Below are 72,089 nucleotides of genomic sequence, written 5' to 3'. Positions count from 1 at the left end.
TTTGTCGCTCTTGTTTCTCTTTGTCGTCTCTCATTCCCATTTCTCACCAGCTGAAAAATAAAAGGAAATTTGTCAATCCCAACCTTCTATATATGGCCTTGTTTTAAATCTCAACTTATCTCTATTTTACTTTCAAATCTTGTACACTATCAAAACTAAAAAAAAAATTAATGTACGGATTTTAAATTTAAAATTCAAATTTAAATCCATCAATACTACATAATGTTTCTTTTATTTCCTCCAGTTATGAATTTTGTATATTTATTTGTTTGTTCTTAAGACATACACTGCAATTTGAATTTGCCCCTATATTTGAATAGAACTTGAACATTCCTCATCAATATATTTTATTATAACATAAAAATTTTAACAACAAATTATAGTCAGAAATAAATGATGAGACTCATTTTTTGTCTTCCGTGAATATACTGATACAGCAGATAGAATCATACTATCTCTTTAATAAAAAAATATATTTATCTTCTCTCACGCACATACAAATACATATTTAGCAAATAACAGGTGTTTCTCATTAATTATACTCTGAATTCAATTATGAGACTAAAATAATGAACGCATAATCAACAAATCAATCCACGTATTCATTGTTTTCATTAGCCATGTTGACCCCAACAAGAAAATTATAATTATAAATATTATTTTGTGTTCTTACATAATTTGTCTTATCAATCAACTAATCATGACATATGAATCTTACTTTTCAACAAAATGTGAAGTTTATTTAGAAAAATTCAGTCCCTTTTGTCGTAGGAAAATGATGTAGGTTTCAAATTGTTAAATCTTATGCCTTTGGAGTTAATGTAGGTGCAAACAAAGTGACCTAACTAAAGCCCAATTGCTTTTTTTATTAATGTTTATTTTAAGAGGCGCAGACAAGATATAAAAGAAAAAAACATGTATTATATTGAAGTGAAATATTTTAATAATGAATTGAACTAAGATGTAATCTAAAATGATTTTTCATGAATAAATCAACAAAAGTTAGTGACACCTCACAATATTATTTTTTTAATTATTAGGTTCTCCTGGATGTGAGAGGGCTTGAGTCAATGTAAAAAGCCCAATATTGGATAAAATTAATTAGGCTTAATAACTATACTAAAGTAGAAGTGCTTATAAAACTAGAGATTTGATGTTTTTAATTTAAGATGTGACATTTTTTACTGCTTTTCATCAATATATTCTTGAAAAAATAATTGATAAGGAATCTTATAAAGATATTAATAACAATTGAAGACCTCGAAATATTGAAATGTAAAAAAAGATCATAGTTTTTATTTGTAATTAAAATATTTCTAATTACATAAATAATCAATAAAAGGTTACAAGTAAATTTAAGAAAAACTGATTATGAATTTAAGGAAAATCACTTGTAAAAATATAGAAAGTCGATTATAAATTGATAGATAATTTTATGAATATATATATTGTTACTTGTGAATTTTTAAAAAATTACTTATAAATATCTGGAGAGTCAGTTATGAATAAATATTTAATAATATGAAAGGGCCCTTAAATCATTATTTTACAATTAAAATTATTCTTATTTATTCACAACAAACAATTTCATATATTCACAAGTAATAATTCTTAATTTCATAACTAAATGTCCTTGAATCACAAGTTATACAAAAATTTATAAGTATGTGTATTTATTTATAATTTATTATTGACCTTTCTAAAATTTACAAATGATTGTCCTTAATTTCATAGGTGACAATATATAAATTTATAAAACTATCTACTCATTTACAATGGCTTTCTATTCATTTACAAATAACATTACTTAAATTTATAATTAATTTTACTTGAATTCATAAGTCGTATTTCATTAGTTAGTTTAATAATTATTTATTTTTAATTATAAATAAAGACCATCATCTTTCAATGGCATTTCAATAATTCAAAATCCTTAATTGTCATTAATATCTTCACAAGTTTTCTAATTATCATTTTTCTTTTATTCTTTCTTCTCATTTTGGGTGGTGGGTTCCATCTACTATTATCAAACTCTCAAGTTAATTCTTCGAGTTTATTATTTTTTATATTTTTAACTTATAAAATTATATCAATTTACTTATAAAATTAGATTAAATGCAAACATAGTTAACTCATGAGTTCACCTCTTAGAGTTTATCATTTTTACATTTCTAGCTTATAAAATCATGTCAACTCACTCATAAACTTAAATTAAATAAAAATTTAATTAAACTAACCAAACTTTTTAATTTTTTATTGAGCTGAGCATGTTAAGTATATGACATGTAGAATTTGGTCATAAAAATGATAGGGCCCACTTCAAAGAAAAATAAAAGTCAAAAAAATTAATATTAATAAAAAAAGAAATACTAAAAATAAGTTACCATATTTTAAAATTTTTATATTGAGTATGATAATTTATTATTGTAGATAGATTTAATTCAATAATTTATATTTAAAATATATTTAAATCATATTATGATTATATTTATATTTAATTATTTAATTTAATTATTAATTATATACTTTTTAATAGTTATTTATTAATAGATGTAAATTTTTATAAATTTACGGTTCGAGTTTATATTCTTTATTATAATTTACTTAAACTTCTGAGTTTTGATAACCTAATTTCACTCAAATGTTCGTGACATTTACAAAGGAAAGTTGAAGTGAATTCAATGATGTCTACATCTACAATTTAAAAAGAGTGCGTACATAAATATTAATAAATTATTATTTAATAAAGTTATCACATCAATAACTTGATTCAAATATACTTTCTAATATTTAATATGAGCCAATTGAGTTTAGTAATTGATCTTCATATTTACCTTACCTGCTCCTAAAGCAAAGTTTAGCCAATTTAAAACTAACTTTTGCTTTCTAAAATCTGTGAAGTTCAATTATGTAAGCTTTGTTCTTTTAAAATCATTTCAGAAACTCTTTCCATTCTCTCTCTGACTCTTTTATAAGAGATTTTAAGAATTAAAACTAAAAAATTTAATGAATATTATAAACCTTAAACTATTATGCAGATAGCATCATAAACTTTGAATTCCTAAAATGTGTAAAAAAATTTTTAACTTTTAAATTCTAAGCACCTAAAACCACCATAGCTTTAAGTTGAAGAAAACGGCAAGGTTAAGATGAGTGCTACATTAACGTGTGACTGGGTCTCACAATTACAAAAATAACGGTCATTTTCTCTAACTTAATAATGAGGTTTTAGACACTTAGAATTTAAAAGTTAAAGAAAGTTTTTGCACTCATGAGTTTAGGGTCCAATATGTTATTCACACAATAATTTAAAATTTATTTAAGATTCTCATTAATCCAAACAAAAATCCTATTGTTTAATTAATTTTTTAATCTCTCTAATTTGTTTGCCTTGTCTCTGATCATTCAATATGTTAATCCTGCAAATCAACATTTCTCAGGGTTTGTTGTCATGAAAACAAGTGATCCAACATGGTAAACCTTGTTAGCAAGATTTTCTTAATATATTGACAAATAAATTTTACTAAACTGAAAAGTTTGCTTAACTTGACAAGTTCGCTTCATCTTATAAAGACACTTGTTGAACTTTCTTCACATTTTTCTTAGTAAATTGACAAGTAAACATCAATAAAATGATAATAAGTTTGGTTAAGCCTTTAACAAATGTACTTCATATCATATAGACACCTAACAAGTTCCACTTAGTAAATTAATTAGTGAACATTAATAAAATTACAAGTTGACTTATTTTTGGCAAATAAATGGTTTGAAACTAAAGTGACAATTAAATATTAGTTGATTGACGAGTGAATTTTACTCAAATAACAAGTTCACTTAGAGCCTGTCTGGATAGGCGCCAAAATCAATTATATAAGACATGGTTTCAATAAAAATACCCAAACAACCCCATTTTTATCATTGATTATCATAATCAATTTCAACTTCAGCTGCCTTATCGATTGTAAAAAAATTTACCTCCCAAGCATACCCCTCCAGCAAATTTTAGATATCCTTTGAGCTTCAACGTTAGCTCCCTGTATCAGCTTCGTATTTTGCACATATTATTTATTCAATAAATTTACAAAAATTTATATATTATTATTATTATTATTATTAACATGTTTTTTAACATTCTAGTTTCCTACACTTTTATTTTTTTTAATGTTTTAAATTCTCATAACACTGCTCATAGAGAAACTTGGAATAACAAAAATAAAGGTGTAGCCATGTGAGGACCTAAAATATATTAAAAAAAAGTATAGAGACTTATAATAAAATTTAAAAAAAATATAAGGATCTAAAGTTATGTTATTTCTATTTTATTTATTAAACATAGTTCACCAAATTTAAAAATATTATATATAATTTTATCAATATTTACATTTTAAAAAATAATGGCCTTTATGATAATTTTTATATTGAAAATTAATTTTGACTAAACCATCCAAACATCTTCATAAATTAGTAATTATAAAATTAATATGAAGTATTTAAGAATTATATCTTTCTCTTTTATTAAAGTTATTTGGACTTAGATATATTGAATTATTTATTCACATAAATTAAATTGTAAATATTAATATAATTAAATTTTTATAATTAATCAGATATATAAGTTAAACAAATATTTACTTCTTAAATAAAATTTAACAAATTTAACAATATTATATACAACTTTATTAATAATTTAATTTTAAAAAGTAATATCATTTATGGTAATTTGTACATCTTAAATGATTCTAACTAAATCATTCAAATACCTTCAATTTTGGTAAAATTAATTTCAAAAAATAATAATATTTAAATAGATTGCATTCTAAAATAATTAAGTATAATCAAAATTAATCATATTAATCAATTATATATATCCAATTAAAATCCAAATGGACTCTTGAGCCTTTAACAAATATAAATATTGGGTTATACCAACTACTATTAAATTTAAACCTTCTTGATAAGTTATCCCTTGTGAATTGACAAGCAAACATTAAGACAATAACAAGTTAAATTAAGCTCTTAACAAGTACATGATTTGGAAATTGAAAATTAAGTTGACAACATAAAATTTTGATTTATTTTATCTAGAAGTGCTTGTGGCTTGGTTGTTTCGTATTTTTTTGATGAACCAAGAATTCATGAATTCAAATCCCCTTAGCTATCTTAAAGAATTAATTCAATGGGTGGTGGGCGCGATAGTGGTGGAAAGTGGACTTTTTTTAAAAGAAAAAAATAAATGGTATTAATGTTATCTCTCATGTAAACATATTTACAGTTTGATTTCCTGATCCTGTAGTATAATTTCAAATTGTATCTGGTGAATGTATGTTCTCTCAGTGGTCTGGGAATTCAATTTTTCCAATTTTTAATCAAATGACGTTATCAAAAATATTTTTTCATTAAAATATATAAAAATTAATTTAACAAGAAAATTTCTAAAGCAAATTAGTTTTGAAGTCACGCTATCAATAAGATGAACATGGTTAATTACAAATCGATCATATGATAATTTATATTATAATGTTATCTTGATTCACATGAGACTCAAAATCTTATTTAATATATTTTTATTTAACTTTTAATTTTATAATGAAATTAATTCTTCATCAATAGAAATTTAATGAACGTTTAGAGGATTTTTTTTTAAGGCACAAGAAGTATAATCCACCAACTACAAACAGTCTAATATTACTGAGGTACACAGATGAAGGATGGGCTCTTTTTGAATATATTGCTAAATATAAGAGTTGGGATTTAAATTCCTATAATTTAATTAAGTGACTTTTATCCCTACCATTTACATCAATCTGAGTTGGTTAAAAGGATTATTTATTAATAAATATTATCACATATATTTTAATATAAAAATTTTTATTTTGATTATAATACGAAGACTTAGTTTTGTATAATAAAACATATTTCTTTAATTTTTTTACTAAACTTTTCTAATAAATAGGACTCTCAGATTCCTGATGATATGATAATTTTCTTGCCACGATTCTATGCACTTGATTTCACTCAAGATTAAAGCTTCATAATACCTTTTTATATATATAAATACAATCATAATACTTTTTGACAACTAATAATATGGTATTAATTAACTACAAACTACAATAGTAATGAGAAAACAGAATATATATAATTATTAGGATCAAGAATGAATGATCCCCGGCCGCCCACATGAATCACGAATCTTTTGAACTTAACAACTTCCAAAGTACTTAGTAATAATAATAATTATAATAATAATAATAAAAAAATAAAAAGGAAAAATATATAAATTCACGACTTTAGAAAAACATATAAATTAAAAAGTGAGCGAGCATGGAGTATTGCTGTGATGAGATGGAAACTAAACCTACCTTTTAACACACACACACGCAACTAATTATATATTAAAATATTCTTTAATGAATTAAGAAAGGTTAATTCAATTGATAAAGATATGAACAATAAACTTATAAGATCGAGCATTCAAATCCTGCTTTCGATGCATCGATCATGTTGGTGGTTTTACATGATATAAAAGGTTTTTTTTATAAAAAAAAAATGTTGACACGCTAAGGAAAAAAGCGACTTTTCCATTTTATTTATTTATTTATTTATTTATTTACCTCCACAGACTCGGCCTGCTTGTGTTTTTTGTTTTTATCGTGCTTTTGAGAACCCCCCCCTTTTTTTTTGGTTTTGTTTTTCGTAAACATTTTTTCAAAATCTTATCTTGTAAGTTGAAAAATATTAAAAAATTCACTGTTCAAGAAACAGGGCCCACCAAAGCTTTTTTAAAAAATTGTTTTTCCCAACTTTTTTTCTGCAATATATTTTTATCATGCTTATTTTTTCATTTTATATAAAAATAATATTAGTAATATATAAATTTTTACCAGAAACAAAAGGAAAAAACTCACTAACTATATCTGAAATTAACAAAAGAAAGAATTATATACTTAATCCAATAAAAATAAAAAATTATATATCATTTATTTTATAATGGACTCTTATTAATAATATTATTAATACTTTGAAATTAACTTAATTACTTGATCTAATTAAGAGAAAATTACACTCAAATTTCACACAATACAAGTAAATACTATAAGATTTAGTGACAATTGAATATAGCAAAATGACAACTAATTGTGTTGTCATTTTATTGGGCTAAATTGTCAATAAATTTTGTGATATTATTGTAAGGGACCTAAACATAATTTTTTCTTTAATCTTATATGTTGAAGATATTGAAATTTTACTGTTTAAGAAACAATAAAATTAACCGTAATTGTGGGACTCACCAACGCTTTTTTAAAAAAATTGTTTTCTCAACTTTTTTGCTACAATATGTTTCTTTATGCTTATTTTTTTTTCATTTCGTAAAAAAAAAAAAACATGTTTGACGAGAACTATTAACTCTTAAAAATTATTTTTTATATTATACTTATATGATATCATATTAGTATATTTTATATTTATATAGTTTTCAAATGATTTTAAAAATTCTTTTACAGGCAATACGTTCGGAAATAAAATAAGGTGTTTATATTTTTAGTATATGCAAAAGTAAAAGAAATTTGTCAAAAAAAAAAAGGTTGTCTTTTGATTGCTCACTAATATCCTCCTATTTGATACTCCCTCCGTTTAAAAATATAAGATATTTTTAATCAAATTTCACTCCTCAATAAAGTAATTACTTACTTTTTAACTAATACTATCTTTTCATATTTATCTTTATTAAACAACCTACAATAAATATAAAATTATTATTAATTGGGGCACTTTTAAAAAAAAGTAATGATTACACCTCAAAAAATTAAAAATACCTTATATTTTTAAACATACAACTTGTTAAAAAATGCCTTGTATTTTTTAATGAAGGGAGTAGCAATCATATTTATAGTACAGTCAAGTACTAAATGTGAAATGTAAATATCTCTTTTAACAAGAATTTAAACTTTAATATACTACATTGTGAGGAATTAACCTTTTTTGTTAGGCCTAATCTTTATTAATGAAAAATAATAAGTTGTTATTAAAATAACTTATCATACATTTGTCGTGTGGATAGTTTTATATTATATTTTTATAATATAATGTTAACATATTTTTATCTATGATATCATATTGACAAATTAACATATTTTTGTATTGTATTTTAATGATAAAATATTAACATTTTTTACATTTTATTTTTATGATATAATATTAGTATATTTTTATTTATGATATAATATTACCATATTTTTTATTTATTTAGTTTCCAAATTACCTTTTAAATTTTCCATATAAGTTCATAAATAAAATAAGATGTTTATATTTAGTACGTACAAAATTAATAAATTGTAAAAACTAACAAGTTGTTATTAAAAATAATTCATCAGACATTTACTGCGTGAATAATAAACTTTGCCCGTGGTCTTTTAAAAAAAAACGACATTTTTTTTTTGAAATGGCCTAATATTCTAATGGTTTATGAACAGCTAAAGCTACAGAATTCATTGCTGAGCTATGTTAATAGAGTTTTTGGCTTAAAAATTTATAAACCATGAAGGTGTAATTTTAAGCTTTCATGAAAGTAAAAGTATGTGTCCATGATTTAAAAGGGGACTATATATTGTAATATTTCTTGTAAAATTCAGAAAATTATAAGCTCTTTAAATCAATACAAATTATATTTATGTTTTATTTGTTTAGAATATGTGTTGTATAAAAATATGTAAACAGTGCTTGATCTTACTTTCACTTTTTTATTTTATTTTATGAGCTTTATTGAATTATTTCAAATTAGTTTATCATAAATCACTAAACTTTATGCAATTATTAATTGCGCAATAGGTAACTGGTTCCATTGCATATAAACCTTATCTCCTTTTTTATCATTTATGTAGTATTAGGGTAGTTGATTAACCTAAGTAGATTGATTAGGGACTAATTAGTATGTTATAAATTCATGGCAGTCTACTAAAAAATTTTGTTCAATTATTGCTTGCAATATTAACATAATATGCTTATCAACTCTATTTTATAGAATTGGTTAATTGTGACTTTGTTTTGCTATTTTCACAAGCATAGTGGTCATGATAGACACGTCAGTGAAAGAGTAATAGGACCAGAGAAAATATTTTAATGATAGACAGCAACTTGATCACTTGTGCTTTATTTGGAACTAAAAGCATGGATTAATATTATGACTTATTAATCAATAATTTTACTTTTTTTTTCAGAGAATAATTAAGAGTTTTTAAATTATATTTTTTTGTGGAATTAAAGAAAAAGAGAGAGACGCAATGATGATATTTTTTTTTAACTTTATATGAATGACTTTCGTTTCTTTTTCCTCCGATTGATACTTCATCCTATACTATATTAAGGCATATAAATTTAATATTTTAATACAAATTCTCTTGTAAAGATCTCCCATAGCCCAAGCGGCAAATATAAAGATCTATTTTATTATTTTTATTCAACTATTTTAATCATATTTTATGCAACATAAGATGTGTAAAATTTGATTAAAAAATTATAATGTGTTATGAGAGACACGTTTTACAAAGTCACGACTTCTCGTAAATATACAGACCAACATAATGCCTAGAGACAAATTAAAAAAGCAAAAAAAGAAAAAAAAGAAATAAGTGAATTCTCCATAATCCTCCCCCACATGACATTTTCTAGTTCTTTCAAGGGAAAACAATAGATAAATCTTTTTAACAAAAAATAATAATTTGATCTCATAAAATAATATGATGATAATAGTGAAGTCTCAAGAGACTTCTTTGATATTAAACTTTTGTTTGAAATTCTTTTAATACACTTTTGTAATTTAAAAAGTTATAGTCTTCTAAATCATTTTATTTATTGGTAAAATCAAACTTGCAAATATTTATACAAAATTATGAATTATATAAAACTAATTGGATTTTGCTGTATGAAAAAATTGCTAATAGAAAGTTATGATTTTTTTAAATTATTTTAATCATTGATGCTTGCAAATATTTATATTAAAATTTTAAATTATATAAAATTAATTACAAATGGGTAGAAATTTAAAGTAACTTCGTGTAAAAATTTAATTTCAAAGAAATTTCTTAAAACCTCAAATTACTTATCACATTTTGCGAGGTGGAATTATTATTTTACTAGAGATTTAGGTCTATTTGAAACTTTTTTTTATCTAAAAACTGATATTTTATAGAATATATTTTGAAACAAAAAAATAATAAAAATGAGTGTTTTTTTTTTTCATTCCTCCTTATTCCTTAAAACAATAATTCCGAAACATCAAAAAAATACTTTTACTTTTGTATTTTCCAGGATAACATTTTATTTTTTATTTTCTAAAATATTTTTTAAAAACAGTTTATAAAACAAATTTTTTTATTTTTTATTTTAAAAAATAGAAATAGGCTGCCAAACAACTCTTATTGCTATTCTCCGTTTCTTTATGGTCTGTTTGATTCGAGGGGAGGGGAGGGAAAAGGAGGAAAGGGAGGGGAGGGGAGAGAAGTTCCCCCCCCCCCCAATTTGGAGAGGAGGGGAGGGAAAATTTTAAAATTTTTTCCTCCCCTCCTCCTAACTAAGGCTATGTTTGGTTTGAGGGGAAGGGAGGGGAGGGGAGGGGAGGGGAGGGGATGGAGGGGAGGGGAGGTAATAATTAAATTACCATTATACCCTTGTACAATAATATTTTTTTATCTTTTTATCACACAAATCTATTTTACATATAAACTAAAATTGTATAATTTATTTTTAAATTACCCTAATCTTGTCAATTTTTTTTTCTTCTTCACCCCAAATAAGTAAATTAAATAATACTATTAAATAATCTTATTAGTAAATTAATCTAAATATTAAACAATACTTTGTGAAAAAAATCAATGAAACTAATGATTTTATGCCCCCAATTTGCACAAGACAATGCTAGTCTTTAATAACAATTGAACAATAATTGCCATCATTAATAACAAAATATATTGGGCAATAACATCTAATATATTGATCATGTTTAAGAATCACATTTTGACATTTAGCTAACAAAATATACAAAAATTATTAATAAAAGTCATCATCTAATTAGAACTATAAAACATCCTCATTATCACATCCTTTCGTACTGGTGCTGGACATTGAGTTGCTGCTCTAAGCCTATCATTATCAGCCATAAGAAACCAATATATGTCAGGTAATCTTGCAGCATCAATCCCACACTCTTCAAGCATTTTCCAAATTTCTTCACCTGACAATTGTGGCACCTTCTTGAAACTTTGTCCTATCATCACATTTCCTTGTTGAATTGCCTCAGCCACAGCTAACACTGCTTTTGTCAACTCATTTATACTAGCCTCCTTCTCCTTAGACACCCTTTTTGTCTTCTTACTACATGCACTATTAATAGTGGGTGAGTGCTCTTGATCAGGTGAGTTTTCTTGTCTCGGTGAGTTTTCTTGTCCATCAAGCTCAACATTAATTGTGGCTCTATTTTGTGAGACAATATTGTTAATGTCATTGACGGTTTCAGTGACTTCTTCCTGAGAACGACGTCTCTTTCTCCACTCACGGGCTGTCTCACTCTCATCTCCATTAGCTCTATCTACTCCATATAATATCATCATTTTTTCGTAGTTTGGAAAAGGAGTAGTTCTCCACAATGCTGCTTTAGGTTTAGCCTGAAACAAGTGAAATTACAAAAGCAATTCAATTGCAAATGCATACTTTTTCATTTTCAAATAATAATATAATCAATGCATATGTAAGAAATTTACCTCAATTAATGCATCCCAAACTTCAGGCTCAGCATCCCATACTTGAGTTATTGGATTCCAAGCGAACCCACTCAAACTTTTGAAAATGTCATAAACATCTGAAAAGTTTTTCTTTAAAGTCTTCCATCGATTTTTCACCTTTTCCTTGTCAATTTGTTTACCGAATAAAGCACTCAAATATTTACATATGTTATCATAAGCTGTAGTTGTAAAAGTGCCATTAACTTTGTGACCCTCATTATATTCATTCATGAAAGCATCAACGAGGGCATCATCCATTAATCTTGTCCAATTCACAATCTCCTTATTATTGTTTGGTGCCATCCTATCATATAACAATATAATCACATAATACCAATCCCAATATGAAAAACTAATCAAATTTCAATAGCAAACTAAACAAATAATACAAAGCAAATAAAAGTCAATAAAACAATAAATTTTAATATCTGATCAAACCTCAATTAAACTCAATATAAGTCAATGTAATAATACAACATATTTAAATGTCTATAATGATACAATAGAGTCTAACTTATTGAGAAAATCAAAATTCAATCATCAAGTTCATCCTCAAGAGCAATTAGATGTTCCTGATAATCTGCCCACATCTGAGTGGCTATATTTTCTCTAATAAGTTCACCTCGAGCAGCCTCATTATTGTCCCCTCTTTGAGCACGGTTATTATCATTTGAATGGTTTTCTCTTGTAAGAACAGCATCAACTTCCTCTAAAAGATCTTCAATAGGGTCCATACTCATAAGGAAGTTATGAAGAATGCAACATACATATATTATCATTTTTTGTGCTTTGATTCCATATGTAGGTTCAGTTGCATTGGATAGAATGGAAAATCTTTTTTTCAAAACACCAAAAGCACGTTCAATGGCATTGCGTAACCTTGCATGTCGAAGGTTAAATAACTCTCTATAATTTAGGGGGGGATTCTGTTTTGAATGTTCTTTCAAATGATAACGAACTCCTCGGTAAGGTGTTATAAGTCCTCTTGTTAACATGAATCCAGCATCGACAAAGTAATATTTACCTATTATAAAGGAAAATAATTACTATAATAATTTTACATTCACAAATATAAACTTTATCAAAATTGGTAAAATATTTACCTTCAGGAATTATAAGCTTATCTTCTCATGTTAATGCATTCTTAATGATTCTTGAGTCAGATGCAGTACCTTCCCACCCAGGGAGCACATAAGTGAACTTTAGATCAAAGGTACATGTTGCTAGCACGTTCTGTGTCGGAAATTCCTTCCTACCACGGTATCTAGGAGCATCTAAAGAAGGCACCTTGACTCGTATATGTGTTCCATCAATAGCACCGACACAATCCTTAAAATATGGGAAGAATTTCTTATCTTTTTCAATTTCAGGAAGAATGGTTGAGCCATTAGGTTGAACCAAAAATTTTTCTTCTAAGTCAACGATAGCTGTCAAAACTTGATGAAAATGGCGACTAATTGTCTCACCAGAACGCCTAAACCAAAAATTCACTTCACGATTTTTTGTATTGTGTGTCAATATATATAGAGTTTTTGCAACCATTTCTTCCACACTTGACCATCGCGTGGGTTGCAGGCCAGCCTCTCTTTCTAACATAGCACATAATTCTAAAAAAGTTCTAGGAGTCATTCTAATGATATTTCGACTGGAGGGACAATCGCTAATTCGGCTCATTATTTCATCACGTACCATTTCTCTCTTGCCACTCAAACTGTAACTTATTTTTTTCGAACACATGTCACTTGCACATACTTTTACAAAGACACAAGCAAGAAGAGCTAGTGCTCTTCGACGCAATTCAAACCAATGTTGCACCAGTAAAAGATTTTCAGATTCCTTGCTCATCTAACAAAGCAATCAAGAACAATAATGAAAATCAATAAACAAGCCTTAATATTCATATTTCATTATTGCAATAACCATTCTATAAATTAAACCACTCTTTAACGTTTGAATATGCTGTGATGGAGAACAAGGAAACTATATATATGTGCATATACAACTAATAAAATGATATATAGTAAAAGTGATCCCAATCTCTGATAAGACAAAAACATAGAAACCTTTTTCGTGAAAAGAGAAACCTTAGATAAAGTCACAACATAGAAAATGAAGTATTGATGATGGCTCTGTGAAACCGAACCCAAATGTTTTCAAGACACTCAGCAGCTGGGTATTCCTATAATATTGTAATGAACACTTGTACTCTCTTTCTCTCTCTGTCTATACTATTGCATGGCATTAATGTGTTCCAATCTGGTAAGGCAACGATTCAGTTATCATCATGGATCGGCTATGTACGTTCACACCACAGATCACCTAGGGCCCCAGTACTTGTGGGTGATTCAATACCAAAAGAAACCAACCAGTCAGTTGGATATAGCGAAAGGAGCTGATCTTGGCTAATTAAAATTTAAATCCTTACTGGGAGACTGTCCTCACAATAGATTTACAGATTTTAACAGCATCAACAAGAACCCCACCTCCTGATGTTTCTAACAGTGCACGTGATTTAGCCAGTGCTGCAGCTAAGAGGGATGTGGCATCAAAGAACAAAGCCACATCCCAGAACAAAGAACAGGGTGATCTGACGGGAACAAAGCAGAACAAAGAACAAAGAAGACAGATCGAGAGCTCAGAACAGAACAACCAGAACAAAGCCACGCATCTAACGAAAATGAGGTGAGAGCTTCGAACGGAAAGAAAACCAGAACAAGCAGAACAACCACAGATCTCAAAACAGGGTCCGAACGAAAAGAAAACGCATCTGACCTGAGAATGCACGGTGAGAGCTTCGAAGAGGAGGACCTGATGGGATAACGCACGGCGGGGCTTCGAGCACGGCAGACCAGACGCACGGTGAGAACTCCGACAGACCGAGAGCTCCGACAGACTGAGAAGACGCTGGAGACAGACCGAGCTCCTGGAAGAAAAAGAAAGCCAAACGTATTTATTATGTTTCAAGGGCAATAACGTAATTTTATAAAAATAATGAGGGTAAATTAGTCAATAAATTTACCTCTCCCTCCAAAAAACCCCAATTTGGAGGGAGCCAAAATAAGGGGAGAGGAGGGGAGGGGAGCCAAAATTTTGGCTCCCCTCCCCTCCAAAAATTTTAAACCAAATGAGAGAAATGGAACCCCTCCCCTCCCCTCCCCTCCCCTCCCCTCCCCTCCATTTACCTCCAACCAAACAGAGCCTAAAGGAGGGGAGGGGAGGGAAGGGTCTTAAAGCATGTTTGAAATTTGAAAAGTGCTATCCAAATTTCATCCAAGCTCTGGACATGTGGCACAATCCCATGCATTAAAGACTGACGGTTGAGATCGCCTTTGACATCCTCTCATCCCACGCACCTCTCATGAAATCAGTATCCGTGTCTAGACTTTTGAAGTTCTTTTCGGTTTTCTATTGTATTTGGTTAAAGTATTGATTGTCATGTCCTGTTTAAAATGATTAACATGTGATCAAGATGTTCACCCTAGGCGTTGGCTTTGATTTGTGAGTTGTAATGTTAAATATTTGGGAAATATTGTTTGAGCCTTAAATGATTTGTATTAATCAATTCTTTATTGAAAACATCATGTATCAAACCAACAATGCCAATATCTAGGGGTGGAGGCTAAGAAATTAGCAGAAATCACAACTCCCTAATTTTTAAATTTTTTCTTAATAAAACATAGGAGTTATATATTTTTAGTCCCTGAATTGGCGTATTATAAAAGCCTTGAAATGCTATATGTAATTCTCATTTTAATTTTGTAATAATCTTTTATGAACTAACTTAAATATATAATTATCATATGATTTACTTATTTTTAACAAAATAATGTTATAGTTGGTCTTAAAGTATTAATATCATTTGATTTTATTTTTATTTTATATTTGATAAAAAAAATTATAAAAATTATTAATAACAAACTTTATAAAGGACGGCAAGAAAAATTTCAAAATATATTGAATGAAAAACATATCAATTGAAAGAATTAAATAATAAATTCAATAAGCAATTGATTAACTTTTTTAGATTAAACATAATTTTAGATCTCAATGATGCATTTAAATTATTCAATGTTTATGTGAAAGATAAAATTTTCACCAATTCAATGATAGTTTATATTGAGAAAGAAATTTATAAAAAAAGTTTATCATAAACAAGATAATTAATTATTTTTATGCTATAAAAATCTAATGAACAAAACTTAAAAATTGAAGATATATATTTGTTTTTGTAGGGGTGTGTATAAAATTGAATATAAATATATAGGTTAAATATGTTAGTAATATATATATATATATATATATATTATTATGTATGCTTTGTTATTTCGACCCTCTAATAAAATTTTCTAGCTCACGCCTGCCAATATCTAAATTATGTGTATTATCTTGGTGGTCACTTAATTCATTATTGAGTCTGGATATATGTAGGAAACAAATATGACATGCAGACTAAATTGCCCTTGGGAACTTTGATTTCAAGTTGTCTGTAAATTATTACCAAATTTAGATTTCTAACCTTGTTTTTAAAAATCGAACACCATGGAGTAAACCTTTTTATGCTTTAGTAAAGTAGTATTTATCATGGTATAGGCTTGTTTATTAATTTTAATTCTTTTTATTATGGTATAATCCTTTCTATCATGATAATTAGTCTCAAAATTGTTTTATTTAGTTAATAAATCATTTTCTACCATAATAAGCTGTTTAGAAATTAACTTAGTTTTTAATTATCATGATAGACTCTTTTATATTATCATAATAGTAATGAGAAAACAGAATATATATAATTATTAGGATCAAGAATGAATGAACCCCGGCCGCCCACATGAATGACGGATCTTTTGAACTTAACAACTTCCAAAGTACTTACTAATAACAATAATAATAATAAAGAAAAAAAATAAGGAAAAATATATAAATTCACGACTTTAGAAAAACATATAAATTAAAAAGTGAGCGAGCATCGAGTACTACTGTGATGAGATGGAAACTAAACCTACCTTTTAACACACACACGCAACTAATTATACATTAAAATATTTTTTAATGAACTAAAAAAGATTAATTCAATTAATAAAGATTTGAACAATAACTTATAAAATCGAGCATTCAAATCCTGCTTTCGATGCATGGATCTTTTTTTTTTTTTTTGAGCAAATATGCATGGATCTTGTTGGTGGTTTTACATGATATAAAAGGTTTCTTTTTATTAAAAAAAAATGTTGACACGCTCAGGGAAAAAGCGACTTTTCATTTTTTTTTTTTTTTTTACCTCCACAGACTCGGCCTGTTTGTGTTTCTTGTTTTTATCGTGCTTTTGAGAACATTTTTTCAAAATCTTATCTTATAAGTTGAAAATATTAAAAAATTCACTGTTCAAGAAACAGGGCCCACCAAAATTTTTTTAAAAAAATTGTTTTCCCAACTTTTTTTCTGCAATATATTTTTGTCATGCTTATTTTTTCATTTTATATAAAAATAATATTAGTAATATAAAAATTTTCACCAGAAACAAAAAGGAAAAAACTCATTACCTATATCTGAAATTAACAAAAGAAAGAATTATATACTTAATCCAATAAAAATAAAAAATTATATATCATTTATTTTATAATGGACTCTTATTACTAATATTATTAATACTTTGAAATTTGCTTAATTACTTGATCTAATTAAGAGAAAATTACACTCAAATCTCACACAATACAAGTAAATAGTATAAGATTTAGTGACAATTGAACATAGCAAAATGACAACTAATTGTGTTGTCATTTTATTGGGCTAAGTTGTCAATAAATTTTGTGATATTATTGTAAGGGACCTAAACATAATTTTTTCTTTAATCTTACATGTTGAAGATATTGAAAAATTTTACTGTTTAAGAAACAATAAAATTAACCGTAATTGTGGGACTCACCAACACTTTTTTAAAAAAATTGTTTTCTCAACTTTTTTGCTACAATATGTTTTTTTATGCTTACTTTTTTCATTTCGTTAAAAAAAAAAAACATGTTTGACGAGAACTATTAACACTTAAAAATTATTTTTTATATTATACTTATATGATATCATATTAGCATATTTTATATTTATATAGTTTTCAAATGATTTTAAAAATTCTTTTACAGGCAATATGTTCAGAAATAAAATAAGGTGTTTATATTTTTAGTATACAAAAGTAAAAGAAATTTGTCAACAAAAAAGGTTGTCTTTTGATTGCTCACTAATATCCTCCTATTTGATACTCCTTCCGTTTAAAAATATAAAAAATTTTTAATCGAATCTCACTTTCAATAAAGTAGTTACTTATTTTTTAACTAATATTATTTTTTTATATTTATCTTTATTAAACACCCTACAATAAATATAAAGTCATTATCAATAGGGACACTTTTGAAAAACAAAGGTAATGATTACACCTCAAGAAACTAAAAATATTTTATATTTTTAAATATCTAACTCCTCAAAAAATGCCTTATATTTTTTAATAAAGGGAGTAGCAATCATATTTATAGCACAGTCAAGTACTGAATGTGAAATGTGAATATCTCTTTTAACAAGAATTCAAACTTTAATATATTACATTGTGAGGAATTAACCTTTTTTGTTAGGCCTAATCTTTATTACTAAAAAATAATAAGTTGTTATTAAAATAACTTATCATACATTTGTCGTGTGGATAGTTTTATATTATATTTTTATAATACAATGTTAACATATTTTTATCTATGATATCATATTGACAAATTAACATGTTTTTGTATTGTATTTTAATGATAAAATATTAACATTTTTTACATTTTATTTTTATGATATAATATTAATATATTTTTATTTATGGTATAATATTAGCATATTTTTTATTTATTTAGTTTCCAAATTACCTTTTAAATTTTCCATGAATAATAAGTTCATAAATAAAATAAGATGTTTATATTTAGTACGTACAAAATTAATAAATTGTAAAAACTAACAAGTTGTTATTAAAAATAATTCATCAGACATTTACTGCGTGAATGATAAATTTTGCCCGTGGTCTTTTAAAAAAAACGACATTTTTTTTTTGAAATGGCCTATTCTAATGGTTTATGAATAGCTAAAGCTACAGAATTCATTGCTGAGCTATGTTAATAGAGTTTTTGGCTTAAAAATTTATAAACCGTGAAGGTGTAATTTTAAGCTTTCATGAAAGTAAAAGTATGTGTCCATGATTTAAAAGGGGGACTATACATTGTAATATTTCTTGTAAAATTCAGAAAATTATAAGCTCTTTAAATCAATACAAATTATATTTATGTTTTATTTTTTAGAATATGTGTTGTATAAAAATATGTAAACAGTGCTTTATCTTACTTTCACTTTTTTATTTTATTTTATGAGCTTTATTGAATTATTTCAAATTAGTTTATCATAAATCACTAAACTTTATGCAATTATTAATTGTGCAATAGGTAAATGGTTCCATTCATATAAATCTTATCTCCTTTTTTATAATTTATGCAGTATTAGAGTAGTTGATTAACCTAAGTAGATTGATTAGGGACTAATTAATATGCTATAATTTCATAGCAGTCTACTAAAAAATTTCGTTCATTTATTGTTTGCAATATTAACACAATATGCTTATCAACTCTATTTTATAGAATTGGTTAATTGTGACTTTGTTTTGCTATTTTCACGAGCATAGTGGTCATGACAGACAAGTCAGTGAAAGAGTAATAGGACTAGAGAAAATATTTTAATGATAGACAGCAACTTAATCACTTATGCTTTATTTGGGACTAAAAGCATGGGTTAATATTATGATTTATTAATCAATAATTTTACTTTTTTTCAAAAAATAATGGAGAGTTTTTAAATTATATTTTTTGTGGAATTAAAGAAAAAGAGAGAGACGCAATGATGAGATTTATTATTTTTTTAACTTTACATGACTGACTTTCGTTTCTTTTTCCTCAGATAGTTACTTCATCCTGTACTATATTGTGGCATATAAATTTAATATTTTAATGCACATTCTCTTATAAAGATCTTCCATAGCCCAATCAGCAAATATATAAATATATTCTATTATTTTTATTCAACTATTTTCATCATAATTTATGCAATATAAGATGTGTAGAATTTGATAAAGAAAAAAAATTATAATGTGTTATGAGAGACACGTTTTACAAAGTCATAACTTCTCATAAATATGCACACCAACATAATGCCTTGAGACAAATTAAAAAAACAAAAAAGAAAAAGAAAAAAAGAAATAAGTGAATTCTCCATAATCCTCCCCCACATGGCATTTTCTAGTTCTTTCAAGAGAAAACGACAGATAAATCTTTTTAATAAAAAATAATAATTTAATCTCACAAAATAATGTGATAATAATAGTAAAGTTTCAAGAAACTTGATGTTAAATCTTTGTTTGAAATTCTTTTAACACACTTTTGTAATTTAAAAAATTGTGGTCTTTTAAATTAATTTATTCATTGGTAGAACCAAACTTATAAATATTTATATTAAAATTATGAATTATATAAAATTAATTGAATTTTGCTGCATGAAGAAATTGCTAATAGAAAATTGTGATTTTTTAAATTGTTTTAATCATTGATGCTTGTGAATATTTATATTAAATTTTTGAATTATATAAAATTAATTGCAAATGGATAGAAATTTAAAATAATTTCATGTAGAAATTTAATTTCAAAGAAATTTCTTAAAACCTCAAATTACTTATCACATTTTGTGAGGTGGAATTATTATTTTACTAGAGATTTAGGCCTGTTTGAAACTTTTTTTTAACTAAAAAATGATATTTTGTAGAATATATTTTGAAACAAAAAAAATAAAAATGAGTGTTTTTTTTTCATTCTCCCTTATTTCTTAAAACAATAATTCTAAAACACCAAAAAGGTACTTCTACTTTTGTATTTTCCAGGATAACATTTTATTTTTATTTTTTAAAATATTTTTTAAAAACAGTTTATAAAACAAATTTTTTTTATTTTAAGAAATAGAAATAGGCTGCCAAACAACCCATATTGCTATTCTCCGTTCTTTTAAAGCACGTTTGAAATCTGGAAAGTGCTATCCAAATTTCAAGCTCTGGACACATGGCGCAATCCCATGCATTAAAGACTGACGGTTGAGATCGCCTTTGACATCCCCTCATCCCACGCACCTCTCATGAAATCAGTACCCGTGTCTAGACTTTTGAAGTTCTTTTCGGTTTTCTATTATATTTGGTTAAAGTATTGATTGTTATGTCCTGTTTAAAATGATTTACATGTGATCAAGATGTTCACCCTAGGCGTTGGCTTTGATTTGTGAGTTGTAATGTTAAATATTTGGAAAATATTGTTTGAGCATTAAATGAGTTGTGTTAATCAATTCTTTATTTAAAAACATCATGTTTCAAACCAACAATGCCAATATCTAGGGGTGGAGGCTAAGAAATTAGGAGAAATCACGGCTCCCTATTTTTTAATTTTTTTTAATAAAGTGTAAGAGTTATATATTTTCAGCTTCTGAGTTAATACATTATAAAAACCTTGAAATATTATATATAATTCTTATTTTAATTTTATAATAGTCTTTTATGAATATATAGTTCAACTATTACAGTAACTTAAATATATAATTGTCATATGATTTACTTATTTTTAACAAAATGGTGTTATTATAGGTGCTCTTAAAGTATTAATATTATTTAATTTTATTTTTATTTTGTATTTAATGAAAAAAATTATAAAAATTATTACTAACAAACTTTATAAAGCATGGCAAGAAAAATCTTAAAATATATTGAATGAAGAACACATCAATTGAATGAATTAAATAATAAATTCAATAAGCAAGTGATAAAGTTTTGTAGATTAAACATAATTTTAGATTCCAATGATACATTTAAATTATTCAATGTTTATGTGGAAGATAAAATTTTCACCAATTCAATGATAATTTATATTGAGAAGGAAATTTGTAAAAAAGTTTATCATAAACATGATGATTAATTATTTTTATACTATAAAAATCTAATGAACAAAACTTAAAAATTGAAGATATATATTTGTTTTTGTAGGTGTGTGTGTGTAAAATTGAATATAAATATATAGGTTAAATATGTTAGTAATATATATATATATATTATCATATATGCTTTGTTATTTTGACCTTCTAATAAAATTTTCTAGCTCACCCCTGCAAATATTTAAATTATGTGTATTATCTTGGTGGTCACTTGATTCATTATTGAGTCTAGATATATGTAGGAAACAAATATGACATGCAGACTAAATTGCCCTTGGGAACTTTGATTTCAAGTTGTCTGTAAATTATTACCAAATTTAGATTTCTAACCTTGTTTTTAAAAATCGAACACCATGGAGTAAACCTTTTTATGCTTTAGTAAAGTAGTATTTATCATGGTATAGGCTTGTTTATTAATTTTAATTCTTTCTATTATGGTATAATCCTTTCTACCATGATAATTAGTCTCAAAATTGTTTTATTTAGTTAATAAATCATTTTTTACCATAATAAGCCATTTAGAAATTAATTTAGTTTTTAATTATCATGATAGACTCTTTTATATTATGATAAAGTTTTAAAATAATATTTTTTTATTCTTTCAATCATGATATATATTATTCTATCATATTAAGTGTTTTAAAGATTAAATTTTGGGATGTCACTTTATTTGTTTTAATAATTCAGTTTAAAATTTAAGAGTGTTACAATATGCTTATCAATTCTATTTTATAGAGTTGGCCAATTGTGACTTTGCTTCACTCTAGACGAGCATAGCAGTCATGTTAGATTTGGATAATAAACAAGGCAGTGGTAGAGCAATGAGATTAGAGAAGATATTTTCATGATATTTAATTAACAGCTTAATCAATTATGTTTTGTTAAGACTAAAAGCATGGTTTAATTACATTATAAGTCTATTAATCAAGACTTTTTCTTTTCTTTCTCAAGAATAATTAAAACTTTTTAAACTATGTTTTGTTTTTTTGAATTAAAGAAAAAGAGAGACACAATAATGAGATTTATTATTTTTTTGAGTTTTATATGAATGACTTTTATTTCTTTTTTTTTCCCCTATAATTACTTTATCCCATACTATTTTTTTTTGGGATCAACTGTATAATTAAGGCATATAAATTTAATATTTTAATGCATGTGCTCTTGTAAAGATCTCCCATGGCCCAAGCACAAATACAAAGATCTATTTTTTAATTCAACTATTGTATTTATATTTTATGCAATTTAAGAGGTGTAAAATTTGATAAAGAAAAAAATTATAGTGTGTTATGGCCTACTAAAAAAACATCATACATTTCAGGATGAAAGTCACATTTTATTGAGTCAAAAACTTCTCATAAAAATTCACACTAACATAATATCTAAAAACAAATAAAAAATTGAATTCTTCGTAATCCCATCACGCATGGCAATCTCTTGCTCTTTTAAAGCACGTTTGAAATTTTGAAAGTTCTGGACACATGGCATAATCCTATGGATTAAAAACTGACGGTTCAGATAGCCTTTGACCTCCCCTCACCCCCCGCACCTCTCATGACTCATGAAATCAGTATCCGCATCTGGACTTTAGAAGATTTAAAAAAAAAAAAAAAATCTCTTCGCGCCTTTTCCCCCACCTTTTGCCAGCAAGCCTATGTTGATTTTTGGTAATTTTTTATATTTTTTATTTTGGTAAAAAATGTTAGCGATTGAATGAAACAATTGAAGAAATGCATTTCTTGTGTATCAGTATTCAATTATGAGATTCCTTCCTTGTAATGGTTTATATCTTCCCCATCATTCACTAGTAATAGCTTCTTTTCTTATTCTAATTAGTTTTCTCTTTTATGTTATTCTTTATCTGCAATTTTTAGTGTATCATATTCTTTATCTAGTAACAGTTTATCGTATCAAATCAAATATAATAATATAAATATACAAGTGTGGATCATGCATGTGAATTGCCCAAGTTGGATAATATATTAATATAGTTTAATATTAAAAAAACCAAAAGTCTACCAATTGGGTCATAAAGCAGCCATGGTTGTTGGATTATGAGTCTTTAAAAAATTTCAATTCCTCTTGCTTAAACTTAATAGCTTGAAGAGATTTAGCAATACTAAAATTTATCATAATATTATAATTAGATAATCACGAAGAAAAAAAAATCTCTAAAAATTATTACAAACAAAATAGAGCTCTCAAACGAACTTAAGTATGCCATAACATAAGTGATAGAAATTGTTATCCATGTGAAAAAGAAATGCCACTTTCAAGAGAGAAGGAACAATGGAAATTGGGAGAATGATAATTAAACACCTTTAAAAGGAATCAATGTAAAATAAAGATTTGTGTACAACTAAAATTTAAAGGGAAAATTACATTTAAAGACCTTTTAAAAACATTAATCACAATAAAGATCCTAAAATTAGGAAATTTCAGAAAAGAATCATGATCCTTAGTTGACATTAAAATTTGAAAAAATGATAATAATTTTTTAAAAAAATATATAAATAATAATTTGATCCCTCAAAATGCTATAATTCTCCTGAAGTTTCTAAGGACTTTTTTATCATTAATAAATTTATATAAATTATTAAATTATTCTTATTGAAAATAAATGATTTACAACTTTTTTTCTTAAAGTCATAAAAATGCAACAGCAAATTATAACTTCGCATGTTAAATTCTTTATTTGCTGTTACAGTATTACGAATATAAGAAAAAAAATTATGAATCATTTATTTTTAACAAGAGCAATTTGGTAATTTACATAAATTCATTAATGACAAAAAAGTTCTTAAAAACTGTAGGAAAGTTACGACATTTTAAGAGATCAAATTGTCGTTTATATATTTTAGATGAATTTTACTGTCATTTTCCTTTAAAATTTTTTTGATTGAATTTTTTCAGTACTAGTCTTTCATACTTTTAATACTCATATTTTACATTTTTAATAGTCAGCTCAAAAAATTTCAATACTCATCTTTCATGATTTTATAAAATAATTAAAGATAAATATTTTTTCAGTATTAAAAATTTCAAAAAAAAAAAGTATGAAAATGGGAAAAATGAGTAATGAAAAAAATCAACTTATTCTGGATAAAAATTATGATCCTTTTTGGAAATTTTAAACTTTTAAAATTTGTAATTGTAAATATTCTTCTTAGAATATAATTCTCTCAACTTTAAAATTTGAAATTCAAACTTTTATATTGAATGTTTTTACACTGTCCATATTCTGATTTTGCCAGGCTAATTCCTTAACTTGGAAAATAGAATTACAAGTACCTTAAGCGCTAAGGAATCCAAGGAATTTGATTAGACTTACATGGGATGGGACAAGGTTACGTTTAGAATTGGGGGAAGGAAACTTGATCATGCTATGCTTGCCTTCCCACATTGACATTCTTCAATGCAATCATTTCCTTAATATCATCAAACTTGCCTTCCCTTCCTTTCATCTCCTTCTTTCTCTTCCACTTCAACCTTTCACGCGTTCATTCAATTCGTCTCTCAACGTCCAATTGACTCTCTTAATCCAAGGCAAGTCTCACCCCTCTTCATTATTATTTCTCTCACACACTTTTTTTTTTTTAAAATGTGAAATTACAATTTCAAATTTCACAACTACTTCATTTGATTGGTACTAGTCTCCCTACAACTTGTTCTTCCTCTTCTTATTTTTGTCTAGTATAATTTTTAATTTTTTTTAATACAACTATGTAGTGCCAATTGCTATCCAATAAATAATTAAATGTAATTTTTTTAACATGGTTCTTCTTATAATAAAAAAGATTTAGGTATGACAGATCTCAAAAACTCTAGTCATATCATGCATTTAGACTTAAAGAGTGTATATAAAAATTAAAATATAAATTAATCACTAGCAAGATCTTCACATAATTAAATCAATCAGCAGAATTTGATTTCATAATCTTATATATATATATATATATATATTGAGGATTAAATTTTTGTCAAATGAACTAATCTTTGTTGATTTCTCTAACATGAATTTTTCTCTTACAAGGGTTAAACAGGATCTTGTTGACAACAAATCAAATCCATTTTCATTCAATAAAACCATCATTATTTTTTCTTATAAATTTTAAATTTTATCATAAATATACTTCACATCCTTTATATTTATAATACATGGAAAATTTACATGTTGATATATTAATATTATTTCCTATAATATATATGTTAATATAAGTTATGTTATTACCATATCGAATCAGTGATATTTCATGTAAAAAAATAATTATTTTTCATGAATAAAAATAATTATTAATTATAAATTCTAACCTAATTTTATTTAATTTTTGAAAGCAGGGGAAGCTGGCAAAATGCTGAAGAAGCTCAGGCGAAAAGTCAGCAATGCAATTGATGGCCTCAAGAAGGGTACCAAGCAATCTATAAAACCCCTTCAGCCTTTCTCTAAACCTTCATACTCACCATCACCGCCGCCGGAGCCGCCGCTACTGCTACCTTCTCCTCCTGTGACGTTTCCGAGCCGGCCGCTGCGACCTCCTCCTCCTCCGACGTTGTCGTTTCCGATGACTCAGAATCGACCAAGCAGGCCTTTCCTTTTCCCACAAGCCCAGTCCACAGTCCTCCCCGAACCCTCCAATTTCTTCTCCCCCAACCTCCTCTCAGCCCCACTTCCTACAAACTCCTTCTTCCAAAACTTCGTCCTCAAAAACGGCGACCAGGCTGAGTACATTCATCCTTACTTGATCAAATCTTCGAACTCTTCTCTTTCTCTCTCTTACCCTTCTCGCTTCTTCACCTCTGCTTTCATCTACCAGACCTTCAACGCTGATCTCACCATCGGAACAACCCGCCCAGGTTCTAACGCCAACCATGTAATCTCTTCCTATCATGATCTCAGTGTCACGTTGGACATCCCGTCTTCGAATTTGCGATTCTTCCTCGTCAGAGGAAGCCCCTACCTCACCGTGGCGGTGACTCAGCGTACCTCACTTTCGATCAAAACAATCCATGCGATCCTTTCGTTCTCTTCCAACGATTCCCTCACCAAGCACACCGTTCAGCTCAACAATGGCCAGACGTGGTTTATATACTCGTCTTCTTCTATCAATTTGAGTCATACCCTGTCTGAGATTACTTCGGATGGGTTTTCGGGTATAATTAGGATCGCTGTTTTGCCCAATTCAAAGCCGAATTACGAAACGATCCTTGACAGGTTTAGTCCTTGTTATGCGGTTTCAGGGGATGCTTCATTGACGCAACCGTTTACTGTGGAATATAAGTGGGAGAAGAAAGGGTGGGGCGATTTGCTGTTGTTGGCTCACCCTCTTCATCTGCAACTTTTATGTAATAATAATGCACGTGGTGTTACTGTTCTTGATGACTTCAAGTACAGAAGCATCGATGGAGACCTTGTAGGTGTGGTTGGGGATTCATGGTTGTTGAAGACCGATCCTATTTCTGTAACTTGGCATTCTACCAAGGGTGTGAGAGAAGAATCCTATGAAGAAATTGTCTCAGCGCTATCAAAAGATGTTGAGGGTTTAGATTCCACCACAGTAACAACAACTTCATCTTATTTCTATGGGAAATTGGTTGCCAGAGCAGCTAGATTGGCATTAATAGCTGAAGAAGTGGGGTTTCTTGATGTGATTCCTGCAATCAGGAAGTTCTTGAAGGAAACTATTGAGCCATGGTTGGAAGGAACCTTCAATGGCAATGGCTTTCTCTATGACCCCAAATGGGGAGGGATTGTAACAAAACAAGGGTCTAAAGATTCTGGTGCTGATTTCGGGTTTGGTATTTACAATGATCACCATTATCATCTGGGATACTTCCTTTATGGAATTGCTGTTCTTGCAAAGATTGACCCCGCTTGGGGAAGACAATACAAACCTCAAGCTTACTCACTCATGGCAGATTTCATGAACCTAGGCAGAAGATCAAACTCCAACTACACGCGCCTTCGATGTTTCGACCTTTACAAGTTACACTCTTGGGCTGGAGGTTTGACAGAATTTGCAGATGGAAGAAACCAAGAAAGCACAAGTGAAGCTGTGAATGCATACTACTCAGCAGCATTAATGGGTCTAGCATATGGTGATACTCATCTTGTTGCCACTGGATCAACCCTTGCAGCGCTGGAAATTCATGCAGCTCAAATGTGGTGGCATGTAAAAGAAGAAGATACCTTATATGAGCAAGATTTCACGAAGGAGAACAGAGTAATGGGTGTTCTTTGGGCTAATAAAAGAGACAGTGGACTCTGGTTTGCACCTCCTGAATGGAGAGAATGTAGACTTGGGATCCAGGTTCTGCCATTGTTGCCTATCACTGAAGCATTGTTCTCTAATGTGAAATATGTGAAAGAGCTTGTGGGATGGACATTGCCTGCATTGAATAGGGAAGGTGTTGGTGAAGGTTGGAAAGGGTTTGTGTATGCTTTGGAAGGAGTTTATGATAAAGAAGGAGCATTGGAGAAGATAAGAAACTTGGAAGGCTTTGATGATGGAAACACATACACTAATCTCTTGTGGTGGATTCATAGCAGAGGGGATCAAGTTGAAGAGGAAGATGATTACGGTCATGTAAAGAACTGTTGGTTTGGTCAATACTGTCACTAAGAGTTGTTTGATTATCTCCATCTTTTTTTTTTTCCGGCCAAACTATCTCCATCTTTTAAAAGTATACAAAAAGTTCTAAAATTTATGTCATATTGTGCTCCTAATAATGTATCTTTTATATCTCATATACAAGTTTGTTTATCATTGTAGCGGAGTAGTTTTAAATTCATGTCAGTAAAGTCTGTTTTCAAGCTTCTTGTGTATTTCTGGCTTTTCGCTGTTTCCTTTCCCAAATATTTTATATGTTATATATATGTGTGTGTTTATATATATATATATATATATATATCAGTGATATCTGCTAAATTCAAGTCTCATCAGAATGTTATAAAAGATTAAAACTTTAAAATACGCGTATATGAGACTTCATCGAGCTATATATCAATGAAAAATCTTAATCTAGTTTGTACATTTGGTGTTCCTTTGATTAATCATTGATTAGCTTACTCTTGGAAGAAAATAACAATTAAGTCACATTTATATGCTCTTCTCTTAGACTAATTGAATGTATATACTATTTTTTTAATGTAATAGATGAGGATATGTTAGATTTTGAAGGTGTGCCTGTGATTGATGGAGAGATAGCTGGTAGGATAGACGCTGACGGCTGACACGTATATCCATTAGTTATTATTTCATCTTATTTTATAAAATATTTTTTTAATTGATTTGATATCTCAAGTATAAAATATTTAAAAAAATAAAATTTTATTAATGATAACTATTTTAATATTATCTCTTATTATTAATTTCAATATTATCTCTCATCATTTCTCTCTTTGAATAAATTTCATTTCCCGTATCTTGTTAGTGAAAGATAATTTTAAAACTCTATAAAAAAATTAAATTGTAAATTTTATTTAATAAAATTTTATTAGTATATATAATTTTATCAAAAAAATATCTTATAAATTAGGATGAAGGAAGTATAATAACATATTAAATAGTCTATATAAAATAAAAACATTAATTAAAAGTGATTAAGTATCAAAAACTTCTATAATTTTTCAAAATTAACTTAATCAAGCTGAGATCATAGATGGAAAAGTATGAGTAAAGAAATGACACTTTTAGACATGGATCATAAAATATAATTATTTTTTGTAACAAACCATGTATTAACAACGACGAAGATGAATATTATAAATAAGATTAGAGAAATCATGCTTCATGTTTAGGTGAATGTTGGATCAGTTGGGTTTGATTATTGAAACTAATGAATTGACTTTCGGTGGCAGTTCAGAGTTGGAGTGAAATAGCACCAAGAACAAATGCATTAAATACAACCCTGTTGAAACAAATACATTTAATACAATTAATAAAAGCCGCAAGAGAGTAGCATTGATCCATGATGAGCGATTCAAAAGAGTGAATTGTCGATGTTCAAAAATTTGCTTCCATAGCTAACTAGGCTGGGGCTAATGGAGAGTGTTAGTTTTTCATAACATGATGAATTAATATTTAAATTTTTATTAAAAAAAGCATTCATGTTTAATGCTTAAAAATACATCAAACAGGATTACCTCCGATAAATAATACATGTGGGTACAAAAAATTGATATGGCTATTTGACCTAGCATTGTTGAGTCTAATTGATTATAATTTTTTTAAAAATATTTTCTGCATTCACATAGTTTCAAATCTAAGACCTCGTACTTATATGGGCAGTGGGTGTCCTTTAATGTTTAAGCGTCGTGTGAAATACTTTTCCTTACAACATGCAAATTTGCAATACTAGGTCAACATGGTAGTTAATGAGAGACGGATCAACATGTATAACGCTTTCACTTGGCGGAAAAAAAAACAAGAAGGAAAAAAATAATTGTAATACGCTAATACTTACAATGTGTGATGACTTAGTTCATTCAGCTTTATGATAGGTTAGATTTAGACAGTGATGCTCATATAACAATTGTAATATACTAATACTTAACAATGTGTGATGACTTAGTTCATTATCATTGAATAATAAAAAAACATGAAGAGCCAATAAAAAGAAAAATATCAAAAACTATATACTGGCATATTAAAATTATCAATTACTATTAAATAATTGTTAGTAAGTTGTTAAGTGGAAAACTAAGTTACAATAATTGACAATTATTTAATAATAATTTATAATTTCAATAAAAGAGACTTTAGAGTAATTTTATGATTTCATAAAACTTTTATGTCTTTTGATTAATTATGTGAGATCTAAGAGTGATTTTCTCATATGTTTAATTAAAAATATTATTTTTATTTAAATCATTTCCAAAAACTTATTATATGTTAAAGTTTGTAAATTGATTTATAATCTTATCAAATTTGAATATCTCTCCTTTTTTTTTAGATCATGTAAATTATTTTAAATAATAATAATAATAAATAATATAAACAATCAAATTAACAACACATGTGCATGCATTTTTTTTATAAAAAAAAATTGGTCCCCTCACTTCAATTTCAGTGATGGTTTCGCCGCCCGTGACTTATTTAATTTTGGAGGATATAGAAAGTAGTTTAGAGTTGAACGCGTTTGGATGCATGTATATGGTAAGAATTAATTTGTTCAACACACTGGAAAATTAAGTTTGCAAGGCATATATAAAATAATTTTATATTATATATATAGTTTTGGAAATAAAACATAGTTCATAATTGAACATGCTGGATTCTTATTTATAAGCCATAGTCTAGGTGATAGAAGAAAAAAAATAGTAATCAAAGTGAAGAAGCATAAAATGGAAAGTAATGTAGTTTTGGAGAAGGTGCTGGAAAGATCGAGGAAACAAAAGTAGATGGTAATTGAAAAAAAGAGAATATTCTTCTTATTTAGGTTAATAAGAAGAATATTGGAATTAATTGAAATTAATTTGAGGACAAAAGGAGATGGTAATTGGGAAGAAGAATATGAAAATAATTGGAATATGAAAAAGGAGAAAAGGAGCATATTCTTCTTACTTACTACTCTATTTCTATTTATAAGAGAAAATATTATTTTTATCTTTTTTTATATATATGCAAAATTACATGTTTTAATAAGCATTTATTATACATTTTTTAAATCATCTCTCATAATTTATATTAATAAAAAATAATTAATATATGCTTATGTTAATTAACATAGGCTATTTTAGTCCAAATATAATTATTATGATTAATTAATTTTCTTAAACTGTGTGATACAATTTTTTTTAATATATAGAAATTGAGGAAGTAGGTTAATAAGATGAATTTTGAAATTAATTAGAATTAATTAGAGGACAAAAGGAGGAGAGGACAAAAGGGACCAAAGGAAAGGAATTAATTGGGAAGGAAGGACCGAAATAATTGGCCTACCACTATTATATTAAAAAATAAAACAAAAGGAATAGATGGAACAAGCAAATATCGTTTTGCTAAAGGTAGTCACTTGCTAAGAAGAATTTAGAGTTGGTTTGAAGAGATTGGCAATTATTGGTGGTCTATTCTCCTAGAAAAGGTAATGGTTGTGCTAATGCCTTGACTAATATTACTTTTGATCTTGGGGAGGAGTTGATGGTTTGGGATAATGTTGTTGAGGAGATGCAGTTAGCTTATTTAGCAAATTGTTTAGGTGTTTATTTTGAGAGAGGTTGATTTGTTCTTTTTGCGTTTTTCTTTTTGTTTTTGTTTGGACGGTTAGCCCCTACTTGTACCAAAAAATAAAATAAAACAAAAGGAACATAATTAATTGGAAGGAAGGACCGAAAGAATGGATAGTGAGAGAAAAAGTAAAGAAATTAATTATATTTAGAATGGCGCCTCTTTTGTTAATCCATCATAATATTAATTTTTCTTTCTCTCTTTGTTTCTTTCTTTTTGAGAGAAGATTTTTTTTTTTTTGGTTTTAAAAGAATAGAAGATGTTGATATTAGTGGCAGACCGCAAAGTTGAAGGTGGGCAAGTGTCTCCAACTTGGAAAAATTTACAAGGAAGAGGTGTAAATTTTAAAAATTTACCCCTATTATCCTAATATTTTGAACCCACTAAACACAAACTAAAATATATTTAAGTTCAAAAAATTTTTAAATTTTTTATATTTCACTCAAGTTCAAAATATTTTAAATTTTGAATACATTATATTTAAATTTAGATTATTTTTATGAAAATATCATTTTAATTTTTCCTTTCCTAATATTATTTTACAAAACTAAATATTTATTTTATAAATGTTAAATTATTTTTTATTATTTTTAAAATTTATTTAATTATATCCTCACTGGCTTTGGATCTTGCGTCCGTCACTGTATATGACCATGGTTCTTCCCACCAAGATCAATCTGTTCCTCTCAAGCCATATTGGGCCTTTCTAATTCAATTTGGGATTCCATGGATTCAGGTTGGTCCATATTAAAGCATTTACTATGTGTTGACATTCTTTATCCATGACAAGAACATGGGCCTGAAAAGCCCAAGGATTTTGAATTTAGAAGTTTAGTCTTGAGCTTCTTCAAGTTCTGACTCGAATGATCCATGAGTCATCCATGAAGAGGACCATGCTTGCAATAACTAATAAGCCATACTTTAAAAGTTTAAATTTAAATTGACCATAAACTTTATGTCTTAGAAGATTAGATATTCTAAATTTTAAAAATGAATGTGAGACAGGAAGTAGATTGTGCACACTAGTGCGTATTAGTTTATTGGTCAGCTCAACAAACCATGAACTTAGCTTTGAAGATTTATCATTGCCATTGGCGCTGTTCATTTGTAAGAAAGATAGTACATAAACTAATGCCATGGTAACTTCATACATATTAATTTATATTGAATTGAAAACTTATGTGTTTGATAACCATGATAATCTCAATTTGTCATGTATATTTTTAACTATACTACTAAAATAATAAGCCTTACTCTACTAAAGAATATCATTTACATAGATCGCGTGATATTATTATATTTTAATAACAATCAATTAATTAAATATGTTATTTACAAATAAATCCTGTGTGAAAACTTTCTTGAACATTCTTGTTAACTTTTTTTTCTTTCTTTTTCACACTTCCTTGGCCTCCTTCTAATTCTCTTTATGGAGGTAAAAATCACCGGCTTGTTTAATTCTATTTTCTGTTTTTAGGTTCTTACAACAATTATGTAGATTAGTTTTTCAAAACAAGTTTTAGCAACAAAAAAATGAGAAAAAATTTATTTGAATCATTATTTTAAAAAAAATTTATAAATTGGTGAAACAAATGGTGAAAAAATAATTTATTTTATTAACATAATTGTCATTAATTAGAGCAAGGTATTTTTTTTTTGGGCCTTTTCTCTAATTTTGCAGAACAAAAATTAACAAAATATTTAAAAGATTTTTTGGGCTTTTAGCTCTTCAGAATGACTTTTAACTTTTTTAATTTTTCAAAACAGATAACAAAAAATACATTTTCAAACAGATTTTTTTTTAATTTTTTTTTTGCTTTTTAAATTAAAAAATTATTTTGGAGACAGGTAATTAAACAAGCCCCATATTTCCAAACTGCTTTCTTAGTTATTCCATGCCAATTTTTTCTTATGTATAATTAACATGTATCATTGTCATTCTTTTTTTTTTTCAATGCAAGGCCATAATATATAAAAATAAATTCTCATTCTAGTTGCTTCAATGGTTTGCTTCTTTTGTTCATTTAATACTTAACTTTCACTATTATATAACATCAATCATGAAAATATTTGATAAAGTTTTATGTTGACTAAAGATCTAACACTATAATATAATGAAATTTGACTAAAGATCTAACGCTATAATCTAATGAAATATTACTTTATATATTTCATAATTTATTATGCCATGGTTAAAATTTTTTTGGCTCGCGCATATTTATCATTTCAATAGAAGTAATCTTTTTTAAAACATGATTAACACTAAATGTGAACATTTTCTCCCATGTTCAAACATAATACTACCAGTCTAAATTATTCTTCACAATACAATCGCTATGTGACTTTATTTTTATGTATAATTTATTTTAATTTAATCGTAAAAATTATGTTTTTAACAAAACATTTTCCTCTCTGTCGTGGTCGTTGATGGTTGGAAAGCGTGTCGTGCTGTCATAAACAACTCGGCAGACGCAGGTGGGGAATCAAGAATGTGACCGGAAAAAAAAAAAAAAGAAATAATAATTTTATTTTTAGAATATTTTTTCCATAAAGTTTTTAGAATCATTTTTTACGTCTTATTGTAAAAATAGTTCAAAAATAAATAGTACATACACAGATCTTATTTTGGGTTAAAATATACAAATATTCTATAAATGTTAAATTTATCATACAGTCTAGTTTAAAATTTATTCTAATTAAAATATGTATTTTTTGGTTTAATTTATACTCCCTTTATTAAAAAAATAAGGTATTTTTAACTAAATCTCACCCCCAATAAAGTAGTTACCTACTTTTAAATTAATCATATTTTTTATATTTATCTCTATTAAATACACTACAATAAATATAAAGTCGTTCATTAATAAGGACACTTTAAAAAAAAGTAATGATTACAGCTCGAATTAAAAATATATTATTTTTTTAATATTTAATTTTTTAAAAAATATCTTATATTTTTAAATGAAAGAAGTAGTATTTGATTCTAGTTAAAATTGAATAACATTTTTGTGATTTACCGAAAAGATACTTACAAATCTAACGCTTACATTAAAAATGATTAGCACTTAGACAGAAATATGTTACTTTATACTATTTATAGGTTAATTTCTATTGTATTTTACCAGAATTAATGTAAACTTTAAAAGTTATTAGTTTTGCCTTAAAATTTAGTAAATTACCACCTCCACTCTTAACAAAAACAAATATAATTATTTATAATAATTTTTATAGAATTTAATAAGGATAAAAATAAAGATGAATATAAAAATAATAAAATTTTTTATAAATATCATTAAAATTAATTTTTTTTTCTCTATCCAAGGAAAAAGACAAGAGGAGTATACTCCAAGAAGAAGCATGCTCTTAAGGCTTTATTATAAAATTAATAATAACTTCAAAGTACCTTGGGTTGTGACTTTGAAAAAATCTTCGGCTAAAATGTCATTATATAGTATGTTTATTATATTATATTAATATAAAAATTAAAAACTAAAATTTGTAAAAATGCACAGTATGGACCATCCTGACCAAAATGCCAAGCAGCAATAGTTGGCATGAGCTGGAATTCACCACTCAAACCCCTTTTAGCCACATTTTTTTTTAAATTGCTCTTAATCTGGTCAAAAAGAGTAAAAAAGTTATTCACATTTATATAATATATTATGACGTTTAATATAAATATTATAAACATATATTTTCAAGAACATATTTATTATAAATATTATTAATCTCTATGGTTTGTAATGAACTTTTGATCAAAGTACTTACTATTACCAAACATCAGAGTGTGAATCCTCACATTAGCCAAACATAGCCTCTATGAATCTTAACCAAATTTGGTCATAATTAATTATTGATGGGATTGAGAAAATGGACATAAAAATATATATAAGTATACTTGATATTATATTTTAACCTAAAATCTTAATACTTGAGTTTATAAGTATTTTCACTTTTATATATATATATATATATATTATTGAATATAATTTTATTTGATGTGAGACTTTTTTATGTTAAATTGTTTGTACTTGCATTTAACTATGAAAAGAAATTTAAAAAATATATAAATTCAAGAGATTTTACAACTTCATTAGTTAGAATTGACACTTTTTTTGCACACCACGTTATAAAATGCAAGTGACATATGAAAATAAAAAAATAGTTAAAGAGCATTAAATGATTAGTATTTGTCTTTTATTTCTAAAGATTTTAGATACTATGCATGAATATACATTTGACTTTGACTCTTAAATGGGAATACGTTGATTGCACATGGGAATTTCTCATGGTATTTATTGAGAGATCACAAATGATTCCAAAACTCAAATTTAATCAACATTAAAAAAAGTCAGAACTTATTAAAAATTCATCTAATGCCCACATTCCCAATATTCCCGTATCATATGCCTTCTTATAACTAAAATAAGTAACTAATTATAATTAATCCATTTATATTGTCAATATACTCTAATTTATAATGATAGATTAATTAATATATCTAATATGTTGTAATCCCTTTTTTATATAATTACGCGATCTTTGTGATATGTTTCTTTTTGTATGTAATTGTTCAATGAGTCCATGCATTGCAAGTAATCATAATTTTATTTTGAAAAATCAATCTGCATGTCCTTGTATTTTTTTTTGAAATTTTCAATTAGGTCTTTAGAATTTATTTTATTTTAATCAAGCTCTTATAATTTAATCAATTAAGTTTGTTAATATTTGAATGTTAAAATTATTAATGAATGATTAAATTTTTTAAAAACAAAAATACTTTTAAAATTTATAAACAATGGATTTAATATTTTGGCCCGAAAAAAGAATATGTGGTTTAATATAATGTTTACACTTTTATAAAATTATATATGTACAAAAATTATTTAGAAAACACTACCTAATTATATAAATTTTGAATTATTAAAATTAAGCAATCAATTTTAAAGTTTTATAAGATTTTAATAAAAAATATGAAAGTATTTAATTTTAATTTTTAATATAAAAAATTCAAAAAAATTATTTTTTAGGGTCAACATATTTATTAATTGGTCAAACTATAAGAATTTAATTAAAACAAAGCAAGTTATAGAAATCTATTTCAAAATTGAGAAAAACTTTAAGAATTTGCAGATTATTTTTTACTTTTATTTTGGAAGGAAAACAACTAAATCTAACACAAATCAAAAGCTGGACTCATATGTATTAATAGAAATCTAATATATCTTTTGAACAGTGGGCATTTTAATTAAAAAAATTAAATAGAAAAATTTACTAGTATAATACGTAACGTGATAATAAAGAAACTAATCTAGGAGTCCATTGAAGGGTAAAAAATCGTTTGAACACAAGTTCTTTTGTAAGGTGGCATAGCAAATCTCTCAAGCCTCAGCGTCAAAAGAGAAAACTTAAAAAATAATGCAAAATAATTATTCGGTGATAGAAATTGAGACAGCCCCGTAATCACCGTTTTTAAGGAAAATGACTCATTACAGAAAAAGTCAATTCCAATCTTACACCTCCTCAAAAGAAGAGTGCGTGACGGTGTGATAAATTCAAAAAGAGACACATGAATTTATTTTTTTTTTAAGTATTTACGCCAACTAAAGAGTGAAGAGCAATAAAGGAAAAATATAATAGTATATTCCTGTATTTTTTTTGGTTATCCAATATATCTTCATGACAAGTAGTAACAAGAGTAACTCTTAAAAAAATTAAACACCATTTAAGAAGTTATTATTTTTTAAGTAATGTTTTTTCATACACATTTTTGAATATCGATATATATTCTTGTATTTTGATTGTGTTTTTTTTTGTCATTATAATTTTTTTTTGGTCGCTCTCAGTCTATTTAGTTTAATTAATCTGTCACATTAATCTTTGTAATTTTGAAAATGCACATAAAGATAATGAGTTGGAACTAACAGAATTAATTTCGCTGTAATTCTGCAAACTCCTGAGCTAACTTGGTAAGAATATGTTGACGTGAAAATAAATAGAGTGGTTATGATTAAAAAAAAAAATACTCCCTCCGTTTAAAAATATAAGACATTTTTTGAAAAGTTGGATGTTTAAAAATGTAAGGTATTTTTAGTCTTTTGAGATGTAATCATTGTCTTTTTTTAAAAATGCCCCTATTGATAATAATTTTATATTTATTATAAGGTATTTAATAGAGGTAAATATGAAAAGATAAGATTAGTTGAAAAGTTAGTAACTACTTTATTGAGGGATAAAATTCAGTTAAAAATATCTTATATTTTTGAATAAAGGGAATAAAAGGTAAGGAAGAAAAAACTTCTTTTATATTTGATTTAAACAAAATGTGAGAGACAAACAAGGCAACAAGAGTTAGGCCCAGTGGAAAGAATTGGTCTTGTACAAGTACATAAAGATTTGAATTTTTGTTAAGAGAACTGTTTACATTTAGTATATGTCTCGAATAGAATTTTTTTTTTAATGAAAGAATACCTATGGACAAAAAAAAATGTGGGAGATGAAGATGAGATTAAGTACAAGTCAGCAAGTTAGTTAATAGAGTTAAATACATGTTAGCAAAATTAATTATGTCAATGTCAGCTTATGGTCCTTAAGTGTGTATTTTCACAATGCAGGCAAATTAAATTAAAGAGATTGAGAATAACAAAATAAAATTATAGGGAGTAAAGCAACACACAATAAAAGTACACGACCTGTTGGATTTTTCGATTAATAGATATATATTAGATAGACTAACTCAAATTGGGGTAAATAATAATATTCAATATGCGCTTTTGTTATTTAAGTAAATAATTGAACGTTTATGTTCCAGTCTTTGTATATTTCCCAGCTTAAGTTAGAAGGGTCTACGATTCATCCTCAATAATAATCAATATTCATTTATAAATAGTCGCAGCCACTCTAATTTTTAATATTAATATAATATATACTCTCTCTCTCCCTCTCCCTCTCTCTCTCTAAATATGAGGCATGCTTTTGTACTTTCTTACGTTTTAATAGAGTACAAGGCTGATGAAGTTCCAAGAGCTATTAATAATTTTCTTACCTAAAATATCTCTCTTAGCGCAAGTTACCTCCTACTTAACAAAATAATTAATTATTTATAGTTTTCTCTACTTTCTAAATTATAAAATATTTTTGAGAGAGATTTAACATTCTAAAATATAAGATATTCTGATAAAAATAAAATTTTATTAATGATATTTTTTTAATATTACTCTTATTATATATTCTCTATCTCTAATATTTTTTACAATGAAGTATTAAATGAATGATATTTTTTAAATTTTAAATTTTTATTTTAAAAAAAATTGTAAAGTGCATTTAATGAATTTTATTGATAGGTGTATTTTGTTAAAAATATCTTATAAATTGAGACATAAAGAGTATTGAAGAAGGATAAAGCTTAAAAAATTTAAAATCTTAACTACCTTTCCCCCCCTATTCGTGTGTTTTGTTGAAATAACTTGGAAAGAGTACATAATTATATTAATAATAGAATAAATAAGTAAATTATCTTTTAAATTTTAAATCTAATAATATTATAAATCTTAAATTTATTTATTATGTAAATTATTCCTTTAAACTATGAAAATGATGTAATTTTAGCCCCTATGCTAATAAAAGTTAACATAGATCCATCATAAAATGAGAAAAAAAGAACATCAAGCATTACAAAAAAAGGTAAAAAAAATTACCATAAAAAGTCCAAAAATTAAAGACAAGAAAACAAACAATTGTAGAAGAGGACCCAAAATATATAATTTTTGATATCATTTTTTTGTTATTTCTGGTCAATTATTATCAAAGTTACTTCCTCCATTAAAAAATATAAGATATTTTTAATTGAATCTCACCTCCAATAAAGTAGTTATCTACTTTCAAACTAATCTTATTTTTTATATTTATCCTTACTAAACACCTTATAATAAATATAAAGTCATTATCAATATGGGTATTTTTGAAAAAAAAGGCAATAATTACATTTTAAAAGACTAAAAATATCTTATATTTTTAAATATCTAACTTTTTAAAAAATGTCTTCATTTTTTAACGGAGGGAGTAACTTTTATTAATAGTATAAACTATATGGAATGTTTTTAAAAGTTGAGAGAACTATTTGAATAATAAAAAAATTTAAAATTAGGAGAATGACATAGAGGACTTAAAAGGATTAATTAATTCAAGTTAAATTTAAAGTGCTAAATTTTAAAAATTTGTAACTCAATCTCTCAATTTCACAATTTTATTATCGTAAATTTGTAACTTAGATTTCAAATTTTAATAGAAATTTTTTTTTATCCTTCAATCATGCTAAAATTTAAAAAATAAGTTGTAAATTTATCACAATACAGTTATAAAATTAAGAGATTAAGTTATAAATTTTTGAAACTTAATACTTAAAATTTAATTTAAATTAATTCACCATTTCGTGACTTTTTTGTCGTTCTCCCTTTAAAATTTAAGGTGATACCGATCTAAAGTTTAAGATAATTTGCTCATTTATTTTTAACAATATTATTGATAAGGTATGGATTCCTTCGTTTTTTTTTTTTTTTAAATTTACTACAGCTACAGCTCACGGGCAACTTTTTGTCTTTTTCAGCAGAAGGTTGAAAAAGAACGAAAGGGAGAGAAAGAAATCAAGTAATCGACTGTATAATTATTGTTTCGAATTTGTCGAAACCACCACTTTTCCTTCGGGAGTGCATGTGAGCGAGTGAAGCTAAGGGTCTTCTCAAGTGGCCTCCACGTTTTCCTCTGCGTACCTGGTTGTCTTCTATTCCACCATTTTCCGCGAAAGAAGCTTTTCTGAACAATTCTGAGGTTCCAACCTGTCTTACATTCATGTCTCAGTCTTAGGTAAAACATTTCTTCATTTTCAGTTCGTTCGTTCGTTCGTTCTCAACCCTGCTTGTTTTCTGGCTGTCTGCTCATTCTGCCCCTTGCCTTGACTTTTGGTTCTGGAGTATAGAAGATGAGTTACAAATGTGGGTGATAATGCTGCAGGTTTGATTTGTCTTTCTCCCTAAACTTTCTGCATTTCCTTGAGGATTATACTGGAGTGTCCGCAAATTTTCTTCGTAGGAGTTGTGGGTATATTGACTTTTGTTTACTTCTTCTAAGCCTCATTCTCCTGAATTGGGCCATCCTGGTCAAGTTGATTGTTGAAGAAATTTGTGCATTTCTCTGGGGGAAGACTTGATCTGTATTTTGTGGCTGATTTCCGATCTGGAAGGTTTTGCTTTGCCTACTGTTTTTTTTCCCCTGGGAAAGTACTGGTGACTTGAGGATCGTTAATTTTGTGAAATAGAAATGGAAATATTTTAGTGCATTTTGATCTCTTGGGAAGGTTACATTGATGGCTTCTCCAAATTCTTCCCCTACTTCTGTGCCACCTACTTCTGCTGATAATTCCCCCTCAAATTCTGTCATATCATCACGGCCTCCCACTTCTTCTCCCCCAAGTCAAACCTCTAATACCCCTGCTCCTTCATCTCTTGACACTGCAACCCCACCTCCTTCCCCATCTCTTTCTCCTCCCCCAGCTACACCACCACCAGCTTCATCCCCGCCTCCGGCATTGCCACCACCGGCTTCACCTCCACCTGAAACATTGCCACCACCGGCTTCACCCCCACCTACGGCATTGCCACCATCACCACCTTTACCATCGACACCAAATTCTCCTCCACCAACATCTTCAGCATTGCCACCACCATCTCCTCCACCAGCATCTGCCTCCACCCCTCCTCCAACTGAGAATTCACCTGCCATTTCAAATTTGTCCCCACCACCTCCTGTTGCTGGTTCTCCTCCTCCCCAAGCCTCAAATGAAACTCCCGCAGCCAATCCACCTCCCTCTCGACGCAATTCACCTCGTCCTCCTCCCCCTCCTCCCCCTCCTCCAAAGAATGTCCCAAAATCACCATCCCTCAGTTCCCCTCCTCCACCTCTGGGAAAGCCGCCAGAAAGTACTCCTTTGCTCACTCCCCCGCCATCTGTTTCAGAATCTCCTCCTTCTCCTTCTGCAGCTGATCCCCCTCGATCCACTACACCATCACCTCCTCCTTCAGTTCCAGCTGCTTCTTCATCTCCACCAACTGTTTCACCTTCTCCTCCAACTAATTCATCAGCTGCTGGGAGTCCAATTGCATCCCTACCGTCTATTCCAACAGAGAAACCAACTGCGAAACCAACTGGTGATGCTAGTGTAACTACAAATGCCCCGTCTACACATGCAAAGGGGTTGAGTACAGGAGGAGGTGTGGCCATTGGCATTGTAGTTGGCTTTGTTGTCCTCAGCCTTCTTATTATGGCTGTGTGGTTTGTAAAACGAAAGCGGAAGGAAAAAGGAGCAAAAGTTGGTTATGCTATGACCTCTCCATTTGGCTCATCTCAGAATTCAGGTATTGCATTGTACACCGCCAACAGTCAGGAATATTTCTCTCATTGGCTGTTTAAATGTATTCTAATTCTGGTTAATCTCAACTATGTGCTATTCAGATTACTACTAGCAGATCTCCTAAATTATATGCAAACATGAATTTTAGATAATCTGGGAACATAAAGATTCTGGTTGCTGCATACTTTAGAAGGCAACATGGAGAAGTTCCTAGCCTCTGTTGCTGGATATTCTTCAGACGAACCAGGGAGATGCTGTAGTAATGATGAAAATTCTAATTATTAATCATCATTAAACATCACTGTTTTCAAAGATGTAAAAACCTACAGCATGGGGATGTGGTCCTTTGCATGAAATCTCTATTCTTTTGTCTGTCTGCTCTGCTGTGCTACACTTTTATTGGCTGTGTCTACTGATTCTATACACCTCTGCAATGTTAAGTAACTGTAATAATGAAACTTGATTTTTCTTGTCAAACTTTTCTAACTAGAAATATTTGAAACACATGCTTGTGTTTAGATGACATGCAACTGGACAGCTGGCTTGCCTTTTATAGTTGCAACTTATTGAGTAATAATTGAATGTTCAAATGACAACTGGAATGATTTTTCTGAAAATTAACTTTCTCCTCTAGGTACCATATTCTTGAGGCCACAATCTCCGGTTCCCTATTATGGTAGTAACTCTGGCAGTGGGATCATTTATTCTCCATCAGAGCCTGGTGGAGTAAGTCAGTCAAGATCATCATTCATGTATGAAGAACTTGTGCAAGCGACTAATGGGTTTTCTGCACAAAACCTTTTGGGTGAAGGTGGATTTGGTTGTGTCTTCAAAGGTATGCTCACTGATGGAAGAGAAGTCGCTGTGAAACAGCTCAAAGTTGGTGGCGGGCAAGGGGAACGTGAATTCCAAGCAGAAGTTGAGATTATTAGCCGAGTACATCATCGCCATCTGGTTTCCTTGGTGGGTTACTGTATATCGGAGCATCAAAGACTGCTTGTCTATGACTATTTGCCCAACAATACCCTTCATTACCATCTTCACGGTAAGGAATGTATCAGGCTAAATAACTTTAACAATTTTAACATATAAGTAAATGTAATATAACTGCACAAATTTTCAGCTTCAAAAGAGTAGTCCATATGTTGAAAAAGTATAATTGAAATAGTTCATCTATGCATATCATGCTGCTTGTGCTGTCATAAAATTATGCTTCAGGCTTAAAGCAAGGTATAATCCCTTGACAAAATTTTGATTTAAAATATATATTAAACTTTGCAGGTGCAGACAGGCCAGTTTTGGAATGGGCTACCAGAGTCAAGATTGCTGCTGGTTCAGCCCGTGGAATAGCTTACCTACATGAAGACTGTAAATCACTTCCTTTTATTTAAGTTTTCCATGGTGCATATTCGATGCTTTTAACTTGAATATCTCAATTGTGAAGATAGACCAAAAAATAAAGCATTTCCATGATGCCACTACATTAGTTGCTTGATCTTTTGAACTTTTACAGCAAATATTTCCATAAACAACTTATTTTATATTCCACCTTACATATTGGCCAAAAATATTCCACCTTATATTATTTCTTTGATTTATTTATCAGGTCATCCACGCATTATTCACCGAGACATCAAGTCATCAAACATCCTTCTTGACAGCAATTTTGAAGCTCGGGTAAGCCACTACTCTACCATAACGCATATTTTCTCTGTTATGAGTTCCAATTTCAATTTTTCATTTGAGTGATTTGCTATAACAGCTAATGCCACAACAGATTATAAAAATTTCTAATTGACTAAATCTATCTAGTATATTCTCAAGGCATTGGCATACCCAAATTTAAATTTTACTTTCTTAATGCAATTTGTTTTTAAGGCTATTTTTGGGGGCTTGACCAACAGGTTTCAGATTTTGGGCTTGCAAAATTAGCCTTGGATTCATACACACATGTAACTACCCGTGTAATGGGAACCTTTGGGTATGTAACCTCTGTTTACATTTGAGTGACAATAATTTGGTTTTTATTGATTGTCTCCTATTATTGTCGATGATTTCCTCTTGTTTATCCCTGTTGGAATATGTCTATCACAGCCATTATTAGTTCTTTAATGTGTTCTTTCATCACCAAGTACCACAGCCAGTCAGTTTGTTGATAAAGATTGTTTGAAAGGAGATATTGGGGAAGTAGTGGATAAGATAACGTATTACTACGGTATTTTTATTCCTCTGCAGGATGTATATCATATGGTTATAATCAAATATATGTGGTGTAGAACCAACCAATTAAAAAAAAAAAACACTATAAACATAACTCAGATAATTAGGGTTACTTTCATAAGCAAGAAGTAACTGTTATGATTGACTACTAGACACCTACTTGTAGCTTGGTGTAGGCTAAGATAGCTCAAGGCCCAAGATGTTAAAATTACCCTAACCCCTAAAGTCTCTTGTTGAAATCTTACAACAACAATAACAACAAGCTTAATCTCATTAAGTGGAGTAAGTTATATGAATTTCTCGACATCTTTATGCTCTCTCAACAACCAAGATTTTGGGTATGTTGCTGAAACCTTAATTGAAATATAATTCCCAAATCAAAAAGGCAAAGAAATATCTACATCAATTGGTTTGTGATCTTGCAAGTATTTTATAGTTGCAATATTGTTTTTAAATTTCCAGTCATCTGATGCTGATGAATTTAAATATGAAATTTATGGCCTTTTTACATATGGACTGGAGCTTAATGTCATGTCATCTGGATATTGACATTACTCATCTCATGTTCCTACTTTGAGGATGTATGATGACAGAGTTATACAAATTTCAGGTACATGGCACCAGAATATGCAACAAGTGGGAAATTGACTGAAAAATCTGATGTTTATTCCTTTGGGGTTGTGCTTTTGGAGCTAATTACAGGTCGGAGGCCTGTGGATGCCTCTCAGCCAATTGGTGATGAGAGCCTGGTTGAATGGGTAAATTAAATACAAGCTTTAACATTGATATGCTTCTTCATCTTCTTCTCTCTGATATTTATAGGAGAGATGATGTAGTACCAGTGGAAGAAATAAGGAAGGGGAGGAGGAAATAGCTGGGATAGAGGATGGGGAGAAAGAGAAATACCGATTGTTTAATTCAATCACTAAGCTCCATAAAAAGTCAACTGACAAGGGTTTATAAAGAACTCTGAAAAAAAGTGAAGGATTCAGAGGAGCTTCTTGAGCTTTCGTACACATAATTCTTATTTTGCAATGTGAATCCTTGTACTTAATTTATTCTTTCCGACGTTTGACAGTCATAAAGAAGACAACAAAATCAGGAAAAACCATGGCCTCACTTATATACCATTATATAGAAGCGTGTCGGAATCATCCTTCTCCTCCCAACTCAAGAAAAAAAGCTGTAATATTAAAAATAGAAAACTGTAGTAGTTTAGAAAAGAGTTATCGTGATGAGAGATATTAAGTGCTTGGGAAAGTTTTGTAGGGTTAAAAAATTGGTATCTGCAGTGGACCCAAAGTTTAGAGCACATGTGATTTTGAGTTGTCATAACTCAATAGTGCTGGTATAGAGGTTGAAGGCCGAGGGGTCACCGTAGGGTAATTGAGCCTCCCAGCAACATTTTGTTTGTTGCCCCTTTCTTTTCCGCCTATCTTTTGCTCTCCTTATTCTCTCATCACCTTTGTAGCTACTGTTTATATTCATGGGACTATTGTGTTGACATATCAAACATGATTTATCTAGACAATAAAAACTGACATCAAATTTTAGTAGAATATGATATTTTGCCTAATTTATGATGAAACTCTTGAGTGTCTAAGATAGTTTTTGATTTTCAGGCTCGACCTTTGCTAACTGAAGCACTTGATACTGAAGACTTCGAAATATTGGTGGATCCAAGGTTAGGGAAGAACTATAACAGAAATGAAATGTTCCGGATGATTGAGGCAGCGGCAGCCTGTGTGCGTCACTCTGCTGTGAAGAGGCCACGAATGAGTCAGGTAATTTTGTTCTTTACCATGAACATTTCACAAGGAAACAACATCGAATTTCGGAAGGGGGAAGGTTAAGCAATTTAGTCAAAATTAACTTCAGACCACAACAGATTCAATCTGTATACTTCTTATTGTTTCTTTTTCATCTATCTGTATGCTAAACATGATCTTATGTTACAGCATCCAAAGATACCGTGAAATATGAGATTACTGTGTAATACAAAACAAGAAGCCTCATTTTACTTGGTGGGATCAGTTACATAAATTACATGATGTTATTTTGGTGTATCAACAACCAAATCTCTAAAGATATTGTTAACCAAAAGATCCTTTTCAATAATTTCATTTAGTGTTCTCTTTGATTTTCTTATATCTTTTTTTACAGGAGTCAAAATTGTCCGTTCCACCCTTAACACCAATGTCTCCACTGGATTTCTTTGAAGACATCCAAACTATTTTAGACAATTTTTAACCAGTTTCTCTATAATAGATGCCACACTAACTATTTTTCACATACGATCATTACGAATCTTATTTTTTCTTATCTATCCAAACATCTATCTCAACATCTTTGTTTTGGTTACCCCAATATTCACTATCATATAGCATAGTTGGTTTTATTACAAACACCTTGTATGTTTTGATTTCGGAGATACTAATTGTGCATGCTTCCTGTTGCACCCTACGTTCCAGGTTGTGAGAGCTTTTGATTTGTTGGATGAACTAGCAGATCTGAATAATGGAATGAAACCTGGGCAGAGCTCAGTCTTTGATTCTGCAGAGCAAAATGAACAAATCAAAATGTTCAGGAGGCTGGCTTTCGGAAGCCAGGATTACAGTACCAGTTATTTCAACGAGTCTCACAGTAGCTGGGGAAGTAGAGATCAGGAGCACCAGACCACTACTTCCTTCTCCCAAAATAGGTCTGGACCTTGGAACGTATAAAGAGATCTTCTGTACTTGAGAGGAATCAAACTAGAGAGGGAGAGAGGGGGAGAGAGAGGAGTGGATCCTACCTCTAAACATGTAGGACCCACTATTATCTGTCTGTCCCTCTTTACCTCATCGTGAAGTACTCCAGAGGATCTCTTCCTACCATGTACCCAGGGTAGCTGATAATGCTGATGCTTTCTCCAGAGAAGTTGAAGCATCTCTTGATTCAGATGATTTACACGCAGCATACCCACGTTTTCTGTAAATTTGATAGTATTATTATTGTTCTTGTTCTTATTCTTATTCTTTTGGTTCTTTTCTTTTTGTTTTTTCTCCCCATTTTGACATGGTTTTGCTTGCCATAACCTTTATTTTTTTGGTACTACAATATCAAATCTCTTGCATATCACTCCATACTCTCACCATTTCCTAACACATATTTTATGGTTAAGCTATAATGTCCATATTATTTTATATTTGATTTATTTATTTCACGGTCATGTCACATATGATTCGCATTGTATTTATTCTTCATTGATTGAGGTAAATACGTTTAGTGACTTGAAGTATGAATTTGATCAAACTATTAAATTTATTAACATTATTAATTAAATAAATTTACTGGGTATCGGGAATATCATTATTGGGACGCATTCAGATGAAAGAAACATTATTGACACAAATTCTGACAGTAGTGAATTATGATAATACAAAAGTTATAACTTGCATGTGGGACGACATAAATATTACAGCAGCATATGGTACAACAACTACAATAACAACAAGCTTTTATCTTACTAGATAGGGTCGGCTACATGGATTGTAAAATGTCATTATGTTCTATCATTTATCAAGCTTTTAAAAATATTATTAATTAAGAGATCGCGTTCAAAAACTTTCAAGAATATTCTCTTACAGCAACATATGTACATTTATATAAAATATTTTATGAAAAAAATTAGCAAAAAAAAATATTATTATACAATATAGTTTAATACAATAAATGTCAGCAAATCTATATACAGTGTATAGCATAGCTTTTCTTTCAAATACAAAAAGCAAATAAAATGTCCCCTTTTATTTGAATACTAGTATTATCTAATATATGTTATCATATTTAAATACTTTAAAAACAAAACTGTCCAGAAACTACTTTAGGAAAAAAAAAAAAATCATCCCTTGGTTGACTTATTCTTCTTCAATGGGGTCTCCGGTGCCGAAGCACGCGGCTCGTGTGTGGGTAAGAATCGTCCCAGAAGCCAGGCCACGGCGACGGCAACGACGGCGCCCAATCCGCAAACGGAAAACAATCCCAAAGCCAAAACCGACAGAACCACGGCGGCCGGTACCCATATGGGGCTTGACGCGACAATCAACACCCACAGGATGGTCACACCCACAACACTTCCGGTGACGATGAGGCCGATGAGAGCGAGTAGCTCAGCTCCGGCAATCAGAGAGCGGCGGAGAGGAAACGATACAGGGATGGGGGACGTGAAGACGCTTACGAGTTTGGCTGGGTTATGAAGTTGCCCTAGAATGAAGGTGACAGGGTTGTTAATGGCTAAGGAAAGAAGCTTTGAACGGTCTATCTGAGGAATTAGTGTTGTCTTTGAGGACATGGTTGAAAGAATGAATGCTTGAAGATAGAAAAGAGTTTAAATTCTATACGTATGTATGTGAGGTTTCTGTGGGAAGTGAAGTGGTTTCAATGATGAATTTGGGAGGAAAGAAGTGGAGTTTGGCTTAGGATTGTTTTGTTTAGGATTAGAATGTGTAGTCATAGTTATGGAAAAAAAACAAAGGAGGGATTTATACTATTTTTACTTAAGGTTTCTCTTTGAGGGAATATTCTTAGTATTTCTTAGGTCGAAGATGCATATATCATTAAAGAAAAAATTGATATATTTAATTTTATACTTCTTTCATTAAAAATTATAAAATATTTTTTAAAAAATTAAATATTAAAAAATATAAATTATTTTAAGTCTGTTAAGATGTAATCATTACTTTTTATTTTAAAAATGTCCTATTGATGAATGTTTTTATATTTATTATAGGTTGTTTTATAAGGATAATATGAAAAGATAAAGTTAGTTAGGAAGTAAGTAACTATTTTATTGGAGGTGAGATTCAATTAAAAATATTTTATATTTTTGAACGGAAGAAATATATTTAATGTACTTATTTTTAATTTAATCAAAACACATGGATCTTTTATAGATTAATTATCCTATAATAAATTCTTTTTTATTTAAATAACACATTAAAATTCTCTTTTCATAATTTAATTAAACATAAGTATATTAAATATATGAGACTAAGTATATAAGTCTTACTCTATCATTAATAAATGATATATTAAAAAAATAGAGCTGGATCATAGTTATCAAGGCATTGCAAAATATACCTGATTGCTCACACAAGATTAGACAACTAAAATTCATTTTAAAGTGTATAATAGATACATTGAAAAGAAAAAGAGAAGGAGAGAAAGAATGAATACTACAAGAGAAGTGCTCGTTTTAGGGTGAGTTTTTCCTTGAATCACTTACCTTTGTTCATGGTGTGGGGAGGCTACTGTCAAAAAGAACAACTCAATTGTCATAATTTGCCTCATAATAAAGGAAATTAATGTGATGAAATATTCACAATTTTGAAATCAATCAAGAATTAATTTATTATTAATTCTAAATTCCGATCAACTGTAATTAATTTATAATGTCAAATTTTCACCAATTGTCTCAACACAATGACCCGATCCCCATCAAAAGATGGATAAGTAAATTCTAGAATGTTTTTTCTTTCTCAATACAGTTGGCCTAATGCTGGGTAATACAGTAATTCTCTCACTTTGGGTTAAAGGAATCTTTGGTCTGAGAATGACGGGAGACCAAAAGACATTCAAGATTGAAAAAATTTCTGCAATACTTATGCCTAAAGTTGTTTGGTTCTTTCTTAGAGAGGTATGGAGCGTGAATAAAAAAATAATCATATTATATTTAATTATTCATTGACATTCAAACTGATGATTACACAGTGCAGAGATGACACTATATATACAGTAAAAAGAGTGCTGCAGGTGAGGAAAAAGAGACACAACATTCTAAAATAACATTGAACAAAATGACATTGAAGCCCTTATAAGAGGATTTATTACAATAAAAACCTATTAGCTTTGTGTCAGATATTATCATGTGAAAATACATATATGTTGTTATTAAAAGCTGAATTTTAACTTGTATTTTTTGTTAGAACTTCCTTAAAAATTTAATAAATTAAGATTTAGTTTTTAACAATATATACATATTGTTGCAAGAAAATATCTGATGTAAAACTAATAGGCTTTTATTGTGATAAATTTTTTTAAGAAGACCTTAAATATCATTCTGCCTAAATATTAAGTGATCAGTCTTAGCATCAGTGCGTAGTCTAGAAACCTTGGGCTTGACGTTATTGGGCTTGGAGTGAGCATCAGATTGGACTTTATCTTCAAAAGCCCCCCCTCAAGTTGAACAGCAGAGGAAGGACAGTGAGGCTTGATTTTAAAAATTCAAAGCGAGCAGCAGGAAGTGGCTTGGTAAAAATATCAGCAATCTGATCTTTGGAGAAAAGAAAAGTAATATTGAGAGTTTTGGCCACAACTCTCTCTCTAACAAATTAAAGTGGTAATCCAACTCAACATGTTTAGTACGAGCATGCATGATGGGCTTGGCAGAGAGACATGTAGCACCAATATTATCACAGCAAGATATGTCCCTAATTCCTTTAGCAAATATTGAAGCCAGATAAGGTCACATGTATGTAGCAAGGGCCAAAGAACGATATTCAGCTTCAGCAGATGATCCAGCAACAGTGTGTTGTTTTTTGGCAGAGCAGGACACTTAGTTTTGGCCAAAGAAAATACTAAAACCTCCAGTGGACCTTCTACCATCAGGGCAACTAGTCCAATCAGAATTAGAAAAAGCAATCAAAGAGGAGGAAGGAGACTTCCCAACAAATAAATAAACCAAAATCAGCAGTATGCTTCAGGTATCATAAAATTCTTTTAACAGCAGTCGAATGTACATCAGTAGGAGCACGAAGAAATTGACAAACTTTATTGACAGCAAAAGAGATATTTGGCCTAGTAAATGACTGATACTGAAGACTCCCAACAACATTTCGGTACAGAGTTATATCTTAAAAAAGTTTACCATGCAGCAAAGACATTTGAACACCAGAAGCCATAGGAGTGGGCATGAGTTTACAATAGAGCATATTTGTAACCCCCCCCCCCCAACAAAAAAAAAAAGATCAACAATATATTTTCTTTGAGTGAGAAACAGAGCATTTGAAATGGGTGTGGCTTCCAGACCCAAAAGAAAAATAAAAATTGCCTAGATCCTTGACTGGAAAATGCTTGTCAAGCAAATTAATAAAATAATTAACAGAAGAAGCATCAGACCCAGTTAACATAATATTATCAACATAGACCAAAATATAAAAAACAGAGGAACCTGTCAAACACATATGAAGCCAACCATATGTATTTAATATACAATCAATCTCTCTTTGTATTTGAAGTTTGACTGTTGTAACAGCAGCATAGCACTCATCACCAAATCAAAACACAGGCATGCTATATAATTAATCAATTAATCAATTAACTTGAAGAGCTAGATGATGAAGTTTGAGCTAGAATAGTGAAGATTATATTCTTGTTGATCACTTGCTTATAAGAAAATTATCGAAGCATTTTGAAATTCTAAAGCTCAATTCATATGATAGACTAATTCCCTAGGTAGGCTTTCAAAAGTTTATGGCATATCGAATATTTTCTACCCCATATGATGGACTAATAATAGTATTATACACATATCTTTGATCTTAAGAGATTGTGATTAATGAGACGACGATAATCATTCACTCATTACATTTCCATGTGAAGACAAACGAATAACAAATTAACACTAAATTAACCTCCTTTAATTACCTTATCTTTAAAAATCTATATATAGCTCAATTTGTGTTAGGATGAAGCCTCTCTTGAGCAGATCTAACACCCTCCATCTTCAACATCTCAAGCAGGATATCACTCCACGTGTCAATGGGCCCAGGCAAGCACCAATGAACACAATCATTATACAAAGTCACATTCTCTTCAGCCTTATGCCCATACCTACTTGGATGACCATCAGGTCTCATCAACATCGCTTGTGTCGTATCAAAAACCCTAATATTCAAACCCTTCTTTCTAGCTTCTTTCATAGCGATCTTATACTCCTCCATTTGTATCATATAAAACTCCAAGTCTATACCTTGTAACTGTACCTCATTGCTCTTAAATGGCTTCGTCCTCACACAGTTCCCACCTTCATTCCACAGTCCATTTTCGAAGTGTGAAGGTGCAAAAGTTCTCAGAAAAGTAATGCCTTTGAAGTTTTCCGTATTTAAGATGGTTTTGAACGCCGTCCGGAAAGCTTTCCGGTAACCGTAGTACATGGTTAGGTCAGGGACGTTGGGGAGGAGGCAGTAGTGGCAACCGACGACGGTTTGCTTCTCGTAGAAGACCATGGACCTCATGAACCAGTGGCCGCCGTTAAGAATGATGTAATCAAAGTCGGCGATTTGGGTGGCCCACTTGTCGTCAGGCTCGTCGAGGTAGAGGTTGTAGATGCCGGAGTTGGTTGGACCGCCGGAGTCGGCTTCTTTGGACTTGACTAGGTGTGGTGTCCAGAAGGTGGCCATGGTGAAGTTGTAGTTAGGGTACTTCCAACGCTTGAAATAGTCGTCTTGTGTCAATGATACGTCTATTGGCCATTCTGCCTGAAATAATTTAGATAACATTAATTATGATCATGAGAATAAAAAATGTATTAACTAAAGAATGTAAGTCCTTTGTAATTAATTACATAATTGTATAATCATGGAAATAATGAATAATGAGTTAAAGTATGTATTATATTGATGACTTCAAAGTCTAATTAAGCTAGTTGCCCAAGTTAAATTCCAGATCTTTTTGGTTATAAATTGACTGCGTACTATAATGCAATCCCAAAAATAAAAAGAACAAAAATATAATGAATGTAAAACAAGAAAGTGATGAATTAACTTAAACTCCTACGTAATTTTAGTTTCACAAAACTTGTATGACTGTAAAAAAAAAAGTTACATTTGATGGATAAGTAGAATTTGTTAAACTTAATTTTTTTTAAATATTTCTAATGTTGGTAATGCCATGCATATATAGTGTCAAAAAAATATTTATTTATCTACTGTTGTTGGTCGAGTGGAAAGCGACTTAATTGCTTTTAAGCAAAGTTGACAGTTCGAGGCTTCGAGCTATTGTAAATGAAAAAAGTCAAGTTAAAAGATTTGCTTCGAATTAGATCAAGTAATGCTGACATTAGACTTAGTAATGCTAGATATCAAATAATAATATCCAAATTAAATTCTCTATAATTATATATAAAAAATTCTATAGTATATATTCTCTATAATTAATTCTAATATTATTAATCTTAATTTCAGTTCCTGGTCAGTGAAGACTAAAAGAGAAACGCAACATGATACGATGCACGAACTCTAAGTATCCAGCTAACAAATATATATTATATTTGTAAGAGAACTTTTAGGCACGAGACACACGGAAAGTGATATTAATAATGCATTACAGGCACAATAATTCATAATCATGGTGACTTTTCATCCACGACATCTCAATTTAGATATTCATCTTCTAGGCCCCATCATATTTGTCTTTAAACCTAACAAACATATAATAATAAGTACACACAGATGAGAGAATTCAAATAACTGAGTCTGTGTGCCTTTTTAAAAAAAAAAAAAACAAATGATATGGGGAGACCTCTGTGATAATTATAGCAACATTAAATTATGTATTATTGAGAGTACACTTAAAAAAGATACACTTCATAACTAGATAATGACAATTATATTGGCTTGGGCTGTGTGGTTTAAATTATTTGTTTGACACAAATTATACTAATATTATGGGCATTATATACTTGAAGATATATGTTAGAAAACAATACACTATTTTCTGTTGAAGAAAAAAAAAACAGTTTTTGTGTGTTGTTATTCTTTTATATCTAGAATATTTATATTTGATTTGAATTTTATTTTTTATTTATTTTCATTTTATATTTAAAATACATTATTTCTGTATTTTTCTCTGATGAAAAAGTAAAAAGTTAAAAAATAGAATAAAACTAAAATGTCTAGATCACATCTTGACTGGTTCAGGTCTATTAAAAGATATTGTAGCACTTTTTTCTCAATTTCCTTAGTTTAATAAGAATTTCAACGACTATTGGATTTCTTAAAAGGCCTTTTTAATCATTATAGTTTCTATTCATATAGCAGCCATTTAAACCATTAACAAATATGGGTTGGGAATTTTTAATGTACCATTCTTTAACGTATCTTATAATATTTTAACTTTTTAATTTTTTTTAAATTATTTGCTTTTATATAAAATAAGAGACATTTGAATATTTTAATATCCTAAAATGATAAAGATTTATATTTTTTATGATTTTTAAAAAATAAAAGAATATATTTGTGATATTTTTCTTTAAAAAAATCATAAAAATACAAATCTTCATTATTTTAGGATATCAAGATATCTAAATGTCTCTTATTTTATGCAAAAGTTAATGATCTAAAAAAAATAAAAAACAAAATTGAGAAGTTGAAACATCATAAGAAGCATTAGAAAATGACACATTAAAGGCCTATAGTCGAACAAATATTGAATGGCCAAGGACATACAGTATGGCCTATAATTTAATTATGCAGATATAAACAAATTGAATTTAACTGTTTTGCAAATTGCTTTGATTGCCAAAGACAGTGAGAATGTACCTTTTTTAATTATCATCATCATCATCATCATCTTAAAATATTTGAAATCTTACTTTTCAAATTTATTAATGTACTCTTAATGAGAGAAACTTTAATTAGATGCATTGGTGTCCTAATCTAAATAATATTGTTTGTTATAAATTAAATTCAATATTGATATTGATATTATTAACTAATTTTAAGTTAACTATCTCACTTCTGATATTTGCATTTTAATAGTTTAATTTAATTTATCAAAACTTAATGAAATCAATCTGAATAAAAAAGTCGTCTGGATCAGAAAGAAAATAAAATGAAAAGGACAATCAATATCACAGAATAAACAAAATACTAAAGCAGTTTGATCCACAACCCCCAATATTGCAAGCATATCTTTCCAGAATTTGAAAACTAAAAAAAGAAAGAAAAATTAAGAAAAGCAAAAGGAAGGCTTATAATAATAATAATAATAATAATAATAATAATAATAATAATAATAATAATAATGGGTTAATAAAGTTTCATCTGGCCAGTAAGGAAATTGGTAGACAAAGTAGAGACTATTACATTTGGATATTATATATTTGGCAGAATAGGCAGACCAAGATTCGATGTTATCTTAGGATTCTTTTCTTCATTTGTATGCTTCTTTGCATGTTACTGCCATTGTCATCATTCATTAATTATTAATTACCTAATCCTTGAATCCCACAATGGCTTAGTTCAACTAATCCCTCTCTTAGTAAAACTAGGAGTAGGTGATGCTTTTAAATTAAAATAGAAACAAGATCCAATAAATTAATTACCGACACACTAAGATTAAAAGGTAAAATTGCATCTGAGTCCCTGATAATTATTATTTACATTTACATTTACATTTACATTAACAAATATTAACAAGCCCGTGAGTAATTTTTCTAAAACTGATATTCATTAATTTCTATAAAGTTTTTTCCTTTTTTATATAATTTTCCTATTTTACTATTTTTGACAAAGTTTAAAATTTTCTCCCTCATTCTAAAGAAAAAAAGGACAAACTTCATAAGAATTTAGTCCTAACAAACCTTGGTTAGTCTAGAGTTGCTTTATTTATGATATATAAATAATTTAGCTTACTACTTGCTGGAAATTTCATGTTTTACACTAATAATTAGATATATTTGGAATCATGAACCACATAGTATAATCAGTATACATCCATCATGAAGATACAAACTTCATTGCCAAGGATAATGATGATGAGAATAACCTTTTTTGTACCAAAAGAAAAGTTTAGGTAATAATTATAGGGTCATTTTGGTTCTACACTTTGAGTAAAGATATGTAGAATCCCACACAAACACACACTTGACGTTCCGACCAAGCATATAATTGATACCGAGTCTTTAATTTTTGGGTGGGGGGGGGGGGTTGGAGGAAACCACCTTTAAAATAATTTAAGAATTTCAAAAACAAATTTAGATGAATTGATGAATGAGTTTATACTACGATATTATTCTGAGCACAAATTTATTTTAGTCCTCACTAGATATACTTAAACTTATTATTTATTACTTTTCTTATATTTATGTCACTTAGCCCTCAGTTATTCAAAGTCTTGCATTCTATCCTTTTTTAAAATTTAACACCAATCCTATCTACCTGGCTTACTTTATTATTAATCCCTAAGATTCAATGTCCAAATAAAAAATAAATAATACTGTAAGATTTGACATTAATTTTACGTCGAGAAATGAGATACGGAACAGACAACATGACTAATATTAAAATCCTAAATGATCATTAATTTAATGACAATTAAATTTTTAATAAAATTTTTTTAATATATAAAATATATATTAAATATTAATTCAAACAAGTGCAAATATAAATCCAATTGTAATTAGAATGTATAGAATTTCTAAAATTGCAATTATTTTAAAATTTTATTTGAGACCTAGTTATCATTAATTCAATCTATTAGGACTTAATAGTAATTCTTCCAATATTTTAATAACTAAAATTTCACCTATTATATTTATAACTTTTCCCCCAATATCGTAAAAAAAAAAAAAAAAAACCCCACCAACTATAATTTTTTCTACTAGTAAACGATTAATATAGTCGTTATCATAACAAAAACAGCTAAAAAACTGGTAATGTTAGGGGCAAAGAACAATTTACTAACCCTCGAAAGAAGGCAAATCATGGACTGCATCTGATTCCTCCCAATGGAATCTCCAACGAACGCCATAGATTTTCCCCTCACGATCTCCAGAAACTGAAACGGATTGAAGATCGGAAGGTCACAGCCATTAGGTTTCCATCTCCATTTCAGGAACTCCGAATCTGGTCTTCCATACTTCAAGCAGTTCTGGTGTTCATGGATGGCCCAGCACGTTGTGTTCGAGTAATACGGAGCCTTAGCGTTCGGAACCCACTCTCCTGTGAACAGGTCGCACATGGTGATCGAGGTCGACGGCAGACTCGTCGTCGACTCGTTCAGATCATCAAATGCAGACGATAAGGATAATGAAGAAGACGGTGACGATGACGGTGACGAATGGTGATATCGGAACAGAGGGCTTGATAATGGAGAGATGGTGAAGAGAAGAATGGCGAAAACTGCGAGTAATGTTACTTTTGGGATCATTTGCTTTGGGCTGTTCTTCCCAAACAGGAGCTCCATTAATTGGAACTTCATCTTCGACACACAGAGAAAGGGAAAGAGATCACAGAGAAAGAGAGAGAGAAGGGAAGAGAATCAACGAAGCTATTGTAGATCTATTTCATATATATATTGAGAGAGAGAGAGAGAGAAGTGAGATAAGGTGTGTTCATTTAACTTTTTTTTTTTTAAGTTTTTGTAGGATTACGTATAAAACTGTGCATTGATTATATATTTTTAGTAATAACTATGTACTAGTAATTAATTAACTTAGGTAATTACCCATCGTTTAGAAAAAAGAGGGGTTTTACTAATGAGTGTGTCTTCAAAATTCGATTCACAAATTATTCATTATAGCTTATTTAACTTGATAAAGATTAGTGGGCATCTCACAACTAGTTGTAATGTAAATAATAAATAAGACTCTACAAATTTTATAATTGATATGGGTTATGATTTACAATGTTAAATTAAAGGAACTAATTGATAATGGGTCATAAGGATAAGCATATTGATTTTACAATTAAATTTCTTATTACTTAATTACTGATATTACAGTTAAATAAAGTTCTTATTGTTTAAGCTTTTTTTAATACACCCATCAATTAATGTCTCGCATAAATCGTGTTTGGCAACTAGAGAGTACTTTATATATATATATATATATATATATATAAAGGATTTTAATAATTAGGAGGCACGTGACGCATCTAATGAGTGCTTGTGCCTTGATCTGATCTCTCACATCCCTTTCCTCTAGAACTCGTGCAATGTTTTGGGTTTTCAAAGTGGTAATATTTTAATTTTGTGAAACCCAAATATTTAATTGAGGAAAGTTAGATTTTCCTTTTCAATTCAAAGATTACCAATTTGAATGTCTTGCATGTATACAAACTACACTTGTACCAAAAAAAAAAATCGTTGCTTAGATTTATACAGGGTATGAGTTAGAGAGATGGGTTGGATTAGATTCACCCATTTTTCATTTGGGTTGAACAAAATTCAAACCTGACTTCGACTATGTGAGTTGCTGGGATGTCTACATTCACTGATGATGCTTCCCCTCTACATCTAATAAATCTAGGCCATTGATTTAGCGTAAAAAATTTCGAAAAGAATTTCAAATTAATATTTTCAAGTGTTATTTGATATCAATGAAAATCTCTATGTTATTCATGCCCTTAAAAAATCTAGAGGATGAAACTTTCTAAATATATTTTTATTCTTCCAAATAAATTAAAACATAAACTATAAATAATTTACAATTTTTCTTATTCTTTGGTTAAATATTTCTTTTTTTAAATATTATAGTTTATGGTTATAAAAAATTTATTTTATAATTTTATATATTATTTAAAAATATCAAATTAATTATAACTAGTCTCTGGTTTCAATCACAATTCAATCATTAACTATTAAATTAATGAATGTAGATGAAAAGCACCATTAATGGATGTAGATCGATATTTAGGTTCCAGTTAAATGAGCCAACCTACTAATTCACTTAATTTAAAAAAAATCAAGTTTTTTATACCTACATGGTACATGTCGATACATCATACAATTTAAGATTTACATCATAATATAATTATCTATATTAATAAATAAAAAATAAAAAATATCCATTAAAATAAATATGAGTTATAGTATATCTATTAAAATTTACAAATCAAATTTGAGAAGTCAAAGTTCAATCTGCCTTATAGGTAAAGAGAGCACAAATAGTCGAATGCTAGAGGAAGGGGAAGGTTGAACACAACTTAGGCATCTATGTTGGGTTCTTTTTTATAATTTTTAATTTTGTTTTGTTTTTTTAAGTAAATAATGCTAGAAACCTTGGACCTTTTCTTTTACTTCATAATTTTTTTCCTATATGGGTTAAGTAAGCTAACCTTAATTGGAGGTGTTAACAGGACAAGATGGGACTAAGACATTTTTGTCCTGTGTTCCATTCGAAAAAATAATCAAAATTGAATTTTGATCTCGTATTTTATCTCATCTTATTAAAATCAAGATGAAATTGAGTCGTCTCAATAAAGCGGATAATATAGGAGAAAATCTTAGATATTAATATTCATTAAAATATTAAATAACATAACTTGTTAAGTTTAAAACTAAAACAATACAAGTACGTAAATTACAACAATTTAAAATTAATTATTAACTTATATCAATCATAACTACAAGTATATAATTTAAAGTCAAGCATATATGAGACATAACATATTATGATAATAATTATAAGTGACCTCCAAACTATAAGAGCAACAATAATAAATAAGTTAGATAAAATATCAAGTCATTGTTCTTCTTTAATTGAGATATTTGAAGCTATTGACTCTTCCATAAATAAAACAAGAAATATGATATACATAAAAATTATCAAATAAATAGAAATAAGAATAAACTCTATTAATATAATTAATATATTGTAAAAAAAAAGATTACCTTGTATTGCTTGCTCTGTGTAATTAAAATTATTAGTATAAAAAACTTAGTTTTAAATAGGAATTGCAAATATTGAAATTTTAATTAATATAATTTATTGTTAATATAAGAAAAATTATATTAATATAATTAATAAATTTAATGTATATTTTTAAAATAAAATAATATATGTATAATATTTGAGATGAGACAAGATATTTCGAGTCTCATATCTCGTCCTGCAAAATTCTATCTCACCTTTTTTCAAGCCTGAAAAGACTCATCCTGATATAATCGGGATGAAACTAAGCCGATTGAAATAGGTATAATGTTGAACATGATTAACCCTAACCCACTAGTGTTCACTCATTTAAAACTGATAATGGCCAATATTGCAAAAATATTAACACATTCTAATTCTATTTGGGTCAATATTTTTGCAACCCAATTTGACTCATATAATAAGTTATTTGGACAAATATGTATAACCTGATCCCAGCTCTAAGTAAGCCTGCAAAACAAACACAGACTATTTTGAAAACCTTGCACTTGAATACATAAGCTTCCTCCAATACCAACTCACATCAATGAGTACATTTTAAGCCCACAAATTCCTCTTTTTAAGATATACTTCATTCACCAATTCAACCCATAATATTTCTTTTTTCCCAATAGTCAATATAAACTTTTCTATAATTGCTTCATTCCACAGTTTACAATCTGTTAAATTTATACCTCCACAAGCTTCCATAAAACAACATTGATCCCATGACACTTAGTGCCTGTTTGGATAAGGTCGGGAATCGATTTTTTTGCTGATAATCGTTTTTTAAAAGAAAATTAGCCAAACACCACATTTATGATTAATCGATTAAAAAGCTGATAATCACGTTTTGGCATAATCTGAAAATTTCAGCTTTTTCAAATGATTTTTCCCTTTATGAATTAATTATTTCTGATCCACTCTCTCTCACCTACCCATATCAGCCTCATGAATGTGTTATTATAAACATATTATGTAATTTAAATAATATATTTTACTTCTTAAATAAAATTTAACAATTTTAATAATATTAGATATAAATTTATCAATAATTTAATTTTAAAAAAAATATTCTTTATGGTAATTTACTTAGCTAAAATTAATTCTAAATAAATTATCTAAACATTTTTAATTCTGTTAAAATTAATTTTAAAAAAATAGTATCCAAACATATTATATTATAATATAATTAATTATGATTAAAATATATTATTTAATTAATTATTTTTATAATCAATTATACCTAACTAAAATCCAAATGGGCACTTAAGTGCTTTACTCTTTAATCCACTATCATTTTTGGCAAACTTATAGAATATTTTTTCCTCTCCTGCAATTGAAACAAAACAAAAACTTGAGACCAAAAAACATGTATAGAAAGGAAAACAAAACTTTTCTAGTTAACACCTTCCAGCATAAATATATGACAAGTGATGACTGAAAAGCACAAGTTTTTTACACGAGTTACAATATTGAATTTTCTAAAAATAATATTTTGGCGATCATTTCCCCTCCATTTAGAACGAAAAAGGGGAACATCTCCTTAATTATGCTTATTTCAGCTTAAAGTATTTAGATCTTTAGTTATTTATTATATACATAAATAATAAAAGGTGGGCTTCTCATCGAAGCAACCAAGATGCTTAATTTAATGTAGAATAGTTGTGCGCAGTCAAATTTGCACATGGGAAGGAGATTCTTTCATACATATCCACATTTATAGTCTATTGCTGTTTTTTTTTTTTTTTCTATATGAAAAAAGGTTTATGTTAGGTTCACTCTCATCAAAATCAGGGAATACTTTTAGATTCAGAGAGTTTATGGAAGTATTTATATATTATCTACAACAAAATTCTCACATCAACAAGATTTAAATCCACAACTGTATGAGTTATTGGCAAAATCCTTATTACCCAGACTAAGTTTTGCTGGTTCTATGGCCTAATTTAACTCACTTAAATTATACCCTTTTTTATCAATCTAATTTATGGAAGGTGTATTGAGGAAGTTAGAGACAAGTGTTTGGTGTTATTGGGCCTCTGACAAAACAGGATCCAAACAATAATGGGCCTGTTGTCAAACGGCATAACAAAGGGGGAAGAGTTGTAGCCAATGTTAAGAAAACCCAACTATTAAATCTATTAAGACATGAATTTATAGTGTAATGGTCATAGTTGAATTATGGTATAGACTGGTCATTAATAAATTAATTTATTTTAAATAATATATTCTTCAAATTAAAAAATATTTATAATAATAAAAATGAACATTTAGATAAAAATAAAAGTAATATATAATAAAAAAGATAATGTATATTCTAAATTTATAAATTATAAAATAAAAACATATTTTTGGGTGAACATTATAGAGAACCATCATTATCACAGCAAAGAACTCGCAACTCTCTGCAGACCCTTAGCGACGTCATTTCCATATCAGGTAGCCAAGGAAGAGAAGTATGAGATAACATAATAAAAAGAGGAGGAAGGACGGTGTTGTTAAGGGCGTTTTTGTCTCTTTCTTTTACTTATATTAATTAAATTTAAAAATAATTCAATTTCATTATTTTCAATATTTAACCAAACAAACTTATGGTAATCGTAATTACATTAGATAGCATTACCATTACATTCCCTCCTATACAAGACAAGCACTTGGTTAAATAAGTTTAACGATCATATGGATGTGGAGAACATTTCATAAATTGGTGAGCCAAACTTAATTAATTACATGGATTGAAAATAGTCAACTTTTTAAATCCAATATAAGGACAAATAAAATTTAAATGTAAATCAATTTAAATTATCATGAGCAGCGGGGTTCTCATCACTTAAAAAAAAGATTGAAAGTTTGAATTTTAACCCTTGTGAATAGAAAAATTTAAATAGAAAGGGTTTACATCTACCATTTTTCCCTCAATCTCCAAGAAAGATGATTTTTTTTGTATATAGGGGCTATTCCTCATGCTAAAAAAAGTGGAAATACAAAACAAAATAATTAATATATCAATTGTTTAGAATTAACTTGTGTTTAATAATATACATTAAAAAATATATAAAAAATTGGAAATATTATTATATACTATAAGGGCATAAGTTTACATTTCTTGATAGGGCATGCATGAGGATTTTTTTTAGCTTTTCTTTTTTTTTTTTCAAAAAAAAAAAGGTGAACTTCAAAAACTTTACCCATAACCTAAGCTTTTCCCATGGGGAAGAGAGACACATGCACTCATGCACGCATATTAATCATGTCAATATTAGGTTTGAACCCAAAACATTTTTTAAGAAAGGGAGGTGGTGTTGTCGCTAAAATAATTGATCGTTGATTTAAAAAAAAAAAGATAAACTTCAATGTATTAAAAAAGAAAGAGGATAAATTTCATCATTTTTAAAAAAATAACTTTTGATTACCATACATGAATCAATGAATTCAATCAATTCATTAAATACAAATACATGATTCATTCTATGTAGTCTTTCAAAGCATTGAATGGATTTTGAGTACAGTGTTTCATGTATCTAGAACTACGTTATTCATATAGAATTTTATGATTCATATGATAAATATAATTCACGAACGTAACTACATGTTAAAAGACATGTTGGCTAGTCTTGCCAGTATAAATGTGCGTGTGAGAGCCCTTTCTCACATTCACAGAAGTTCAAGAACCCTTCTCTCTCTAAACTTGCTATAAGTTACTATATTGTGTATCCGCCATTAGTTAAAGATCAAGAACCTGTTTTATCCCAAGAGACAACCATGTTTGTGAAATATAGTCCTCAAAGACGTCTCTTAAGGTGACTCAGACTATCTATCTTTTGTATTTCGTTGACAACATTAAGGACTTTGAATCCTGTTGTTATCGTCACTTTTCCCAGTACTACTCCTATTATTCGCACCACTCTTAATGTTGGTATCACTTCTCCTTCTGCTGATGTTGATGATGACTCCTCAACTCATGTTCAAGCACTTTCCTTGATATATAATTTTAGGATTGAGACGATTGGAACAACAGTAGGAGGCACGTGAGTTTAGGAATTATCATCAGCATCAGCAGCAGGAAAAGTAACATCAAGGGTAAGAGTAGTGGCGCGAATAATAGGAGCAGCATTAGGAACAGCAACGTTCATAGAAGGATTCATGGGGGGGTCATTAAGATTGTTCGCCAAATACACTTGATGAAAATCATCACCTATTTATGTGTGGAGCGAGCAAGATCAGTTCTATGAGATCATGGCAAAAATCTCTAAAATAATGACAACAAGAAGAATTGTGGAGTATAAATTGATTAGTAAGACATTTACTATACAACGAAGAGTTATTGGTCCATAAAGCTTCATTGATAGCCCTATGTGTTGAAATTTTATTAGCCTAGATCTAGTCCATAGTGCAAATAAAAAAAAAAAAACACAAGATTCTAAATGTTTATACTTCTGTATGCGTGGAATCTATAATTTTTTTTTATTCTATCCTTGTAAATTATGTGGGGGATTGTTGGGAATCAAGTGTATAAGTATTTCAAAAGGATAGAAGCCATTGTTTAAAATGTTTTAAGCTTTCATCAATGAATCTATAAATACAAATACATTATTCATTTTAGACAGTAGACTTTTAAAAAGATTGAATGATTCTTAGTATAATTTTTTTTTCCTGTATATATATCTAGAACTATGTGATTTGTATGGAATTTTGTGATTCATGCATGTGTAATAAATATAGTTCATGTATAGAGATTAAAAGACATGATGATTAGTTTCAAAAGTCTCATTAATCCTCCATAGTCCATTCTCTCATGTAACTCAATTATATTTTAATTATACCATTTTTTTTTCTTTCTTCTGGATCAAATAATTCAACAAAGGTATGATCATGATAGACTTATGGGCCAGCGTTTGGTATTTTGGCATCCGCGTCTCTCCTTTGAGATGCCTTTTACTTTCCCTCCTTTCCATCTTATGGCAAGATCTAGACCGTTTAGATTTACACTGGATAAAACAAATTTTTTATTTTTTATTGTCCCTTTATGTTTATTAAAATAAAAAATTAATATTTTTGTTCATCACCAATTTGGATGGTACATATTTAATCTAGCTGTTCTAATTTAATATTAATTTTTTTATATTTATATAAATTGATTATCTAAATATCTTATGAAGAATGCAGACAATTTAGATCATCCACATTAAATTTGAATTGTCCAAATTAGTAATCTAGTTGATTTATCAAAATTTGTATTTTAATAAGTATAGGAATAAAAAAAATTTAAATCTAAACTGTCCAGATAGCTAATTTACTAGAATTTTTATAATTTTAATAAACATAAATAAAAATAAAAAAAATTAAATTTAAATAGTTCAGATCTTATCATGGGATGTAAAGGAGAGAAGCCAACCTTAGTATTGTTGGGATTTACGAGCTGTTGTCACATGGAATTGGATTTCCTCCCCTACCATGGAGGATTCACTTTAAGTCTGGATTATTAAATTAAATTTGATGATTTAGATTTGGTAATTTTTAAAAATATAAATTCAATTTAAATAATTTAAATTTGCAGTGGGAGGGTGGTGGAGAGAAAACACAGTTGAGAGAAATTGACCCCGTTGTCATATAGCATAAAAAGAAGGGAAATGTTTTAAGTTCTAAACAATGTCAATAAAATCCAATCATTAAATCAATTGATTAAGACATCAATTTACGGTTTAATCATAAGATCACAGTCAAATGTTGCTTAGGCTAGTCATTAATAAATTAATTTATTTTATTTTTTGACGAATTAAATTAATGTATTTTAAATAATATATTTTTGAAATTAAAAAAATATCCATGATAATAAAATGAACATTTCAACATCAAAAGAAAAGTAGAATATAACAAAAAATAATATATATTGTAAAATTATAACTTATAGAATGAATATTTACTTCGATGACCACTATGGAGTTTTTTTTTTTTTTTGCCAACAACACTATGAAGTATGTATATTGCTTATTTATTCAGGATTCTTCCTTTCTAAATATTTATTAGTTACAGATATGCTTACATCATGGTTTAAAATTATGGGTTAATTAAATTTTAAAAATAAAAGATATTTTTTCATTTGCTTAGCCACTAGTTCTACCGATGTTGATTGATTCAAGGCTAATTCAATTCTTCCTCTCTCAATTTTGATCGACTGATTCAGTCTAATAATTTTCTTAGCACTGCCTTTTAAGTTTAATAGCTATTTTAAATTTAATATTTTTAAATAAAAATTACTACAAAAATTTAAGATATTGATTATTAAATATATTTTTAATTATGTTTGTGTGATATGTTTGCCAATGTTTGTATTTATTTTGTGTGTCTGTGTTTATTGTTTAATTCGTTATTATTTCTTCTGCATATATTACTTTATATAATATTATTGTTTATTTAATTTTTACATTAACGATTCAACCGTTGATCAGTTCGACCAATTGAACCATAAAACCATGACCTATTTGTTTTTTCAGTTTGATATATTAAAGATAAAGAATTCTCACATCAATTAAATGATTAGATATTTAATCGCCTATGATGAGTTTTTTCAAAGTAGTTTAAACTATTTTGGTATAAATTTATTTTAAAAAATTTGTAGAGTGTAAGACATTATTAAGTGAATTTATGTCCCCATTATTTTTAATAATACTATTAGAGCTCAATTATACAACTTTCTTTCTAGAGAATAGGGATAGTATGTATATGTTTACTTATTCAACTATAATCAACATATGAGTTAATACAACCCTATCTCTAAAATATTAAGAATTATAGATATTAATAGTGAAATTTAGGAAAGTTGAAACAACAATAGAGTTTACTAGATTATTTAAACCGTCTAATAACAAATCAATTGGCATTTTAATGTTCACAAATCCTTCATTAGCTCCAATAGTAGTCATATCACCAATTGAAATAATTCAGTAAGCAAAATCCTAAAGATAATTGATAAATGCTTCATTATTTATTGCTAGAAGTCTCATGTTTATTTTAGGATAAGAAGTTGACAATTGTTTGAGAACAAAGAGTTAATAATAGGAAAAAAAAAGTCTTTTTTTAACCCACTTGAAATAACAGGAAAGGTTAGATTTGCCTGAAGTCTCCACGAAACATAATAATTGTTTTTTCCGAAAGGACAATCACGAGCTAATGGGTTGCTTAATGTAATTTTAGAATATCTTTCAAAAATATGTGAAGAGTTTCAAGACAAAACTTATATGCCATTAAATACTCATCTCATATAATCAATAACATATACAAGAACCAAAAATTCAGCCAAATTGCTATATAAAAATGATAATTCACAGAACATCGCTTATTCCTGATAAAGGCATTTGTTATCTAAAAGTTTTGATCTTGATTGTTTGAAATTGAGTTTCTTTGTACTACTCATATTTACTATTAGCTGAAATTTGATTAGTTTAAATTTAATACATCTCCAAGTAAATTTTTTCACATTTTAATTACTATAGTTTTGACTATTTAGATTAAATTTTAACATTATATATATATATATATATCCTTTTTTATTAGAATTTGTTATAAAAATATTGAATCTCAAACATCAATCTTTAATTTAATTTAATGGTTTGAATGGGAGGTGGAGAGAATCTTTTTTTTTTCCCTTACAAGGTCACAGCAAAATCATACAAAAAAATTAAGATCTAATCATAGTTAAAATTATGAGATTTTTACAGTCGAGCAGGGGAAGATGAAAAATTGTAATGTCAAAAATATCACATAGTGATTGATAGGCTAAAAGATCAGCGCATCTATTTACTTCTCTATAAACATGGTCAAAGGTAACTATTCAACCTCTTATAGTGAGATCTCTAATTTTCTTGACAATGTCAGATGAAGAATGGCTTTCAAGGTAAGTGCGGTTAATGAATGACAACGCTTCTATTAAATTTGAGTGGACATTTATTTTGAATTGCTAGTAAAGGTTAAAACCTCAAAGATTCCTATGAGTTTTGCTATTGTGCTAGGTTGATAACTAAGGTATTTGAAAAATCTTTTAATCTAATTTTCCTTATCATTTCTAATGATGCCTCTGCAAGCTATAATACCATTGATGTTAACTAAGTCGTTGGTATTGAGCCTAACCCATTCGGGTTCAAGTGGGCTCCATTTAGGATCATTTGTAGAGCCTTTTTTGCCCAATCGAATGATTTTGGATAGAAGCTGTAGGTCATTGTTTATTTAGTGGGTGCTAGAGAAGGCAATATTACTGTCTAAGATCTCATCTTCTAAGTATATTTTCTTACATATAGTTTTTTAAATATTTTAGCAAGCTTGTACAAAAAATTTTGTCAGGATATTCTTTTTGTTTTAGCTATCTGCTTCAATTTTTACATTTTAAATTACTCAATTCTACACATAAAGAGAGAAGATGTTAAGTTTTATAAAATTAATTAATTTTTTTCAAACCTCCTTAATTTTCCCCGTCACATAAAGTATGAATTGGAAAGTTAAAAAAGTTACCACCAACAGAATAGATACCTTGATGGGGAGTATTTCCAATCATATGCGTGTGGTTGAGTTGAGCTGGAGAGAATCCATTTTAATTAGAGATGGAGCTCGAGGCGGCGAAAAAGATTTTGCTTTTAATTTTTTTTAAAAAAAAAACTGTCAACAAAAATCTAGCTGGGTGGGAATCAAAATTGTCCACTCATTGTCCCAACTTTACACTGGGCCTCTCATAAATTTTGGCAGAGCCCTATTTTTTTTTTTTTTAAGGAGATGTTTATGCCTGACACTTGTCAGCGCGTGCAGCCGACAAGTATCGTATTACTTCAGGATTCATACTTCTCATTCAGATCACTTATTAAAAACTTCTTTAACATTTATTTTCAAACTTTTTTAGTAATATTATAACTCGTCATACTTTTTTTTTAAAAAAAAATTGCATTTGTTAATGATCTTGTGATAATGTGGTACGGAAGTTCCCTGATTCTACTTGAAGCTCTTAGTGTCTGCCTCTCTAAATTTAGTGTCTACAATTATATTATTCTATTCATTTTAAATCTGAATTTTTTGATTTAAAATTTTTGAAGTCGACTCTTATACAATTTTTGAATTTTTTTAGTCTGGTTATATTGTTAAAATTTACTGATTTTAATTTATTATTGGTTACCTTATTTTTCTAAATATGTATTGTTTGTATTTAAAGTAAAAAAAATAAAGATAAAAAAATAACATTAACCCTACCCATATTTTATTATCGGAAAAATACGATAAAAATTAAATTAAAAATGATTTAATCTGTAAGGATTTAACTATGACTCCTTAAAACATAAAAAATTAAATTTAAGTGACATTATTATAAGTAAAGAAATATACAAGACTAAAAACTTTGTATGATAAAAATATATCATGAATTTCTCCCCAAAAGAAGCATATATTACAATTCATAATTTTACGAACGATTTTGACAATAAATACATATTTAAAAATCTAAAAATTACAATTATACTTTAATTCCCCCAAACAAATCAATTTTCTTTTTTGTTTTTATTATTATAGACTTATAGTAGTTTACTCAAAGCAATCAACGTTCATTGGCCAGAAAAATAATAAATGTTGAGTGTCAAAAAAAAAAATAAAGAATATAGAAATAAAAGTTTAGGCGGTAGCAAGCTTGTCAGATATATACATACGTATCAATGAATAGACCTAATCTCTTATAGTTAATGCGTGGTCCGCCTTCTTTTCTCTCAAGTGCCTACCTTTCTTCTTCTTCTTCTTCTTCTTCTTCTCACTGTTCTGTGTTTCCTCAGAAACCAGACTTCAAATCTTGCCTCACAATTAAGAACCTACCTTCTTCACAAGGTACGTATGCTTTAATTTATTCTCTTCCTCGGCTCAAATAATCTTAATTTCTGTGTTTGTTTTCCTATGATAATTCTGATATGTGTTTTCTGTTTCTGTACTGATGAGTTTCAGACGTGCGGCGGCGAAAATGGCGATGAAGAGTCTGGGGAGGCTGGTGGAGAGTTTGAAGATGAAGATAACGAAGTCACTGAAGATGAAGAATAACGATAATAACTACAAGGATTATGATAAGATGGAGAAGAGCGAGAGCATGCGAGTTGAGATTCGAAGCAGAAAAGCTCGAAAGCTCATAGAAGATACTCTCAAGATTGCTGATTCCCCCAAAATCAAATCCTTCGCCTTCTGATGATTAATATAACCAATCAAGGTTCTACCAAATAATTCTACAGTAGTACACTTCTTCTTCATCATAAATGTATGTACTCTCAAAAAAAAAAAAAAAAAGAATTAAGTGTTAGTAAGATATATATTTGCTGTTTTGCTTCTCTCTTCCATCTTTATTATTATTATTTTTTAAATCTGATCTTATCTCAATCTCAAATGAAATAAGACAATTTTTAAAACAGGTCAGGATGGGATACAAATGAAAATTTAATTCTATTTTTTAAAAACGGGACATGGAATAAGATTACCTGGTCCATGAAAATTAAACCTCTGTCCTATTTACTGTATGCTTATCTCTCTACTTCAATCTCTCTCTTCTCTCTTGTAATCTTTCTGTAACTCAAGATAGTGTAGTCTGACATAACCGGGGTCCTATATATCTTTAATCTAATCTTCTTTGGGTATATTAATTTAATCTCAACCAGCAAAACAATATAATAGTGTACTGTGTTATAAGGCAGGTTTTTTTAGTTCTGGGTTTTAATTTTATCCCTATTCTGTCTCTTTTCTTTTCTGATAATTTTCCACTGATTGCCATTCTTTTTGTACCATGCAATTTCTGTAATTATGTAATTAGAGAGCGAGGTGCAATGAAATTAAATGTTTCATTTTTGTTAAAATCATGAGTTTTTTCTTAGTTTCAAAATTCATAGTAAATTTTAGAAATTTTTTGGTCAACAGTAATTTTTAGAAAATTAGTTAAGAGAATAAAATTAATTTGTTAATATTTGAATGCACTTGATGAGTTAAACACGCAAGGCCAAGAAAACACATTAATTATTAATAGTAGATTCTATTTGAAAAGGTACAAACCATTAGCTACAAATGTAGAGAAATTCTTGAATACGTCGTCCATAATATATTTAATAAAATTATATTAATTTAATTACATAAAATTTTATGTATTATTATTTTTAATAAATTTATTTTTAGAATAGAGTACTGCTTTAATTTCTAATATTTTTTATATTATCATCAATGATAAGATTAATATATATTTATAATTATTTGATATGACATGTTGTTATGGAATGGTATGGAAATGTTGTAAAATACTATGTGCATGTAAGAATTTCTCACAAATGTATATAACATTTACTTGCCTTTGCGTGTTTTGCCTTTTTTTCTTTTTAAATTCTTCCTTTTTTTGTGCTATTCTTCTTACTATTTGTAAAGAATGATTAAAAAAAAGGTTCATATTTTTTTACAATTTTAAGAATATAATGAATTTTTTTTAATAAATATAAAATTAGTTAATTTTGTTTTATATTAAAAAATGGGAAAGCGTATGAATTAACTTCAAATTTTTAATAATTAATTAAATTTATTTTATATCAAATGGAAGACATTAAACAATAATAAATTTTTAAATGGAGGGAACTTATTTGTCTGCATATATAACTGCAGCAGTACAATACAATAACTATTTCATGATTTGACCTTTTCAGAGCACTGAATGCATTGAGGCAATTACTTCGTTTTACTAAATTTTTCTCTCCCTCCAATAGCCTAGCCTAAGCCACTAG

General features: G+C 28.5%; 3 protein-coding genes across 6 annotated transcripts; 2 read left to right on the top strand and 1 right to left on the bottom strand.

Annotated features, from left to right (window-relative positions):
- Positions 1–25,213: 25,213 nt before the first annotated feature.
- On the top strand, positions 25,214–28,620 carry LOC129303644 (glucan endo-1,3-beta-D-glucosidase ARB_01444-like). Its single transcript, XM_054943099.1, has 2 exons — positions 25,214–25,343; positions 26,136–28,620. The coding sequence occupies exon 2, from the start codon at positions 26,150–26,152 to the stop codon at positions 28,415–28,417; it is 2,268 nt and encodes a 755-aa protein (XP_054799074.1). The 5' UTR covers positions 25,214–25,343; positions 26,136–26,149; the 3' UTR covers positions 28,418–28,620.
- Positions 28,621–40,707: 12,087 nt separating this feature from the next.
- On the top strand, positions 40,708–47,768 carry LOC129291114 (proline-rich receptor-like protein kinase PERK8). Of its 2 annotated transcripts, XM_054928296.1 has the most exons (9): positions 40,708–40,885; positions 41,033–42,432; positions 43,063–43,473; positions 43,710–43,796; positions 44,035–44,105; positions 44,333–44,409; positions 45,259–45,406; positions 46,271–46,432; positions 47,120–47,768. In XM_054928296.1, the coding sequence occupies exons 2-9, from the start codon at positions 41,385–41,387 to the stop codon at positions 47,369–47,371; spliced, it is 2,256 nt and encodes a 751-aa protein (XP_054784271.1). In that variant the 5' UTR covers positions 40,708–40,885; positions 41,033–41,384; the 3' UTR covers positions 47,372–47,768. The 2 variants fall into 2 exon arrangements, with proteins under 2 accessions (XP_054784271.1, XP_054784263.1); XM_054928288.1 differs by having other exon boundaries at positions 40,708–42,432.
- Positions 47,769–50,607: 2,839 nt separating this feature from the next.
- Positions 50,608–57,954, bottom strand: LOC129309664 (protein trichome birefringence-like 19). Of its 3 annotated transcripts, none has more exons than XM_054951332.1 (3): positions 57,375–57,954; positions 52,335–53,167; positions 50,608–51,301 (listed from the first exon to the last, which is right to left on the bottom strand). In XM_054951332.1, the coding sequence occupies exons 1-2, from the start codon at positions 57,888–57,890 to the stop codon at positions 52,361–52,363; spliced, it is 1,323 nt and encodes a 440-aa protein (XP_054807307.1). In that variant the 5' UTR covers positions 57,891–57,954; the 3' UTR covers positions 50,608–51,301; positions 52,335–52,360. The 3 variants fall into 3 exon arrangements, with proteins under 3 accessions (XP_054807307.1, XP_054807315.1, XP_054807300.1); XM_054951340.1 differs by having other exon boundaries at positions 50,608–51,283; XM_054951325.1 differs by lacking the exon at positions 50,608–51,301 and having other exon boundaries at positions 52,222–53,167; positions 57,375–57,953.
- Positions 57,955–72,089: the final 14,135 nt, after the last annotated feature.

The sequence above is a fragment of the Prosopis cineraria genome, unplaced genomic scaffold (genome assembly GCF_029017545.1).
Source record: "Prosopis cineraria cultivar Desert tree isolate PC_DT_omini unplaced genomic scaffold, ASM2901754v1 PC1, whole genome shotgun sequence".
Taxonomy (NCBI): Eukaryota; Viridiplantae; Streptophyta; class Magnoliopsida; order Fabales; family Fabaceae; genus Prosopis; species Prosopis cineraria.
The sequence above is the reverse complement of the archived record's forward strand: the minus strand, read 5'-3'. Positions and strand labels throughout refer to the sequence as shown.

Excerpts from the sequence above, each read along its gene's own strand:
- LOC129303644 (XM_054943099.1), top strand. The coding sequence starts at position 26,150 with ATGCTGAAGAAGCTCAGGCGAAAAGTCAGCAATGCAATTGATGGCCTC.
- LOC129309664 (XM_054951332.1), bottom strand. The coding sequence starts at position 57,890 with ATGAAGTTCCAATTAATGGAGCTCCTGTTTGGGAAGAACAGCCCAAAG. Across the intron at positions 53,168-57,374 it reads TGATTTGCCTTCTTTCGAGG|GCAGAATGGCCAATAGACGT; the intron begins GTTAGTAAATTG and ends AAATTATTTCAG.
- LOC129291114 (XM_054928296.1), top strand. The coding sequence starts at position 41,385 with ATGGCTTCTCCAAATTCTTCCCCTACTTCTGTGCCACCTACTTCTGCT. Across the intron at positions 43,797-44,034 it reads AGCTTACCTACATGAAGACT|GTCATCCACGCATTATTCAC; the intron begins GTAAATCACTTC and ends TTTATTTATCAG. Across the intron at positions 45,407-46,270 it reads ATGAGAGCCTGGTTGAATGG|GCTCGACCTTTGCTAACTGA; the intron begins GTAAATTAAATA and ends TTTGATTTTCAG.